Genomic DNA, 72,089 nt, shown 5'->3' with positions numbered 1-72,089 from the left:
CAAGTGGATATTTGGCTGGCATTGTCTTCTTACAAAGGCAATTCTGCATTTATGTTTTGAGCATTTTCATTTCCTAACCACCTTTTTCATCATTAATGTTGAAATGATTAGCGTCTTCAGCTTGCCGTTACCTCTTTGCCATCCTGAATAACTGATACCAGAGTGTGAATAAAGTGGACTGCAGGTGTACAACCTCCTTTGTCCGTGCACATACACACACACACACACACACACACACACACACACACACACACACACACACACACACACACACACACACACACACACACACACACACACACACACGCTCGGTATCCTCTACTGGCAGTAACTAATGTCCACTTTGAATTAGGATATCTTAGTATATAGTTTGCTTGAGCAATGACTTAATGGGCACACGTTTTTGTGTTTGACATGTGATTGCTCCAGTCCTACTGTACATCCTCAGCAGCAGACATTAAATACAAAAATAAATGGCCAATACAAAATGTGTGCAGTCGAGGGCGCTCCACTGTTTGCTCCACTGACACACTTTACTCTCCAGCAGTTTTCTACTTCAGAAGAACATTTGACCTCCAGCAAATCTCCCACAGCAGTGGGGAATTTCTGGCCTTGGTGAGGCAGCAGCTGAGTCGGAAGAGACCAAACCTGCTAGAAAGAAACTGTACTCGCCCTCCATCCTTCCTCCCAAGGCTGCTCTTTATTTCTGATTGTCCTCCGATGCAACCAAAGGCAGGCAATTACAGAAACTAGACCAGCCGATGAGTGCAGGTCGATACAGGACCTATCGGTGAGGTAGAGGTAGGGAGGTGAGTAAGAGCAGGCCGAAGCAAGAAGGTTAAGGAAAGGGATGGGAGTCAAAGGAAGCTGTAGGAAGGTTTGTATGGACGGTGAAAGCTCTAAAGGTCTTGTGTTCATTAGGGAGGTCAAGCTGGAAGGAGGAGGACGTCAGCGGCACCCGTCGGGAGGCGTCAGTGCCAAGGAGATGGTGATCGGGCTGGAGGGAGTGGAGTTGGGAGCTGATGGAAAGGTGAGATGCCAGCAGAAATGTGCCGTGTGGAGAGAGGGAATATAGTTATATTTAAAGACTATTCACCCTAAATAATCATTTAAAAAAAGAATATTGTATTGGTGCATCATTTTCTATTGTGTACATGATATTTGATTTACTCTCATTCAATGGTTTGTCATGTGTAGTAGTTAGTACTTTTGTTAGTTTTATTCAAAGTTACCCTGAGCCACCACTGAGAGGGAAGAGGACAACTTGTTTAATATTGGGGCAAATTATAATCTGTTTGCAGAAAGCTTATTGTTTTTATGTGCATAGCAGATCTATCACTCCAGTAGCATCATGCTAAATGACAATCAGCGTCATTACTGCACTATATGCAATCTGAGTTATTGCAATAAGTTTTTACACAAATGACTAGGTTTTTGAACGTCAGTGTTAATTTTCAACAGTTTGAAAAAATGTATAATATATAAAATGTTTTTGTTGCCCGGACTAGCTTAAAGTTGCTAGCTTTTAACCTGCAAGGCAGAAACCTGTATGCTGTCGTTTCATAAACCTTCCAAAAGTGGTCGCGAATAGTATGGTAGCTACATCGCAAACACGTAATTCTGAACTACTTTTCACAGTCTCTTCTCATTCCTGAGTGTGTCGAATGTGTGTAATAAATCAACCAGCATTAACCAGCATTTTTTGTCATAACATGAAATCTCAGACTTATTTAATCACATTATTAAAAACTGCATTTAATTTAGGAAAGTAGGTTCCAGGCTCCTGTTATGTACCTGCTGACTCACTGGGGTGATACACTTTGACACAAGCTGACACGCCCTCAAAGTTATTGCTACCGTGCCTTTTTCTGCTTTGACAAGCAAGTAAAAACGATACATTACACCAGTTCAACCTGTTTAGATTAATGGAAAGCCCAACTCTGTTTAGGCTGTTATGAAACTGCTTGTATAACTACATCTGTGTCTGCAGACTGTGTCCTACACGCAGTTCCTGTATTCCACTAACGTGTTGGGTGGTCGAAGAAACACCATCGACTCCACCTCGTCCTTCTCTCAGTCTCGCAACGCCAGCCATAGAAGCCTCAGTTTGGGCCGAGCCAACAGCAACCAGAGCAGCTTAGACACAGGTCAGTCGACTCCCAACAAGCATTTCACTTTCTTCCTTTCATCCAGTGTGTTTTTTTTTTATATATTGGAAACTGTAGTGCAAATGGTATCTTCTTCTTTGTATCCGTGGCAGGGAATGATTTGGGAGACTTCCGCGAGTACGACCCTAATCTGCTGGACGACCCTCAGTGGCCTTGTGGAAAACACAAGAGAGTTCTCATTTTCCCTTCATACATGGTGAGAAACGCATCCTATACCAACAACAACAGCAGCAAATGCAGCCATGTCTTTGAACCACCTCTGGTTTGACATGGTTTGTTGAAATGTCCGACAATATCTCACTATTGATGCTTTTGTTTTTTTCCAATGGTTATTTTTGTCATTATGGGCCTTTTTGTGCTCAGTTTTCCCACCACAATCGAGAACAATCACACACCATTGACAGTTTCTTTCTTAAAGATCTTCCTGAATTGTATTATGTATTATTTAGTTTTTGAAAAGGAGCCAGGAGGATGTTTCGGAAGGTTTTAATCAGCAAGGTCACTCTCTCCAACCTTCTGGGACCCGAATGAATACACAGAATGTACCCCAGTCGAGTGGGAAGGAGCTATTAAGTTGCAACAGTTAGCATAGTGTTTTCATCGCAGCTATAACACCTCTCTTATTTTACCAGAAAAGAACAAACGCTTCATTGATTTTTGAGAAAAATAAACTAGACTCCCACCTTATTCTGTCCTGAGGACAGAATACACAACAAGGAATGACGTCGCTGAAATGTTAGGTCAAGGCCAGGTTATGTGTTTGTTTGTTTTTTCCCCTCTTCCTCCAATTACGAAACCCAGCGTCTCACAACAATGGCTATTGTGTTTACTACAGGAATGGAACCAGTACATTCTCATCATTTCACAGATTGAACACTGGCTAGAAGACATGACTCAAGCAACAGCTTTCAAGCTGGGGATAATGATAGTCTTTGTACTCTGCAAGCAATTGAGGAAACGTGTGTGACCGAGAACACTATGAATATTATTTTCAGTCACTTTGAATGTGGTTGGTTTCGTGGCTTGTTTTGATTTGTGTCCTCAAGGTAAAAACATGCAATTATGAAGTGTTTTTATGTGGTGACAAGTTAGTGTGAGACACGGTCACACATTTTCTCGTCTCAGCCGTTTTGCTTTCATGTTCTTTTCTCGGGCGAAGACGGTCAACAAGCATTCGTTCTCCTTCATGCTTCACGATCGGGAGCGTGGTGTTCAGTGTGGACGCCATTGTTCATACTCAAAGAGATGCATTTCGAGAGTCATCCTTATATTTTTTTTTTAGCACCGTTGCATTGTGTTAACACTTTGCAATGGGAAAATTCCAACGTCGGTGTTAGTTTTGTATGTTCAGCATCATTTCTGTATGCTAGAAAAACACTTCACTGTAGCAGAGGAGCAACTAACGATATGTTTTATTGTCGATCAATCTGCAGATTATTTTCTCGATGATATAATATATTATGAAACAATTAATTGAGTTGCCAACAAGCCTAAAAAAGTGGTTTAGATCATTTGGCTCAAGTGTTGGAGGTCAAACTGTAAGTGGATGAAGCCGAATGGTTTGTAATAATCCTGTGTACTATTAGTACGGGAGGTCAAAGTCGAATCAAAAAGTATTTACAAAGAACATTTGGAATATTTATTTGATTTTCACCGTTACAGTAATACTGCTTGTGTTTCTTGCCCTGTCTGACTAACCGTGTTGCTATGTTCCTCCATCTTTAACGCTGGTGAATGTTCTTGTTACGAAGAAAAATATTCCTTTTGCCTCTACAAGGTCTTACATTTAAGTTGTGGATTTAGCAAAGTGCTAGAAAAGTACTTTGTTCTGCGGGGTTATTATGCGGTCTTAATGTGACTCACCCACCTGCTACTCAAAGCATGTTATAACAAACAGAGTCATCTAATGGACGCCAGACGCGTCGCTGACGAAGTCACGGAAAGCTTCTTATCCTGAACAAATCCTATGAAAAAAAAAACAGAACCAAATATGTGCTCAATATTATTTTTTTTTATCATCCATGTGCTGTCTGCAGGCCCAAGCCCAAAAATGCCAAACGGCAGGGCACTGCAGTTTTTATCTGGCATTACTCAAACAGGAGTAAATTATGAAATTGTTAATTTTCATCAACTGATTGATGCATCATTCTGCTGCTGTAAATACTCACAAGCACAAAAAAAAGTGTATGACTCAAAATATCCACAGTGATATGATCATTGTAGTGAAGGAACAAGTCCCCCAGTGCAACAGTGGATATTTTAAGTGTTTGTACAACTTTTTTACATGGAATTTGTTGACAATAAGAACGATACATAATATAACCAGACTTATCCTTCCAGTGACACGACACACGGCCCTCGGTAAAGCCATGTTGTGAGACCGTGGAATCCAACACTGGTGTGTGAGGATCCAGTCACGCTGCCCAGTGCTGAAAGTCTGGTCATTTTGACACCACCTCTGGTTTTCCTTTTCAGACCACGGTCATTGAATACGTCAAACCCTCTGACCTCAAGAAGGGCATGAACGAAACCTTCAAGGAGAAATTCCCCCACATAAGGCTGACACTAAGCAAGATTAGGAGGTAAAACGGACATCATCATAAGAAGCATGTTTGAAGACAAAGATGATTCAACTTTGTTGGGTTTCTTTTCTTTACCACTAACTTATTTCTTTATCCCTTTTCTCTTCACCTCCCTGCAGCTTGAAAAGGGAGATAAAAAAGTTGGCCCAGGATGAATGTGGCTACGAGGAGCCGACGGTGGCCATGGCTTTCGTCTACTTTGAGAAACTCGTGCTTCAAGGCAAACTAAACAAGCAGAATCGCAAACTCTGCGCCGGAGCTTGTGTCCTTCTGGCGGCCAAGATTGGCGGCGATCTCAAGAAGCACGAGGCCAAGCTCCTGATAGACGTACGTTTTCCTCACTCGCACCTCCATAAATCATAACTTCGACGCCTCCGTCATACTTTGATGACTCAAATCACAGTCAACAAATCACACATAGTGCAAACTGTCTGGATTCTTCTGAATAACAAGGAAATTGATTCCGGAGAAATCACTTTTTTTTTTTTTTTTCACAAACATATTTCAGTGCTGCGAGCACACAGTTTGAGGTCTCAAGCCGAACCTGAGCTAACTCTGATGACACTTCAGAAAACTCCTTCCAGAGCATGGATAGTACTTCTTCATTAAAGTAAACCAACTTTAATGTGTAAAATCAGTGGAGTGGAAAGAGTTGCAAACTTTCCCCCCTTAAACTCTGATTTCTGCAGAACTGCAAACGGTATTACTATCTGTCAAATCCTAACATTTCACCTCTGCTACCATTTTCTAGTTGGCTTGCAGAGAATAGTGATTGCATCAACAGTAGGTCTGTCAAACATCCAATCAGGAATCTTCTCTTGTCCAAATCTTCTGTGCCAATCCTCACGAAATGCTGATTTTTAAAAATAGCAGGTCACACATATCTATATAATATTAACTCTCTTTTTTTTTTTCTTTCTTTCTTTTTTCTGGTAGAAACTGGAAGAGAGGTTCAGAGTGAATCGCAGAGAGCTGATAGCCTTTGAGTTCCCGGTCCTGGTGGCGTTGGAGTTCAACCTGCACCTGCCCGAACACGAGATCATGCCCCACTACAGACGCCTCCTGCAGACCTCCTAGCATTAGTGACCCATCAGGAGTGACGGCCTCCAGGTCCTCCTCCTGATCCTCTGCATCCTTCCACCTCTCTCCTCGTCCCCCGCCTGGCGGCCCTGAGGAACCGCCGGGTGTCTCTCGACTGCAGCCGGCGGCACTCCTTCCTCTCAGAGACCTGGAATCAGCCAAATGGACACGCAACTCTAAAACTTTCCTCCTCTTGTTTGACTTCTACATTCATCATCACTACACAGACTTTTGAAAAAAAAAAAAAAAAAAAAGGGTTGAATCGTCTGCAAACAGGTGTTTTTTCTAGTTTGCATGTTTTTACGTCATCATCTTCACTTTGTACATTTTAGAGCTCTCTTGTTGATTAAGAGAGCTTTTTTTTTTTGTTTGAATCTGATGGTGAACTTTTTATCTCAGTTAAAGCAACCAACGATTGTAACATTTTTATTATCTCTTTTCATTAATCTATCTTTTATAAAAAAAATTGGTTGCCTCCTAACCTGCATACAATTTAAACAAAAGCTTTTTTTAAGGCTCGTTTAGGCTGGGCTTCCTCAGAGTGACTCATCTTTTCGCAAATCATCTTAAAAGTGCACTTTTTGATTATTGTGAGACATTGGGGGACATTTTTTCGGAGTTTTAATAAGCTAACCCTGAAAAATAAGCTGTGTTCATAAACACCACAATCATTACCGTTTGAATTTTCTCTCTTATGGTATATTATATTCACAGTTTCTAGCCACAACTATCCGCATGAAAAGTATTGATTGTTTGCATTCAGGTGCTTGCAGACAAAATGGGACTTCCTATTTTCACTGAAGTATTCCATTCATTTTCTACCAGTCAAATGCTTGCCAGACCCACTTTTATCAATGTCAAATTTCCTGTGCTCTATGTTAGAGTGTATTGCGAGCACATTTACGGTGCTGTAACGGGGTCAGGAAGGCAGATAAGGTGTTTATGAGTGCACAAATTCCATTTAAACCGTGATCAGGATTAGCAGCAGGGTGCTCCAGTATTGAGGGAAAATGTCCTTCAGCTGAAGGATTCGGACTAAGACCCTGTCACTGCAGGCTTCAGGACCCTTTATCTGACCTGACCTCTGACCGCTAAGGAGAAGTAAAATTCTAAACGAGATCCCAACAGGGATCAACGACGGATAAAAAATGTTCATTTAACTTGAATCGGCATTTGTTGATTTTGAAAACAAAAGTTGTTTGAAAAAAGAAAAAAATTGACAGCCAATGTGAAAAAAAAAAATACCGTTCCATTCATTTGGCATGTATCGCAACTTGATTTATTTTTTGTTTTATCATGACATTTTCTCACAACATACCACAGAGTATTGAGGGAGGTAAAAGGTATTTAATGCTGTTCCAAGTATTGATGATATTCTAGTTGAAATGATCACAACGTGAAACCAAATTGTTGAAAAAAAGCAAGAATTGTGCTGATTTAAGGTGAAAAAATGACTGCTCTTATTTCTGTTTGCAAGCCCAAAGATTTCGCTATAAGTTGCACACTAAAGACTCATGGGTGCACTTATTACCTGTGTGTACGTTTGTAAATAAATTGCTTTGCTTGTTCAATCAAAACATGACTGACCAGTTTTTTTGTGTGTATTGAGTGAACTGAAACTACTCTGCGTCAATTCCCGCCTTCCTGGATTGCACTCGGCCTCCAAAATTCACCTTAATTTTGAAGCTTCTTTTGAACATTACAGTAAAGAGTAACTTCAAGCAGTGTTTTGCTGCTTTCTCTGGTGGAAGGTTTGAAGCCTGTTTTACCTCTGAACTGGGTGTGGTTAGAAATGTGCTTTGCAGCGCCTGAAACCACACCCAACAGTGATGTCACAAGGTCCTTGCGTATGCCTGTGCATCATCGGATCTACATTTTAGCCACAGGGATTTTACAGATTTTTTTAAGTTTGGTAAAAATAATATTTTTTACATTTATTTTGAGAGTGCAATGGGTAGTACTTGTCCACATGTTCGAAACAAATACGGGCAGCATTTCACCTTTTACTAGTTATAAAAAAAAAATAAAAAAAAAAGCCAACAGCAGAATTAGTCGAGAGAACACACTGCTACTTTATAATCTCCACGTGTGATAGCGGCCTATAGTTACCACTAGCCATCTTTGGGTCTACGCTCTCACTAACCGGGGACTGTATGATCATGCACGTTTTGATAGTTTGGATTTAATCCTTTAAACAGAGTGGCAGACTTGAGAAAGCCGTTGCTATTTTCTTTTCGTCCTCCCCTGCCGCCAGGAGTCGTCTTCGCCGGGAGGAGAGCAGAGATGGACTTTCAATTAGCAGAGCTGTTAGCATCTAGAATTCAGCCAGAACAAGCTCTATGGTCAGGGGTCTGATCCCCGAGGGATTACCCAGAATCCCCATCGGATCAACACTTTGTTTCTACCGTTAAACAGGTTGTATTTTCTCCAAACTCCCTCCCCAAAGATATCTCTAACTGCTGCATTGTGAACATGAGTCAAGTATTGGATATGAGTTCATACCTTTTTGTCAGTCAGATGTATCTGCACAATATTCCACATGCTTTTTAAATGCACTGCAATTATAATAAATATAATTAGCTGTAGCCCTGTATGTTTAATTGTCAACTTGTTTCTCTTTTAATAAAATAACACTTAAGAGTAGAGAAACAGACACTCAGAAAAAAAAAAAAGTGTGGCGGACTGAAACAGCAGCTCTCAAAGTGACTGACTATGAAGACACGCTTTGCACAATACTTTTCTGAGCCACGGTTATGAAATATCTGTCTTGCAAATAAATGTTGCACAACTCTGATTTTAAACTGTCAGGACTCATTGTTTCAATGCAGTAAATCAGGTGTGACCACAGAGGTTTTGACTAGAAATGGAGGACACCTGTGGCTCTGATGCAATTCGAGAGGTCAGTTTCTCATGGAGGGGGAACTCTCGTGACACACTAACATAAACAAGGCCCGCAGTCACACCGGTCTCGTGCTGCCATCAAAACAAACAGAACAGGGTCGAGCGTGGACACATGGCATACGTGGCTTAGTCCCCTCCATTGACGGCCTAATTCCCCCTGCGCCACCTCATAAAGGGCTCTATTGACAGCCCTTCCTGAGCCCTGCTCACACGCAAGTGACCCTCATTGTGAAAATATGTGTACCATCGTTTGGGGCAAGCTGCGCTCTATTGCTCTTCCCTTTAAAATAACAACATTTGGCTGAAACGGCATTTTGCCCCCTTCCTGTCATCATACTGTGACTCAGGGTTTTTCCGTTATTTACAGTAGTTTGTAAACAAGGAAGTGAATTGGGACAAATTTTAGAAATGGATGGGAACCAGTTTGATACCCTTAGTCATGGATTGTCTTCTGCAGCAATATTAAAGTTTGACTATACAAATCATACATTGATTACAAATACATTTACATACAGTCCAGGCAAGTCTAAGGTTCACAGGCTATCTGTGCCCCAATGCAAATTTTGGAGACCTCGCCTGAATGTTCTCCGTACTAAACCCTCTAACTTTATTCTGCTTCACTTTATCAAAGTCAACCTTTGCAGAGAGAATGTTCACACATTGTGCTATGATTTGGGTTAAAGTTGGACCTTACAGCTGCTTCATTTTTAAATAAATAATCATCCTGAAAGTGCTTTTTTCCGAGGCGGACCTGAAACCTTTTAATTTCTTTCTGTGTGTCATCTTCATTTACTCTTAACCAGTAACATATAGACTGGTATTTACACATCTGAACAAAATCCCACATGTGTACCTTTTATTATAACCAAGATTAGTCAAATAGCTCTTGTGGTTGCAGAGATACACCCTTTTTAGTTTGGGTATGCAAATTTCGAGGAAATGGCCTAAAAAAAAAAAAAGGTGTTTAAAAAAAGAAATCCACAACCTTCTTTCTTCAGTCAGGGCAATGTGGACCATGGTCAGGACTAAAGGGTAAAGCACTGCAGGTAGACCTGAACATCCGATCCTCTCAGTGTTTGACGAGGCTACCTAATCTCTTTTGTTCCACCCCAAGAGTCTATTTCAGAGTCAACTGAACTCGCTGTAACAGAAAACCAGTGACGCAAAGCAGAACATTAAACGCTTCTCACACTTATTTATTGATGGATCTTTAAAAAAAAAAAAAAACTTTTTGATCCCCCCCATCATTTGAAAAGAGGACAGTCCATGTCAATAAAAAGTCAACAAAATGCAAAAAATTTCATAAAAAAGTTTAGAAGGTAAAAGTTTTTTTCAATGTCATAGTGTAGTGTTGGAAAAATCTAAAAGTCAGTATATTATTTAAATAAAAGTAATAAAAAAGGTCTTAAAAAAGTCATGTCAAAAACAATTATTTATAGTATATTGAAAAAAAAGGTCACAGTATAATCTTTTTTCTTTAAAATGATGAAAAAAAACTAATTGCATAGTATGTAAAAACAGTATTAGTATCTTGAAAAAAGTCATAGTATGTAATATGTTTAAAAGAAAAGTCGTACTATACTATGACAAAAATCCTGAAAAAGCCATTGTCTTCTAGCAGTCCATACAAATCTCATACAAAGTCGTATGCCATATAATGTCATAAAAAGTCAGTCGGGAAATTCATAGTTTAGCTCTCTCACCCCCTACAACAAAGCTCATTAATATATACCAACAGAAAACATACAAGTTAAAGTAGGAATCTATGACATAAACTTTAGCAGCATTTTCAGATTGTATTTGCAATACACCTTTAGAAGTTGCAGAGTCTTGGAGTCTGTATTCAACCTCCTCATCCTACAAAAAAAAGGGAGAAGAGTCTTGTGGTCTTGCTAATGTTGTTGGTTGTTGTAATGTTGTCATATTAAAGCATGACATAGGAATGTGAAAAAATGTCATAATATAGCAATTATATAAAATATTAAATTCAACAAATTGATTGTTGCAACTAGAACTCCTCAACTATTCGTTGCAAAATTAGATTTTTGACATTATCTTCGCGATTAATCAGATTACCTAAAAAAAAAAAAAGATTCCAGGAATTGATAATCCAGGGCCACTATGACGCAGTGGGAGTTATCGCATCATAAATCATCCTGATTGTTTGTATTATGTTACTGTACGAGTCATTTCTTCTTCTTTTTTCATCCCCAAAGTGAAACATACACCAGTAAACTGAGCATTAACGATCATCTATATAGCAACAAAACTAATCAAAAACCCAGTAATAATATACTAGATTTTTTGGGGGCTTTTACTTTGGCTTCCATTTTTAATAATATTGTGCTTGGGTTCAATCCAGGACCAGGTTGTTGATACTTTCATTTCGGGTTTTTTTTACTTTCTAAAATACTTTGAAACACTATTATTTTTGTATGCGTTCATGCATCACATTACGTTTGAGGAATCACTGCCAAGCAAAATGTGTCTACCTGCCATCTAAAATAGCACTAGGACACCTTGCAGTGCAGCCCAGGTGCTTCTGTGACATAATGAACGATGGGGATGGGTCAGAGTCTGGTGAGAGGCGAAGCCGTGCACATCTTACATAACAGGTGTACTCTCCCCTGCAGACGGCACAGCAGACCTGCAGAGGAAATTAATATTTCAATCTCTCAGCGAGATTCAAAGAACAGTCCCCGCTCTCACAGGGCAGCGGCTAAATAAGTCATGAGCTGGAGGTTTGTGACAACAGGGCTGGACCGACAGCCACAACAACAACAACAACACACACACACACGCTGGGAGGAAGTGCATCGCTGTGGCCACTTTTCAAACGGGACAAGAGTGACTGTGTGCTGTGACGTTTTGGTGTAAACGTCCAAAAGCTGCAGATTTACAGCCTGAACAACCAGATCCATGACGATGCCTTCGTAGAGGTGGTAGACTGCTGCTCTTCAAGACGTAACAATAAGGTCACTCCCACTACATGACTGACAGCATGATGGAGACAGAGCTTCATGATTCATGAACAGGTTCAGGCGCCACTCAGTGGTGAGTCTGAAAACAACGTAACTGTGTCTCTTATATGCTACAGAAGCATCCACTGCAGTTATACTAACCTTAAAAGAAAGATAAATAATAATAATAAAAAAAAAACTGTACATGGAGACTTCATAGGAATGTTTGCAGTGTTTTTCTATGATTAACTGCCACCTCATTCTAACTAGGGTATTAGCATAATACATATAATGTAATTCCACAAAAAAACATACAAAAAAAATAATAAAAGCCCTTTGGAAAAGAACAAGGAGAAGCAGGCTTCAACACATACGTTTGAGTGTTATTTAATACCCGTTAAAATTTTTAAAAACTAAATTATTCAAATGCTTGGTTTAGTCTCTTCTTCCACAATAATATTCTTCCATGTCAGAGGTGATTTGTCCATATCACTGTACAGCACAGTTAACAAGCACAATTATGTGTTAATCATGATACAAATTATTTAGTCGTTTACTCAGAGACTTTTTTCACATCCAGGTTTAAATTGAGCATCGACAACAATATTTCTTACACCCCCAACCCCCAAAAAAACCCTGATTAAAAATAAGGAAGTGTACTGTTCCTTTAAGATCCCAGCAGATTTTAAACCGCTTGGGTAAAATGTTGAACATCCTCCTACAGTGATGTCAGGACCGTATTATAATTAAACTGGCGATCCTCTCGACCAGCTACAACCTCGAGCATGTGACGCAAATGGTCACGGTTATGGTATGTTTTGTTTTCCTTGAAAACAAAGGAATGCTTTACTTGCAAGGTCACATGAAAGTTGGTGTTTTTTAAGAAAGCTATGCATGGTAACAAAATGTTAATAGTTAAAATGAAAAAAATAACTTAAAATTCAGGACTGTATCATTAACTAGTTTTCTATATCAACACACTCTAGATGACAAAGGAAAACATCTAAATTAGTCCTGTTTAAGATATTTACAGTTAAATGTAAAGCTCCTTCTCTTCATCTCTTAATGCAACAAATGTTCTGTTCAGTAACTGCAAAACATTTCATATAAACCTAAATGTGAAGTCATTTTTCGTCTCATAGCACTACCTGGCATCCACATGTATCTTGACTGATGTCACACAGGGTTTTGTAAAATCAACCAAGAAGGGACGAACAACCTAGCTATACACTTCAAAAAGGACACTTAAGATACATTAACTAGCTCTAAAATGAAATGTTGCACTGGATAATTTAAATAGCTTCCAATGTGGAAATAAAAGACATGGCAGGATGCAGTTTGGAGAGCGACACGCAACACCTAAGGGTGCCGTGTGCACAAGTACTTGGACTGTTTTGTCTTGGCTCTGTATTCCAGCACTCTGGTGTTTGAATGAAACACAACTTTCAGGTCTCAGTTTGAGGGCGTTTACGTCCACATCCATGTAGAAATGTAAACCTTTTGTTATAAACACTCCTAAAAAGGTAAAAGGAGCTAGAACTTCATTTAAAATCCAGTGTGCTGGAGTGTAAACATTGCTGTCCAAAGCACATTATTGCGAGGTGAAAATGCTACAACTAGCTGTCCTGCTTCATAATACAGTACATAAACCCCGGGTATGATGTCGATGCCAGGTATTATGAGGGCCTGTGGTACTATTGTTATCCGTTAGCTCCACTGTGTGCCATGATCCAGTCAATAAATGATTCATAATATCAAATAGTTCTATAAAAGTCTCACGTAAGTAAATAATTTCCTGTTCCACAGTTTTTTTTCTGAGATATATATATGTATATAAAAATATGAAAAAACTAAGCAGTTTACCCATTTGAGTTTTCCCAATCAAAACAGCTCATAGCATATGGAACTGACAGAGTTGGTGTGTACACTGATGTTGGGGTTGGTATTGCTCCTACTTCCACAATCAAAGATAAATGTTTGCTAACGCTAAAAATGCTGAAGTCAGGCCGTTTCACTCTAGTGTCAGGAAGAGGAACGGTTGGGGGTCCAAAGTCTTCTGAGAAAATCGATAACTTTTGCAGTTGTACTACTCCTGGCACTCCCAATCCCAAGGATATTCCCGAGTTAAATCCGTGCATAGCAGTGGCAACGATGATGATGCGTGTGTCAGTAATCACAGAAATGGCTTGCGCTCACACCCACACAGTCTCTTTCAGACAAATAGCTCATTGTTCATTGTCCCAGACAGACAGCCTGCTAGTAGTTGAGGAGGCACTCCCTTTCTGTACCAGCGTTGCGCTTGTTAGCGGCAAACACTTTTGCTTTGTTCACTGAGGGACCTGGGAAAAAAATAAATAATCAGAACATGTTAGATTTTAATCTAAAAAAATGTAATCTGACGTAGAATCTTGTAAACTCCGTGTCCAGTCCTTTAAAAGTGTGACTTTACTGACCGATATAACTGAGCAACACAGGGAGGAAGATGAGGCCGTGCGTGGCCCCCAGCAGCACGATGGCCAAGTACATCCTGAAGTAGAAGACCTGGAAGATCTGCGACTTGGAAAGAGCCAGGATGAGGATTCCTCCAAACTTTGTTAATGTGATCCCACTGAATACCTGCGGAAATTAACTAGTGTCATATGATGATGTCATAAATTAGTATTGACGGACAGAGAACCAAATTATTTTAGAACTTCCTCACAATTACAACTTTATTCTTCGACTTTATTTTGCACTACAAGCTTGTTCACACTGATATCCACATTACCGGTCTACAAAAAACGTTTTTTTAAACTAAAAGCTCCTGATTTATGTAGAAAAAGCTTCCTATAGTGAAATTGGTAATAAATAAAGCGAGACTTACAGAGCTGCCCATGTGAGCCAGGGCCTCCTCGGCCCGATCCACTCGGTTCTTCTTCACACTGATGGAAAAAGCTCGCACAATGTGACTGCAGAACTCCACCGAGATGCCACAGCACTGCAACAGAGGATAGGACACAACTCAGCGATAAAGGCCAAAATGTTAAAATGCTTTACTGCCTTTAAATGTATATTTCATAGGAGAGATGAAGGGAAAGTTGTTAACAGAGACAGACTTTTGGTGGTGACATCTAGGGACACGGATGTATGTCCCTTAGGGTCAGCAACACGCAGAGCCAGACGGCTTGTAAACAAGTCACGAGTTTAAAAAGTACAATCTGTGGTGCAATGTATCCATATGAAATAAAGTGAAAAAAAGCTACAACTCTTTTTACATATTCCTTCATATATCTTTTAGTTCTTATGATCAAAATGGCAAATCCTGCTAAACAGAGTTATAATTTAGAAGTGAAAGAATTGTTGCTATTCAACATGTTATTGTCCATTGCACTGAACTAAGTAAAGGGAGTCAAAGTTGAACCACAAAGTAGCTCGGAAAAATCGAATGAACAATTATAAATTACAACTGACAATTTGGCCAATAATGTTGGCCAAATAATAATCTCTTCATTTTAGAGCAGGTTAGATTGTGTCAAAACCTGATAGAAATAATGTCTAGAACTACAAAAACAAATGTCGTAAAAAGCTCATTGTCCATAACTTCAAATATGTGTTTTCTAAAGTCATTCTGGCTTTACTTCAAAACGTATGTCGTTTGTTATCGTGCTTGGGATAATGTTCCGGTGTTTCATGTTGCTTCTCACCATGACCAGGTTCACGAGGGATATCGCATTGAGGCTGATGTTCCACAGCCACATGACGCCAAACATGTTGACCAGGATCATGGCGATGGTGAGGCTGACCAGCACGGCGGACCACAGCTCGAAGCCCAACAACACTGTCGACACTACAAATATGGCCGCCAGCGACGCGCCCAGGTTCAGAGCCGTGTCATGCGCAATGGTGAGGTACTGCTCGTAGAACACATAGAAGATGCTGTAAGAAAAGAAGAAAAAAGGAAAATATAATTTAGTGACAATGATGGACAAAACAGGATGTATTTTTATTAGTAGTTTTCAATCAACCTACAGAATTATCCTGTCATGCACTGCAATAGACTTGTAAGTCAACTTATTCTAACATTAAATAGGTCACAGCAATTCTAATTTTGTAAAGTTGTAATCTACATTAGTGGTGGCAAGATAGGAAGATACATTCGGGGACTCAAGGTCAAACATCAGCTATATTGCCTTTTATAATGTTTTCTTTGCTGTGTGCTTATCTGTGACCTACTTAACAACCCCTCCTCCAATGCCCTTGAACACTGACTTAAAAACAAGCAAAACCTGAACTACGTGAAGTATTTCACCTTAGAACACTGATACAGGAAAACACCAGTAGCAGTGGGGGAAACTGAAAACACCTAATTACAGTCACAATAACTATAATGTAATGTATACTGTGAAACAAGCAAAGAGAGCCCTACGTGTAGTAAAACAGGACTTACCTATAGGCAAACACTTTGTGGCCCATGGACTGAGTGATATTATCGGCCAGGATTCGAGCCATTTTTAAAGCTTCTATGTAATCTGGGGATTCTTTCAGGATGGTGTGGTACGTCATGAAGTAAGTGGCTCCGACCCCGGCGTCTTTGGGATACAGCTCGACTGCTGTGGCGTAGGCTGCATGGCCGCTGGAGGAGCATGAACGCATTGCGAGAGAGATAAATGAGGGGAACATTTACCAACCATGAAAATGGCAAAACATGTAATGAGACACTCTTAAAAACAGAAGAAACAGACGTTAAAGTGAAAGCGCTCAACGACAGGTCATGTGTTTTCAATACAAATACAGAGGAAACATTTTCAGCAGAGCTATAAAGTTACCCTTTTCCACACTTGATGTTTGGATTGTCTGACAGAAACATGGGTAGAAACTGCATGAAGTCTTCTCCTTCTGGCCTCTGCTTTCCACTGGGAGTCATGGGCCGACAGTGTACACAGGAGGGATTTACCACTGGGAAGACATATCAGGAATCTCACAGGATTGGAGAAATATACAAATTTGTTCCGAGACAAATCCATGAACTAAAGAAATGACCTCAAAAGTGGCTATAACCACTGTGAAGACTGTGTGGCTAAAAAGCAACAGTACAGGTGTAAACCATGCTTGTTTTTTTATTATAGATGTCTTTACTAAATACTGACAATGACTTTATTAACATTTTGGTAATTTTCATTTCCTTCCTGAAACTGCGTGCATCATCTAAATTGCCCAACAGTACAGTAAATATTCTATGTGGGCAAGGACTTTTACTGCTGGCTTTCCAGTTCCTCAAATAAATTGCCTCCTGATGACTCACAGGATACTTTTTAACTGCATGCAATTCATTTTAATAACCAGGGATCTAATAATAAAATAATGCCCTTAATTTGCTGGTATATAAATATTTTACTTTTTGAAAACTTGAATAGGTTTGCGTGAGTCATTCATACATTTTAAATATTCCAATACCCGAGTTTTAAATACAATGCATATTACTTTAACAAGAATTACGTTAATGCCGTGGATTATGTCCTTTAAACAATATTTTTTCACTTCCTGTTGTGTGTGAAAAACTGGCACAAAAAAGTCTCACAGCAGCTTGTGATAGCGGAGCAATGAGACAAGGGTTTAAAGTATGTTGACGTTAGATAAAAATGTACCAGAGGCATTGCAGAAATCGCCAGTGGCGTTGTAGTATCGACAGCAGGTGGACTGCGGCTTCACCCAGTCGAAGTAGTCATCGAGCCAAGAGGACGGAGTGAAGGCCATGGTCGTGCTAGGAGTCAAAGGAAAAGTGAAATTGAAAAGATCATATACCCAGAAAGTAGATCGAGCCGACGTTTTGTCCTTCTGTGACTTTCGCATAATCTGAACTCCAAAATTGTTGGGTTTGTGGTGCCTAACTATCATATCCATTCAAATGTATGCTGTATGTTTAATGTAATTGGAATAAAAAAAAAAATCAAACAGGATTTAGGCCACTTCCTGTAACTCTTTTTTGTGTTTTAAATCTTCAATGAGATAAAAGGAATATGAATGAGTCCTAAAACTAATGAACTATCACTTTTGCACTTCTGGTTCCCTTGTTGCAAAGTCAGTGGGTTTGTTGAATGGGTTTTTGGTTAGATGCATGAAGCAAAGTCTTTAACGTTGTGTTCTGCAACATAAAATATGACAGTAAATAATCTACTCATCAATTTTTATGATTTGTGCAGATTATTTTGCTGAACGAGTAAGTAAATCATCATAAATATTTGTCTGCCACAGAATTTATTTTCTGCAATAATCCCAAATCTGATGAAAAAAAATTCCCATTGTCTTTTTGTGGAGGGAACCAATGCAACGTTAACCAATGCAACGCTCCATCCTGCAGCACAAAGATTCAATTCTGCCTTGTGCAAGTAAACCGTCGGTGATGTAACTTCTTCAGAGACTTACTAGTTGCTGATGAGTGAGGCGCTGTAGACCTGCTGGACCAGAGAGTCGTTGTTGCAGCCGACTCCTCCGCACACGGCATTCTGGCCCTCTGGACTACTGTAGTTAATACCGTCCTCCACCACAAAGTACACTGGAGCGCCGGTGTGGAGATACATGCTCAGGTTCTTAAAGTAGTCCAGCACATACGAGTCCTAGATAAAAGAGACAGATCACCATGAGAACAGAAATGCTAACCAAGGCACATGTTGTACGGAGGACACTAGCACAAATGCAATGTTATGGAATATTCGGTGATTGGCTGATTTAGTGAGATGATAGAATGACACGAGCTCTGAAACGGTCACAAAATAAACTGCATTGCCGATAAGTGCTACTACAATTAGTATAACCATTCTACTTTGCCCACATCTATTAAAAGAGTCAAGTACTAGCAATCCATAAAAGTTAGTTATGATAGAAAATGTAAAGACATACATCAGGCATGGAGAGTTTCTGGTCCAGTCCAATCTCCACTTTATTCACCACAGAAATACTGAAGGAGAGTATTCCCACAAAAACTGCCACCTGAACAAAAGGGAGATGAAAAAAACCCGTGATAAGAAGAACATTTTCTTTAATATATTCTACTCAATGACAAATAGGAGTCCAACTAAATCATCACGTTTACTGGCATGACTGGCAAAGTGTCACCTGAGGTACTTACTATGATTGGTCGCACCCACTCTTTGAGGATGAATGGGGCAAAGATTTTCTTGAAAAAACGGAAGAGGAAACTGTCCGTCTTTCCTTCCTGACCTTCCGGCAGCTTCACACAGCAAAGGATGTCGAGTCGATTCCCCTTTTTAACACAACAGACAACGCAGCATTTGGTAATTGTAACAAATGTGAAGTTTGAATCGTGTGTTGAATCTTGTTGAACGTGGTTTTCGCTACAAATAATCCCTTTCCTGGCAAACATTCAACCAGAGAGGAGTAACCAGTTAAAATAGCTAGTGCAGAGATTGGTAGGATGACAACTTTTCAATCACATTTATACAATGTTAAGGTGGGGCCGTTAAATCTGTAAGAGATCATCTAAAAGTTCCCAATCGGCCATCTGCAAGCCCTCCAGCATCATCATTTATGTCACCCTCATTTGCGTCAGTCTCACCTCCTGTCTCCGGGCGTCCAAGCCGAGCAAGCTGACAAAGCAACTGATCTGCAACAGGAAATCAATGAAAACGGCCAAGCCAGCAAACATAGAGAAAGTCCTCACTGCGGGCATGTTGGACAGGGCTCCTGCAGAAGCAAAAGGTCAACAGTTTTATCAGGAAACTATGAGACTGTGTCAATACTGTCCAATGTATAGAAATATCTTACATTACATCATTACATCATCGTACATCGTCTGTGTACTCATAGGGTCTATTAAATAGGTGATGTATTTTACCCAGGAAAAAGGCGACCGTCTCCGATAAGGAGGAGAGAAACATGCTCGGGGCTACGTCTCCAAGGATACGACCAATCTGCTGGTGAAGTTCCTCCTGGGGCATCCGCTCATCCCTCTGTTCAGAAATACAAAAGGAAAAACACTTTTAGGAGGTTTACAACAAGTACAGTTGTCATGACAAACATAAGAAAACAGGTCACTTTTCAGGTGAATAAATTCAAAGCATGAGTAATCAAGACCAACTCATGCATTAAACCGTGAGACAAATCAATTGGTTAATACGTAACACTTTAATGGATTGGGGTTGTGGAGGTTACCTGATATGTCTGCACTATAATAAAGATGTTGTCCACCCCAACAGCCAGCACCAGGAAAGGAATGACCTCGATCACAATGAGGGTGAGGGGGATGCCAAAATAGCTGAAGATCCCCAGTGAGGAGGACACCGAGCTGAGCACAATCAGGATGCCCGCTATACCCAGAGAGATCTTAGAGTCCACCTGTACGGGCAAAAGGACAGAGGATCAGCCATGCTCTTCCCTTTAGCTGCTCCCATAGTAGCAGGAAGCTGTCCAGCATGTTTCACTAGTTTTGAGTTCAAATGTGTAACGTGTAAACTATCTCAGATATGGATTATGGTTACAGACTCTTCACCATAAAAAAAAAAACATGACACATTGAAGGAAAACAATGGCATGGAATGTCTTACCATCACTCTCCTGAAGCTGTTGATGTGACCCAGAGCCAGGGAGATGTAGAGGAACATAATGGCATAGCTGATCACGATGGTACTGATGTCACTGTTGCTCTCTCTGTTGATTTCATCTTCGATACTCCTCTCAGCACTAAAGGCAATGGTCAGGTTCGGATTTTTAAAGTTCTTCATGAACTTGATGAATCTGAAATGCAAAAAATAAATAAAAAAGAAGCACACAATTCAAGCAAAGACACCATTAAAGGTGATTTCTGCGAGTCAAAAGAACTCTTTCTCCAGAAACAGATAGATGTCTCACTCTTTCTCCCATGCCAGAGCTTTGCCCACCCTGACGGAGTCGTTCAGGTAGTTGTTGAGTGGGAAGGTGATCACCAGAGCAGTGGCATTGTTGTAGTTGGTTTCTGTAAAGAAGACACATTCATTGTAAATGTTGTGTGAACAATCGTCAGTTATCAACCACATTAATAACCGGAGACCATCTTGCGATGGGATCACACCTTAAATTGCAGATCGATTCTTGCAAGATCACAAATATCTTGTCGGTCCAACTTTAAGTAAATGTGTTTATATTTGAACCACAGTGGTCTGTAAAAATCAGCATGCCGCGAGGAGCTAATGGCGGCTATAGGCGTGGTTCAGGTGTGTGTGACGCAACGACACAGAGAGGTGCATTCAAAACAACAACTCCTAAAGAGGTTAGCGTATATGCTGCGGGGATTGAAGAACCAAGAAAGGCACTCCTGCAAAAACATGTTTTTAGTGCCTGCTGTTTGCAATGACTGCTTCTTAGATGGTTCTTTGTAATCTGCCGTGTCAGATCACATCAGCCACCACACCAAATTTGTAAAGCTTCATTTTGATCCCAACTCCACACCTGTATAGCCTCATGACTGCATCTTGACTGGTTGTGACAAAGTACTCAACCTGACAAAGAATTTAAAACTGTTTCTCTGGTAGTTCCCACTGCAGCAGGACCAACGTTTTCTCATTCTTGATCTTTTTCCATATTATAATTTCAAACAGGGCACTTGTAACATGACTCAGTGACCAAAAGGGCAATACAATTTGAGAATCTTCAGAGAGGTTGCAAAGTGATTATGTAATTAATGTAAATTCTTAAACGCTTCTCTGCCCTCAAAAAGGTGTTAATCCAGCTCACCATCGTAACCCCCGAGGGCCAGCCAAGGGAAGATGGGGCCCCCATAGGTGCCTAGACAAGGGTCGTGGAGCATAGTGGTGTCGTTGAGGGATGCTGGTGCACTGTGGAAGAAAAGACCAACACAGCAGTTTTGACCTTTTTACTTTACCGTTTCCAAAACCTGCAATACATTTATGCTGGCAATTAAGACAATGTTAAGACCGTAGGAGAGCCATCTTATTGGTTAACAGACGGAAATCACTAAATGAAGCCGCAATCCCGCAATTTACCCACTGAGGGACTAATAAAGAATTATCTTATATTATCTTATACCTCACCTGACACAGTAGAGGAAGTGGCTGTGATAGTCAGCATAAATAAAGAATTCGTCTCCTTTAATGTGGTCCAGCACAGCATGGCTGTTTTGAAAGTAGTTGAGGACACTCAAGATGGTACAGTTGTTATTGTAAGGAGCCAGTGGAGCCAAGCAGATGTCCTCCAAGGTGACACTTTGGCCCTCGTATGTCGCTATAAGGCCTTCGATGGCAAGCTGAAGATCCAGCACCTGGTTGGTTAACGTTGCAAAAAAGGAAAGTAGAAAAGGGAACCAATCAACCACAGTTTTCAGAAAAGCAGCTGTTCTTCACATGATGTTATCTGGTGACAGAAACAACACTTCTTTTGACGAAACTCAGTGACTCCAACGACAAAATATTGCTATTGATTCAGCTTCCATATTGACTTCTCCCACTAACCCACCTGGTGCAGGATGCCTTTGTCCAGGATGGCTCCAAATGGGACATCTGATCCTCCAAAGTAGGGGGAGTAAATAAAAGTGTCATTGAGTGGAGTGGTTATAATGAGCTGCGCAGTTCTAAAAAAGGGTCCGAAGTGGCTGTCAAAGTAGTCCTTCTCTTGCCGAGCCTGGCTAGTGGGAGAAGACCACAGCTCGACAGGGTTGGTGGTGATGCGCATATAGACCAGGCCCCCGGAGGAGGCGCACACCAGTATCAGGCTGCCTAGTATGACCAGAGCGGGATGCCGCACACAGAAGGAACCCCAGGCACTGAAGAGGATCCGCAGAGCATTCTCGAAGCGTTCGCCCAGTATTTCACAGCATGAAGCATTTACTTTAGAGGAGAAAAAGAGTAGGAGTTAGCTCACGTCACGCAGCAATGATACAACAATGTTAATACATGCATTACAGAAAGTTGAAAGAAACAAAGAAACAGAAACAGAAAGAATGATTACAGAAAGAGAGGACTAACGCTTTCACTTGTTTCATGCATTACAATACCTTGGTCAGGATTATCGCTATTGAGAGACAGTGGGTTATTGCTGTCCAATATGGGGCCATACTCCGACATGATGGTCCTCCTACTGTAGGCACAAAGAACCATGCAAGCCAATTTGTGTCAACTCCTGAAGCAAGCATCAGAATCAATATGTTTGTTTTCAGTGGGTCTGCTGGGTCTACCTGTAACACCAAGCTCCCACTACAGCTCCAATAAAGGTAAGCAGGAAGGCGGTGTAAGAGATCCACATGATGACAGTCATGGCATCGATGCCAAGAATTGTCCAGGGAGCGGGAAGTGGGGGCGGCACAGGTTTGGGGCCACAGGCCTTTGTGCAGTCCTGACAGGAGCAAGGACCTGAACCGTCCTCCAGGCCCTCTGTGCAGGCATACGTCTTGTTGTTCATGGGAGTGTAACCAGCCACCGGGGCGTCTAGTGCAAAGATACAGCACAACAGCATGGTGAATTCATAACACAGAGTAAACGTGTGTTTAAAGTGCATAAAAGAAGATTTTTCTGCCGCATGTCCTAAAAGATGATTTACCTGAGAATGTGGGGATGATAGGAAAAGGAGTCTGTCCATTGTTAATATTGAACATATACTGGATCCAGTTGGTAGCATTGCAGTCCTTTGCATCCTTTCCACACAGCAGTGATAAGGCCTTCACGTTACTGGATGGTGCTTGGACATCCTGACAGGCATTATACATGGCTGGAAAAAGAAAAGAAAAATCGATTAGTTCAGTTGAACTACCAATCCCCTATTTTATTTACTAAAAACGCAGTTATGACTGCAAATCATCCACAAAAATCACACAACTGATAGCATGTTAAAGTAGGAAACTCATGAAGTTTCCTCGGCAGGCGTGACAATAATGAGAACTACGCTGTTTTTCCTACCTAAAAATCAACATCTGGCTATGAACTCACCATTGGAAAATGTCTGTCCAATATAGTACTCCACTTCCACGACATTGGTCACATTGAAGTCATTCGTGAATTTAGTGGCATTCATGAACTGACTCTGGTGAGGGCTGCATGTCAGCTCACAGAAGAGGTTCATCAGGTTGAAGAAACAAGCAGGACACCTGCACACGGACGCACGGTGGCGAGTGTGAGAAGAAGAAAAAAAGATGAAATGAAAGTGGTCATTGTATAACTTAATAAAATATGTCAAAGTTCACAACAGTTGCATCGGAAAAAAAACAAGGCAATAACAAATGCTGTAAAGTAATTTAGCCAGTGAGCCAGTCTGACATGGAAAGGCTTGCATGTTCAAACAACAACTTTTGAGATGAACAAGTATAGACAGATTCAAAAGGGCAAATACTCCTATCATTTTTGTTCAGAAATGCATAATGCCCTTCAAAGCGTGTCATCTAGTGCAGTGCGTACCGAGACAGAAACTGAAGTGGCAGCTGGAGGCTCCCTTTGAGGGTGTTCAACTGGTTAACGTCACAGCAGAGGCGTCGGCCTCCATAGTCGTATCCAGGACAAAGCTCCTGCAAGTAACCCCAAAAAGGGATAGCGTCACTTTAATACACTCTTGTAGATTTTTTCCACAGTGCAAAGAAAAAAAAAATCACTTTAGAATAGCAGAAGTATATCACAGAGGATTGATCAGATGTCAGCAAAAACAGGACAAAAATGTCAAGATGCTATTCTGTGTACCGTGAGAAGGTCATAACCCTTAGAGTCTAGCGGGCGGGGAGGACCAGTGTAGTTGCAGTTGTACTTTTTTCCAGGCACCTTTTCGGACTCCCCACACTCACCATACCACACACAGTGCTGTGCATCAACCTGACAGAAAGACAACAAAAAGACAGTGATATAACATGTTCAATGTACTGAAACCAATACATTTGCTTTATGAAAAACCTCGGTCTGCATTCAGTACATTTATTTTTTGCAGTCTGTTAAAAAGCTTTTTACTGAGAGAAGCCCACTTCTATTTTTATCTGATGAGGTCACATGGACAAGGTCTGTCCAAACAATTTAAGACAGATAGCTCGTATAGAGTTCCTCTGTAGGTCCACTATAGGAGCATGTGACTTAGTTTGGGCTGCTCAAAAGGACTTGACTATTCTGATCGGAGGTAAAAGCTGTCCCTTTTTACCTTGAGGTTGAACGCGTTAAACCTTGAGTAATGCCTGTTTCTAGTATCTCGTGCTTTGCATGTCTGAAAATACAAATTTCACTTCTGCAATTTGTTTTCCTTAGGAGCTTGCATTTAAAAGAGATAGCCTTGTAATAGTCAGAGTCAGTTTAGTCACATCGTGCACGATCATCTTGCATAACCTGACATTAAACGTGATGCACATAGGCCAGAGAAAGGAGAACTGTGGTCAGATTTCTAAGGCAACATATCAACACTCAGTGACTGTTGTTATGGCTCCGACCAACTTCAATTTGAGCACTTGAAACGTTTTATTTAATGTGATATGATAGAGAAAATACAATAACATCCTATTTGATAATTCAATGTTTAATACACATTTATACAATGTATAGCTTCTGCAGTTTAAGTTGTCTGTTATCTGTCTATTCAGCATCAGAGCGCTCACATGTCCTGTGTTGGGAGGGGAAGTTAATTCACTTACTCTACAATCTGTTTTACGAGTATGTCCAGTGTTACACTCTGTCATACTTGTGACTTGTGGGATTGAGTTCACGGGCAGCATTTACATTATTGCTTCAGTTGGGAGTTGTGTGCAGCTGCAGACTCGGCCAGTCCTCAATCTACAGTGTAACAACTATCTGTCCAAAGTCAACTTGCAAAACTCAGAACTAGTTGTGAGATACTTGTTTATATGTCGTAAGAACCAGAAGTTGTGTGTGAAACGGTCATAAATGTAACATAAACCTGATGTACGACCCCCAAACTCCTCTCCTTCTTCCCGCTTATCCACTGCCTTCTCAAAACACTCAGTATTTGTACTCTTATACTACATCCGTGCTATTTTATTTTTACCAGAATGTTGAGAAAACCTCACCTTGAAACCCCAATGATCATATTCTGAATGATCTAACGTTTCACATAGTTTTGGAGTTAGATTGACCTAATTACCTCTTCAATGGGAGTGCAAACAATGCAGTCAAAAGAGCAGCAAGAGATAAGCAAGTGAGTATCACCAACATCAGATTAAATCTGCATTCTAAAAAGTTTGTCAGGTGTGATCAATACCATCAAGGTGCACCCCAAAGATTGTATTGTCTCGTGTAATGTCGATGTAACGTCACTTACATATGTACTATTACTATATTATTATCCTTTAAATGTAAAAATTGTATAATTTTTTTTTTTAAAAGCATAGACATGTAAGTTTTCTATTTTTCATCTCAATGACTACATTATCTATACAATTTATATTTAAAAACAGATGCAGTGCATCCTCAATCAGTGTTAGTCACACTATGTTCACTATGCTGATGTCTGATGTTGAGTAACAGGCTCACGCTGCACATTCAGTGCTTTTTTTCTTCCCATTCCACTTTTGTGAGCCGTTTGAACACAAAAACATGGGTGGTCACAACATTGACTGGAACATGTTTACCTGAGCGTTATTATAAATAAATCTAAATAACTAAGCTAGTCTAGTTTTAGTCTGCCAGCATATGACAGCACGAAACTCGTCTCTTTGGAAAAGCTAATCTGTCTTCACTAGTTTTGGTTCCCGCGAACGAGGCTGGTGCAATTTTCAACAAACATTCATGCTATTCAGCTATTATTATTATTATTATTATTATTATTATTATTATTATTATTATGTTTGAGCTTCAGTTAACGCTATTAATGCCCCGGATAGAAATTTAAACGCCTTAAAAAAGCTGAACCGGTATGTGTAGTTTCGCTAGCGACCCTTCAGATAAACAGCAGACTAGCAACAGCAGACCGAGCTGAGTCATGTTTTTGTCACGAGCACACGGGCGTTAGTTGACTCACCCATCGAAAATGTCCCTCTGACAGGAGGATAATGAAGAAAAGTGGACATAAAAGGCTTTTCCCTGGTAGGACCCCCATCCCTCTGCCTGAAACGAGCGAATCGTACTGGCTGTTCACCTAAAGTTTCGCATATCTTGTTGATGGCTTCTTCTTCGTTGTATTATTTGTTTGGGGGCGGAGACAAACTGCCGCCTCAGTGCTGCCACCAAACGGTGCTGAGGACGCACTACATCTCCTCGCCAACATAAAGTAATGCAAAACCTTTGAAAACCTCTTTCATTAATCAGAGTCTGGTTCAATTTTTGTTGACAGCATGTTTATAAAATAGAACTAATTAGATAGGGATCAGCACTATTATGTCCTGGATTTATTTCCATTGTTGTCCCTGGTGTTGACACAACCTTATCAGGACAGAGAAGGAAATCCAATATCTGATAATAAGAAGCATTAGCAGACGGTGATCAAAGGGCAAGAAGGTTTGCATCACATGAACACACAATGTGTAAGATGTTTCAGGAAGCAGACAAAGTCACACGACTTAAAAAAAAAAAGACATAAAAGAAGTAAAAGATAACCTTTACATACATCTTTATATCAAAAAGTAAAAATTAGATTAGTCCATTAGGGACGTGTTGCATACTTACCCTTAAAAGGTATCCATATTTGACTCGGGCAGTTATATAGTTTGAAAATGGCAGTTTATTGAATTCCATGACATCAGTATATGGAAAGAAAACCATACCCAATGCACCTTTAATCTTTAATGATATAAGTTTGCTCAACTGGCTCTTGTGTTATGACTCTGAACATGCCTTACCTTCCTGAAATAACATCTGTGAGAAATTCATGCAATATCCTTTAGGCCAGTGGTTCTCAACCTTTTTTCAGTGATGTACACCTTGTGGGATTGATTTTTCAGCCAAGTACCCCCTAACCAGCGCAAAACATTTTTGGTTGAAAAAACTATGTAATAGACAGCGCCGTGCCATCAGTATATGATTTAATATAGAACATATACAATAATTAATAATAATTTGAATAATGATAATGGAAAAATATATCTCCAAATCTAAATGTGCTAACTTTAAAACCCGTAGTTGTATTACTCATTAATTAAATCAAACAGTACATTGACACAAGGTCACAATTGGGTTGTGCTCTTTCATGTGAATACTTCCTCCTGGTCTTTGTTGTTGTTAATGATCTGTTTCTCAAATACTTTGGAAAATTGTCAATACAATCTGATTAAAGCAAACCTAAACAGTCCTGATGAAGCAGATTAGCTGAGTTTTAAACAGACAATTCCTTGTGTTGATTTGTCAATAATGGTAAATATCCCCCATGATTGTGCTCATTTAGCTACAAATATAATTCTGTTATTGAGGCTTAAAATCTAAATTTAGGAATATAAATGTCATGATTTATAACCTTACAGCTTTGAACATGTAGGACCTATGCTTATGACACAGTTTGCAATCTAATCTCTCAAATCTACAGACCTACGTAAACTAAATATAAACTAACTTCATCTCAAATGTAATGCATCTTTTACTCTAAAGTTTTAAATTTGTCGAAATCTGATGTGTTGGCAGTTCAGCGTGCAGCTCATTAAAATTGAGAGTTTAATCTAATATTTTCCCCTCTGGTTAATATTTTAATTACCCTAAGTGTTTTATGTTCGAAACACAGCAGACGGCAGTATATCTTGCCCTGGTGTTTAAGAAAAGCATCGTTCATGTAAATGTCTACAGGGCCGCTAAACTCCTCAGTTAGGTTTCAAACTGAATAAATAACAAATACAATGTTCAGGAAAATAAACAATGTCAGCAACACACGTCACTTTTGATCAATGAAATATAAAACGCTATTGTTTTATTCTGTGTATTCAATGCGATTGAGTCTCAGATGATCAATCAAGCTTCTTTTATCTTGTCAGCGGTGGTTATAAATCAAACCATTGGTGCCCACATTGACAGAGTGGATGCTGCTCCCCTTCAGCTGATTATCTGCTCAATACATTTCATCAAAGCGTACTTGAAATTCTGCAGGCATCAAGATAAAACGACTGAGTAGATAAATGAATCAATGGGCTCCCAGTCCTTCCGTCTCTCGCTCTTCACTTGTTAAAGCTGTGGAGGAAAAAAAAAACAAGCACCATCTTTCCATAGAAAAAAAAAGAAGATTTATTCAAGTTCACTTTTGAATGAAATAATCACAATTTAGGAATAAGTGCATATTCACGTATGATGTGAAAAAACTGTGTACGGAGTATAAATTATAGGTGACTATTTTGGGGTATAATACAGCATATTCACTGTTTTCTGTACATGTACCTGTGTAAAATCTGCAAAAGTAGGCTTTCAGGTTGCTACAATAGTATATTCCTTTAAAACTAGGAATAATATTTGCAAAGTTTAATGGTCTTGCAAGACTACAAGACTTTAAAGCTAGGAGCAAATTCATAGATGCTGTATGTTGTCAACACCCTGTGTGAAACAACTGTCTGCATTTTTGTAAAAAAATAAAAATAAACAGACAAGGAAAAGTCTCCAGCTATTATAATATACTGTAGATAGATGAGACCACAACCATCAGAAACATTCTTTGTTTCTGGCATGAGGGGTGTAAAATAACTCTGTTTACAGGGAAACACTACTTTTAATCTAAAAATTCAAACAAGTTACTCAAATGACCAAAGACAGTTCGACCAGAATCTTTCAAACAAGTGAAAAAATTAAACATTAAATCTGTTTCGTTGCACAAGTAGAAACTTTAAGCTGCAAAAAAAAGTCCCAAAAAAAATCTATGCTAATAATGCTAACGGTGGGATATAATCAGCAAGAGGACCATAAAGTACTTCCTGGGTGCAGTGATACAAAGCTGACTTTGTGGGTCGACATAAATATGCTTCATGCTACAGGAGTGCTGCAGGTTTTCAACTGCAAAACCACCCAGTGTGAATACGGCCACATGTGATAAGTGTGATATCACACATCAGGGGACACAGGAAACTCTTGTGTCTAACCAAGAGATAAAGCAACCAGTTTGTAGTACATACAGAACTGTCTTCGAGCATAAAAGTAACATATCTAAACAATACAAGTCTCCAGTTTTCCCATTTAAACTGACTGTACACTCTGCACATTGCAACATTTTCTTCCTCCTTGTTGACTCAACCTTCAGGATGAGTGTCGTCCGGCCTCTGAAAGGACCCCGACAGTCGAGCTAGCGTTTTACTCTTTAAAAACTCCCTTTATCTTCTTGACTCACCCACAGGGCCATGCACCGCTGCGTGCTGTCCACCCTTTAAATTCCAACACGTCAATACTGTTGACTGATTGCGTATCTAACTTGTGATTCGACAACACAAGTACCTTCGGTTGTGATTTGGGTTGAGCTGCCAGTTTCTGTTCTTTGGAGTATCGACCTTCTGCCTCCTAAAAATGGAGACAGTTAAATCTTCTCTTAAAAGAGGCGTTTACGTCCTCTTTTTTTTTAGCACATTTGGATGACATACAACATCACATGCAACCTTTAGAGGGGATTTTCCCACTTCCTGACACGACGTACGGACAGAGCACAATCCGATCAAGCAAATCTCAGCTCAACTGAGTCATCTTCCGTCCAGCTTTGATCAAGAAAAAGTCATTAGTAGGTTGGTGGTGAAAAAGAAAAAGTCTTTGGAATGAGAGGGGTTTTGTGTTACAGCTATGCCTGCATGCAAACAACACAGAAAGCTTGCACAAAGGGTCACTTGACTCCATAAGACATGGATAATAATTGATGGTACCACTTAGCTATGCCTTCTCAGCCGATACATCAATGCCCCTTATTAATGGAACAGGAAACAGTCTCTTATGTATTGTCTGTATCCACTAAGTCCTCAGTCCGGGCCCAGGTAGTCTACGTTTTCAGCCGCCGGGATGTGTCCGTTGGCGTGGGTTTTGAAGGTGGGAGTGAAATCCTGTTGGTAATCGGGGTTGTCTATGCTATTCTGGGGCTGGTATTTCTGAATGTTGTGCACTGTGCCGTTGGAGGTGAGGGGGAGGATGGCGGGGGGCGTGTTCTCGTTGAGGTACTCGGGTTCGTTGCCACCGTTTTTAAAGCAGTTCAGGTACTCGCTCTCTGTGTCGTCGGAAGAGATGGTGGGAAGGATGGTGCGAGGCGCACCCGGATGCTGGTAGATGGGATTCATCACATCTGAAACTCCGTTCTGGTTCATGTAGTCTGTAAAGAGAGACACTGACATTAGCAAGGGCACGAGATAGAACATAATGATGGCACGTTTCAGCCCATTAACTGCAAACTACTACATCACTACGCTTTCAGTCTGCAGATTGACTTCCAACTTTCCAGGCAGCCACTATTTGGAGTTAAAGGGCCAGTTCACTATTACTACCTACAGGTCAGTTTATTATTGCACTACATAGTCGGTCATAACAATTCAACAATATATTATGTGTTACGAACTCTGGGCATGGAGCTTGAAAGAAGAAGATGTTTAGAAAGTGCTATCAAGACACATGATGGGAAAAGTAGAATCCAGTGTTTCTGGAGCTGAGACAAGCAGCCATTTGCGTGCCTTTCATTTGATTGACTTTTTACATCAAAGTTGCATCGACATCAAGTGGCAATACAGTTGTGAGGAGTATCTGTTCTGAAATATCTTCCACAATGGTGCATTCAAGGAAGTTGTTTGCATTTAAAAAGCTATGCAACTACGAGCTACATTTTTTAAAGGATTAAAATCAAACATTAAGTAAATCCTGTTGCTGTGAAAAGGACAATGAGAATCTAGAAAACATGAAAATAAAATGGTGGTACTGTGGTTAATACACTGATGGTAATACATGTTTGATGTTCTTTCTTTTTAAAGTCCACTGCAGGACTCCAAGACTAAAGATGTCTGCGCTAATGGTACCAAAAAACCACTGTAACAAAGAGTAAATGACATATGTTCTTCAGTTGTGGCAGGCAGCAATATGCTTCCTGTGCACTAGATGTCCCTCTTCCTCATCGAATGAAACAGGGACAAGGGGAGAGGTCTCCTGACATCCACTTGAATAACATGAAAAAGTGGAGCCACTGAGGGGTTTTGAAGTTGCAGGAAACTTGCCTGGAGACGGCAGGAAGGCCTCGTCTAAAAGTTTGTCTGTGGGGTCAGGAATGTATCGGAGTACCATGCTTCCATCTCTGCTCGGGAATCCATTCTGCAACAGAGGACAGAGGTTGTTTTCCAGGGCTTTGGTACATAATACAGATAATTTACCACAAAGATAAGTCATTTTATTTAAGAGCAATTAAAAGGATTGATTCTTACCAATAAGCCATTTCTGCCGTGGCACGTTCCAATGCTACTGTTCAGGCTCTGCAAAATAGATCATATAAACATGAGTAATTGTCTGAATGCAGCGCAGGAAATTGTGTTTTATAGATCCATAACACATTTCGACATTCCTTGGTTATCTATGAAGCAGACATTAAGGTTAGAAGGGTTTAAAATGTAACCAAACAGGCAGTTTCAGTGGAACACACAGATGTTCTGCGGTGCACAATGTATTTAGGCACATTTGTGTTTACTTTCGTAGTATTTGATTCTTACTTCCTTTTTAAGTGTGTTTCTTTCGGTCACTGTGGTTTATTTCAACGCCTCTCAGGAGACAATAAGTTCCCTTTGAATAGTGATAGTAATGTGTTTTTATGGTACAAGAGAAACCAGAGCTGTCATCTCAGCACAAGCTGATGAGTATCGAAATAATCGAGAAGATTCATATTCATTCAGGCAATCTGACAAGCTTTGTTGTGTCTGTCAAATTCTGGAGTCAAAGGACTGTGAACGGTGTTAAAACCATGGAAACCGAGCGAATAAAGAGGACAGAGTGACAGCTGTGGCAATGCAATTACTTTGAACACCAAAAGGAAATTAAACACGCTGAAGGAGCGACCATCTGTAAAAAAAAATATCTGGACTCATAGTGGGCCATGCCCCAACAGTGATATTAAAAAAGCAGACGGTGCTGCGCTTTTATTGGACGGAGATTTAAAAAAAAAGTTTTCTGCAAAGGTAATCACACTTTGAAGCTTGCGCGGCCTAACCAGGCTGTCAGGGGCCGGCAACGCTCCCAGGTACAAGAGCCAGACCTACGCACGGCCTCCACTGAACCTGGAGGAGAACAGTTCTCCTTGTTCAGCACTCATCAATCAAAGGGCACCTGGGAGGAAACGTGGGAGAGGGGATGATGATGAGGACGAGTGGGTAGGGGTCAGGAAGCGGAGAAATAGTCCCACTGGTGACAGTTAAACAGAATGAGGACAGCTGGGTTCAGCAGGGTTCAGGCCAGGTACGAGTGGCCTCTCAGATTCAAGTCGGGGCTTTTAGTTTAACTTTTCTTGCTGATCGATCATCTGCAATCAGTTTAGCCGTCAGCGTTCTGCTGCTTCATTTGAAAGATAATTACATTTAACAAAGTGAAAAATTACTCTGTATTTATTTCCATTCTGGCGCATAAGGTAAGGAGTTATGCAGAGATCCCATTTCCGCAAAACAGTTAAAATAGCACAACTCAATTGTCAAACAGTTGACTGCATCTTGGTTAAGTGTGCACTGCTGGTGCTATTTATTAATCAATTAATACTGCTGTTTCTGGAAAATTGCTCCCTTCCTCTAAAGCAGCTGGTATTCCTCTTTCACCGTTTGGATACAGAAGGTAATTGAGTCTGCATTCTTTAGTGAGAGTATCTGTGTCTCATTACATGAACAGATTCACCTTTTTCTGTTAAAACTATTTTATACTACATACTATATAAATGTGACAATATTCAAATATGATGAGAAGTTAATAGTTTAAATACAACTGACCAGTATTTTTCCATCCGTATAGGGCAGGGGTCAGCAACCTTTCGTATCCACGAGCCATTTTGCCCTTTTTTCCACCCAAAAAAAATGTGTCTGGAGCCGCAAAAGCTATTTGATATCACAGCTTGTAAAGTTGTATATATAGTCATATTATATGTACAAACAAACTATAGTTTGTTGTATTTATGAAATTATAGAACAAGAATAAAGATTTTTTTTTACATTGTATTGATATTTTACCAGTTCATAACTATCAAACTCTTATGAAGAAGAGAAAAAAAAGTCATGTGTCGGCGACATTAAGGTCCATCAAAAACATAAGTATGCAGACATTCAGACCTCTCTATATATTTGGCTCATGTGGTAGAGTGTTCGTCCTGTAATCACAAGGTAGCAGGTTCAATACCTGTCCTCCTCATGTGAGTTTCACATTTTAAACGCATATCTTGTGCTACGTTTACACCGAGCGTCCTCACTGCGCCGGACTTTTAGAGCACGGCAAACGGAGGAGGACGGATCCGTTTTTACTAGCGGACGCCTCAGTGTCTCATGAGCTGCCACAGAACCAGCAGCAGTAGTGGAGTTTGGAGACGTGATCCACTTCCTGAAAGTATATTTATTTTGCAGCAGTTGAAAAATCGCTCTTCTGCAGCTTGATACTTTTCAGCATTTTTCCATTGATAGCGATGGCGGAGCTCTGGGAATCACAAGTAGCCACCTCCAGGGGAGCCGTGGGTTGCCGACCCCTGGTATAGGGTACATATGGTGTATAATTCATAAATGGGCCTCGCACTTTGGTTTTCTCTAACTTAACTTGTATGTGTAGTTGAAGGTTTACTGTATAATATATTGTAAGGTACTTTAGGATGTTCTACATACACAGAGAGTGGTCAGTCTTCACAGTGAGTGACTCAAGAGGCCAGTTGGGTTAATAAATTATTTTGGTCAGTGCATGATTGCTCAAATTTTATGACCAAAGAAACAGAAACTGCACTTCTTGTATTTTTTTAAAGTTAGAAATTTTTTCTTTATATTAAAGCATTCATTTTATATTTGAAATGCCTGACCACAAAGTGGAAATGATTCTCCCTTCACATATATTTTAATTATTTTTTTTTTAAAGTGGTATTGATTAAATCACATTTAAGTTTTTTCCTTATTTCTCTTCCATGCAGGATGCATCATTTTCTCTGCTTTTGCCAACATCCGAGCTGCATTATCAAAATGTCGCCTCACCGAGAGGCAGATGGACAGACTTGCTCGATCCGACACCTTTGATGTGTGTGTGTGTTTTTGTCTGCAGCAGCTTACTGTGGAGTGAAGCAGTGGCGTGTGGGAGGTGCTCCGGCTGCTAAAGAAGCCATGCTGTGGCACCAGGTACTCGTCCGCATCCACAGCGTCCTCCATGCCATCCCCGCTGATCAGGCTGCGGTACAATTTAGTGTCTGTGGGACTCGGCAGGTGCATGCGGTCATCGCCCTGGAATAGAAACACAATCGACCTGGTCATCTTGCTGTGTCTAATTGGTTAAGTTTCAAGACTGATAAGATATGTGGTAAAATCACACCTGAATGACCAGATATCGAGAAGGATCCCGAGCCATTTTTGTAAACTCAGCTATTAGTTCCCGGAAACGAGGTCGGCTATCTGCATCAATCATCCAACCTGTACAGACACATCAGCAGATATCATCATGAGACAAGGAGATAAAATGAGCGTCTGTGGGGGGAATGATCAGGACTTAGCTGCAGCAGCGGATTCAGAAGGAAATTATCATATGAATACACTTTGGAAAAGCAGAAGCTTTCGAGCTTACATTTCACCATGATCATGTAGACATCTATGGTACAGATCGGTGGTTGAGGCAGTCTCTCCCCTTTCTCCAGGACCCCAGCTATTTCACTGGCTGGAATCCCGTCGTACGGTTTGGTCCCAAATGTCATCAGCTCCCAAACGGTGACGCCTACAGAAAGGAGGACAGTTGCTACATGTCAGTCTGTTGAGCTGTCATTCACTTTGTTTTTCTGCCAATAAACGAGAGGAAATGAGAGTGACAGGAAGTAAGCTTTCCCGAATATCACACAGTTTCAAAATAGCTATGTTGACAAATTGGCTCTGCCTGCAGGAGTGGGAGTTGGCAGGATGCATCTCTCTGTTGGAGGAACTGAAGAAGGGAAAAGGGAGGAAAAGAAGCCTGTCACTTCTGCCAGGGTCTGGCTGATGCTTCTGCCATATTGAGCGGAAGTCAAGATCAACACCCTTGGGAAAAGAACATTTGGAGCTGGCCCACACAATAAAGCTGTGCTGTGTATGAAGGCATCTGTGTGCTCTTGGTGCTGGCGCCACGGTTTATGTGGGCTGTGGCAGCAACCTCTTCAGACGCGATACTGTCAATCTGAGACTGCTGGTGTTTAGTTAGGCGTGTGATAAACGTGTCCTAAAAAGCTCTCATTTCGTGTAAGATGTTACTCCCGCCTGGTTGTATTGCTCCACCAACCAGTCAAGTTGCAGTTTACGCCCATGTCTGTCCAAAATGTCATCACTTTATCATTTCATCCTATTAGACAATTGTGTGAAATTGTTGTAATTACCATATAACTTCTTGAGTTATTGCCAAAAATGTGTTTTGTGAGGTCACAGTGATCTTTGACCTTGTTTATGCCAACGGACGGACGGACAGTCAACACGCCATGGGCCACAGCTGTAGAGGCGCAGAGGCATAAAATACAAAAAAGGCCTTTCCTCTCTTTGCCTCACGTGCTGTTAAAACACTTTATTTGGCAATGATTAAACATGTCTCCAGTGGGACTGTCACCAAAACCCGGCAGTACAGAAACATCTGTTTTACATATCTGAAGTTGCACAAGAGTTTAGCTGCATCGCAAGCGGGGCTCATGCCTCACTGGGTTAGAGGCCGAGAGTGTATTAACAACTAAAAGCACTGGACTTACCGTAGCTCCATACGTCACTCTGGTGCGTGTATGTTCTGTTCAGGATTGATTCAAGAGCCATCCATTTAATTGGTACCTGCGGAACAAAAAGTAGAAATGTAATAATCTCCAAATATTGTAGTAACTTCCAAAAATGCAATATACCTGTACATTTACACTTAACATGGTAAAGAAGAAACATCATAATGTGCTTTTTAGTATATCTGGACAATACGCTTGTGCTCCATCAGATCCTTTTTGCTGGCAAAAATGTAAATGTCTGTGTTTGCAGGGTGTTTATTTAAAGGTGGATGAAGAGAAGGTGTATAAACGTGTTGAGATAGCGGCCTCAACTGTACACTTGTCAGTGGACTCTCTACAGCAATGTCTGTAATTTTTGTATCTTGATATCGTCTCCTCAAATTTGTCTTCTTTACTCAAAGTACTGTCATACTTTGTTAAATCCATTCCTGTCATTCACACGTAAACAGTATATAATGCAACTTTACTGTCACCTAGTGGTGCAGAATTGCAATTATCTCACATACAAAATAATCAACAATCTTAGAAATGTCAACACAGTTTTTGGGACAGTTTGCATCTCAAAAAGCTTCATGCTAAATGGATGTCTCAATCAACAACACGTTTCAGAATAGAATTGCATCGAACTAAAACAAATAAAGGAACTCAACTTTGCATCACATTATGAGTCAAAATTATTATATCATCAGTCTGGGGAAAAAAATAAACCTCAGAAAGTTACATTGTCAGGAAATACACCAATAAAGAGGAGTTCTTCTGTATTACTGGATTTTAGACTAAGTTAAAACAATGCACATTTAGGGCGGATTATCATATTATCGGAAAAATATTACATCATCGGGTACTACAGAAAGAAGTGCAGAGGTCACGCTGTAATTACAAGTAAGTAAACACAAGCACTACACATTTTCCTGTGAGAAAAATACTGCTTTCAGTTTCTCAAAGAAACACTGATAAGACAAGGTTATTTCTCTTCTTTCTGACAGAACTATTAATACTCACTTACATAAGATACAATCTAGAGCAAAACTAGAAATACAAAAATACAATCTTTCATTTATCTACAGGAAGTAATTTGTCTCACAAAGACAACATTTGTAACAGGCTATAAATGCATAAATGTTATTGCTCTTAGGCCTATTTGTAGGGCAAAATGATAATCATTTTATTTCTTCTTTTCAACTGATTTGTATAATTTTCTTGTGACAGTTCCTACTTCAATCTCCAACCAACCTTTCCGCCATCTGCATGGTACTCTTTCTCATCCGCGTTGAGGAGCTTGGCCAGACCGAAGTCGGTGATCTTGACATGTTGAGGAGTCTTCACCAGGACGTTCCTCGCTGCCAAGTCACGGTGCACTAAGTGCCGCTCCTCCAGGTAGTTCATTCCCTTTTCATCAAACAAACAATGAAGTATACGGTGTTACACAATTGGAGAGCTCTTTTTAACAAGCGGTCTGATATGGCATGGAAACATAACTTGATCAGACATGATCAAAGACGTAAACGTGTTTTCGAGATGGACTTGTTATAATCCTCTAATAAGTCACATCATTCAACAGTATTTCTAAACAGTTAAAAGGCAGGATGTACTGTTCATTCTCGTGGTTGCAAATCAAAATAACTTGACTTGAATACTCTTTTGGTTTTATCATTGTTCCCCAAATGACTAAAACACCCTTCAAGGCTTGGGATAAACAGTGCTGTTGTAGCAAGAAAAGCTCAGCAGCTGTTGAATAGACCATAACTTGATGTCTTCACAGGGTTTCTCTCTTACCTTGGCTATCTGCACACACCAGTTGAGCAGATACTGGGAGCCGATATTGTCCTTGTTCTCTTTGACGTAGTCCAGCAGGCAGCCGTAAGGCATCAGCTGGGTGATGAGCTGCACAGTGGAGGTTAGGCAGATGCCGAGCAGGCGACACACGTGAGGGTGTTCAACGCTGGCCATCACATAAGCCTCCTGCAGGGCGCATGTAGAGATGCAAAAAGAGAGTTGTGTCAGTCAGCGTTTTATAGTAATGGGAGCAGTCAGGTGACACAAACAACAAACAACCCCCTTATCTAGCGGATGGACAAAAGGAAACAATTGGCATTCATGTTGATAGATTGAAGGTGCAAAAAATGGAATTGTCTGTTTGAGGGAAAAACGTCTTACAGCCCATTTTGTCTTCCACTGAAGCAAGATGAGTAGAAGGTCTACATTTATTCTGGAAACTGATAGCGTAAGAAACATGACATTTGTGGAAATATCTGGTGTTTGGTGATAAGTTTCTTAGCAGCGGTCATGCCCAGCCAAGTATATTTAATGTGGATCAGAGTGGAAACTCAGTCGTCATAACAGAAAAAGAAATGAAAGAAAAAACATGAGGATAATCTGCAGGTTTCATACAAGGAGATCCGTGCAAACAGCACTTCAAACTGAGCTATATTTAGTAGATTTCCTTTTGTGAGTACATTAATTGTACCCCAATTATTTTTCAACATGACAATTAATGTATCATCATTGTTGACTAAAGAACAATTTGATTGTTAGGAGCTCTGTAATTTTGAGTCTGATGAGGAAGAGGCTTCAAAGCACATTTAAAAACAAGCCCTCTGCCCTGAAGTCCATGTGAGGATGTGAATGTTCAACCACAAGCTCCAGATGTGCAGTGACTAAGCAACGCACCCGCAAAAAGCACAGGATCTAAGATGCACATTCAGCCGTTTGCATAACGCAGGCTGCTTTCTCCGTGCGGCTACAGGACCGCATTCCTTTCCAGAACACCTCAGCCTTGGATTACAAACCAGCACCAACACACAGCCCTCCATTTTCTTTTTCTACAGCTCTGTACCATGTAGAAACATGACCCATTCCTTTTTTACAAGGCAAATAAGTAGTCATTAGTTTTAAAATAACTTTGCATGTGCTATAAATTACAGGATGCATTACTGTTGAACTGACACATGGGAAGCAATAATTGTCACTCACGTTGCGCAACACATTGCGGTTGACTTTTAATCCAGTCAAAGTACTGTAATAATGTGCAGGGAGTTTTGAACTTTTTAATGTGATTTCCCACCAAGTGCCATTTTAAATGAATGGCCTTTTCTAGTTCTGACTCAGTTTTACAGTAAAAAGGTACCACAGAAATCATTAAACATACATCCAAGATCTCTTTGTTTGCTTTTGGTGATGTGGCCTCTCTCAAAACCTTGATGGCCACCGGGATCTTCACGTCCTCTCCCTCTGGAACCCACAGGCCCTGTATGGACACAAGTGTGTAAGTTATTATAAATGCTTTAATTACACCTGAATCATCAAGTGAACGCAAGTGCATACATGCAAATGTACAATACAATTACAAAAGCTGAGGTGTATGTATTGCAACACTTTGTACTTTCCTAGATTTGTGAGGACCCTTGCCCCCCACTCCTAAACCCAGTGGTGGAAAATAACAAAGTACATTTACGCAAGTACTGGGCTTAAGTATAATTTCGAGACACTTGCATTTCCATTTATGCTACTACTTCCATACATTGCAGAGGATAAGATACTTTTCACTCCACTTCAGCTAGTTGATTGCTGTGTTTTACATACAAAACATATGACCGTTAAAATATATGACACATTGTCATAGATTTAACTACTCTACAGTAAATAAAGCAGTCAATTTATCTCAACCAGCGGAAATATTAAAATGATGATTATACCTTCATGCAGTAGTAATCAAAATAAATAATTTACGATAATATGGTGGATACTTCATAATTATGAATGAACGGCTTTTACTCATAATGGAGTCTTTTTCATGCTAACTATAGATGTCAGTACTTCTTTCGCCACTGACTGAACCAAACCTTGCCCGAATCATTACTTTTATGTTTAATTCCAACCACAACCCTATAACAGAGCCTTAATCCTCAAATAGCCCTTTGAATGAATGTCCTTACTTTTTAAAAATGTCCTAACTCTCAAGGTCTGACACTGAAGTTGGTCCTCAGAAAGATATCAAGCACACATGCACACATGTTTTTGTTGAGTGTAAAGTGAGAAGAAGATGGCATTGACTTACATTCTCTCTCTGGAGATAACGTAAGCCTAAAAGCAACCCTAAAATAAAAGCCTAACTTTGCAGAGATCTGCCTTTTGTCTCATATGAGCGATAGTGCCCTCAGCGTAACAACATATCCCCACAGTGAGATTAATACAAACTACACAAACAGCACTGAAAGTGAGAGTGGAGTCACTCATGCGTGACAAATGTGTCTTTTAATTGAAAAATTGACAACAGATGTAGATCAGCGAAAAAACAGCCGGGTGTCGGTTGTGTAAACTTGGCACATGGAGGACTCCTAAGCTCCAGCTTCAATAAAGCTCAGCACTGCAGCAGGTTTTTGACGGCAAATTGTTTCGAGACACAAACTTGAAGCATGTTCCTACCTTGTAAACTGTCCCAAAAGCTCCTGATCCTAGCACTTTGATTTTCTTAAATTCGGGTTCCTTCAGAATGCGCAGCAGAGCCTGGTTTGGTGCCTCTCCACTTGGCGTCAGAGGTTCAACCAACTGAAAAAGAAGGACTGATTATTTTATGTACTGTCGTGCAAACAGCTCTGGGGATTCTTTTGAAAAAGGCACTGGGAGGTGCAACAATATTCTAAAGAAAGCATAAAAAAAGTGAAACACTCTAAACATAATATGAAATGGATGCCTGTACTTTCCCTTTCAAACAATAGCACAATAGCAGACAAGTAAGAAACAACCGTCTCTGCATGAAGCAGGCTTGCATCTCTGTAAATGATCATCAACAGACTGACATCTGGATGTTCTCCTCATCTTACCTCTCTCTCTTGGAGAAGTCTGCGCGTGGTTCTCTTCCTCTTGATGTGGCGTCGGCGAAGCAACACAAACACAGACAGGCCTGCAATAAGAACCGCCAGCAGCCCGCCGACTACACCAGCCGAAATCATGGAAAGGCCAGAGTGGCTGAAAGACAGGCGGGAGCTAAATTAAGAACGCGGCTAGAAAACAGAGCACATTCACAAATTCGATATAAACAAGGAGAGATGAGATTAGAAAGTCAAACTTAGGCAAAGTCAGCATGTACTTTAGTTTCAGTGATTAGTGTTACTGCATTTACTCACCTTTTACTCTGGCAGCCTTTGAGACCAGGACCCATGCACCTGTATAGTCAATGCAAAATAATCGGATGTCACCGTACCGTCACTTTGATTTTACACTGCATTTCATCACAAGTCAAGTTTTTTTGATGAAGCACAAAACAAGCAATCAGGAAAAAGGCTTTGCAATCAGTTTCCATCAGAAACTCTGTAACTGTTGCCACACTTCCATGTTTTCTATTACAATTCAACGTGCGAGTGCAAAAATAACGAGAAGATAATTCCTTCCAGCAAAAGCATCCCAGTTTTACTGTGAATGCATCAATCACTGCGGCCCACTAGGGTCTGTTTTGTGCCATGCAGTCTAATGAAATATACGAGCTGTGGAAATACTTCATCATATTTTACGTCATAAAAGATGTACAATACGGTTAAAAAAAAGAATCTGCCAAAGACCGTTTAAAGGATGTTCTGGTATCCCTGAACCACAGTAACCATCAGTATCCAACCAGCCATCATCACAGCTGTTGATAGTCCATCAACGTGAACATTAAATCTGCTTTCATTTCTCTCAGTTCTTTTTTGTGTGCAGACCTCTATCACTGACGATTGAAATCAATGTAAACCAATAGTAAACAATTATATGATATATGACTTTATTTATCATTAAAATTGTATATTCAATCCAGCGTCTGGAAGATTGCTTTGATAAAAGACGTCTCATGGCTTTTGAAGAACTGAAGAGGAAGTATGACTTATTTCTAAAATGTACACAGATCCAGGATGAGATGGGAATCAGACTTGAATATAGCAATTGATGAAGAACTCTGGTCAGATTTGTGCCAGAACAGTTTGTCAACAACGGTTAATGCCCGGTACAGACTTGTGCATTATAATTTTCTTCATCAACTGTACCTCACCCCAGAAGGTACAGTTGATAAGCTACATAAATCCAAACCTGAATTGTCAGAAATGTGTTTCAGATGTGGTATAGAGGTTGGCTCCTTCCTACACTGTACCTGGCTTTGCACAAAGGTGAGGTCCTTTTGGTATGACTTTTGTAATGCCTAATCTAAGATCGCAGGGGATACCTTTCCATTGGATCCTGAGCTATGTTTACTGGGAAACTTCACAACTTTCAACGGGTCTTTAACGAAGCTTCAAATTAAATTTGCAGAAATTGCTCTATGTGTGGCCAGGAAATGTATAGCAATGATTCGGAAGTCTGATTCCCCCACTCTCATCGACAGATGGTCTGTGGAAATGAACAGTTGTATTCCTCTTGAAAAGATCACATATAGTCTCAGAAAGAAATAGAAGTTATTTTTGAAAATCTGGCAGCCTTATTTGGAGTACATGGGTACATCACTAACGGTACCATAGAACTGTAACTATTTGGAGCTCTGAATAACATAATGCATTTGTGTCATTGCGGTATCTTGCTCTGTTCTGTGTCATCCTATGCACCAACCTTTTATTTATTTTTATTTGTCTTTGGGTGGGGGGGAATTATCTATTGACATTATTTGTTTAATTAGTTTTATTTCATCTACTTGTGTATTTTTTTGTAATTTTCTGTAATGTTTAATGTAGTGTGCTCTGCATGTTCTCTTGCAGTGTGAAAATATTAGAAAAAAAAATGTATCCTAAATTATACAATTCTCTCTCTCTCGCTCTCTCTGCTGACGTGGATTGAGTAACTGCATCAACATTACGACAGACAAATGTTTGCACCACAGAGCAACACAGTGCCAGTTCTCAGGTCTCAGCTGAACAATGCTTTTACCCTTGAGTGCAGTTTTTGTGGCACAGCTTGCACACTTTCATCTCATCTGCGTATTTCCACACCAGCATGTCGTTCTCCCCTGGCACGCCTTGGGGACAGCGAGCCACACAGAACAGGCCGTCTTGGAAGCTGGCACACTTAGTACAGTTTCCAGAACCCTGAAAGAATAAGAAAAAAAAAAACTATATTTACAAGTCTCTTGAGAGCAGTAATAAATATTATGCAAACGGCTGTCTAATAGTAATAAAGCAAGCGGTGTTCATCTTTCTCATGAAGATGTAAATGTTTGGCAATAAAAAACCCACCCAGAAGTGTCAGGTGGTTTAGTTTTGGCTGTCCATCTCTTCATACTTGGAGACTTTTTGCAATGCAATATTTTCTTTTGTCTATTTCTCTTGTCAATAACAATATCATACTAAATGTTACAGCTCTTAAACCAGCTCCAAAAAGAAGCCGGGACTTGTTGTTTTCAGTCAGAGACGAGATTATGACCATTTAAAAGTAGACCAACTAGATGAAACAGCCACACCCCCTTATCCCAAACACAACATGTCTTGTGGCTACATGCATTATGGTCTAATATCTTATGTTGATGGAGAAATGGGATGCGCTGACACAGCAACAGCTTTCATGCTGTGTAATTGTTCATTTGTGGTGCTCTTTGTTTCAACAAAAACTTGAAATACAGTGGAGACATTTTAGATTAATAAATAACGTCCACAAAGCTTTTTCACAGTGTTTTTTTCTGCTCATTTTGAATTGCAATAATAGTTTGGTGGGACACACATACAGGTGCATTGCAGGTTGCAGTCCCATTCATGCGTCGACACTCGGGGTGACAGTTCACGCAGGTTTTATTCACGACGGCCTCCCGAGGCTCTCTGCAAAAACAACAAGAAAGCTGTCAGACTGTCGCCACTGTCAACAACAAGTTACACGTGAAGCGAAATTCTTGATCCCATTTTTGAGGGCACAAGTTAACTTGTAAGCACGTTCGAGCTTCAATGTTTGACAGAAATCTGCAAAGATAAACAGATGTGAGTGAAGGAGCCATCTCAGCGACAATGTTTCTCTTATATCTGCTGGAGGTTTAACTTCAAAATACCTTGGACTCATTCTTGTTCTTTCAATTGATTCAATAACAAATCCCCAGTGTCTCATGTCTAGTCTGCAAAGCTTGTGTTATGAAAATAGACTTTGAAGGAGTTAACTGTAGAGTGCACAGAGCTGGTGTTCAGACTGTTTGTTTGTATTAAATAGGGAACACTGCATTTCAAAACTTGAAAAAGGCATTCAAAGACAGATTCCTCCCTTACCCCTCCAGGATGTTGCAGGAGTCAACACAGCTCCCATCCCGGCTGTGGTCCCGGCAGGCAAAACACATGTCCGGGCCGGGGCCCCAGCAGCTGTCTGTGGAACACTTCCTGTCACACGAGTTGTTCAACCGGGCTGAAAACAAACATATTCAATATCATATCTCATCTCAATTAATTATCTCAATAATTATCCAATTATTAAATGGTGGCTTGTGCGTAGAGTAATCAGAAGTTAGAAAACCAAACAACAACACCAACAACAAAAAAAGGGATCTGGCTGATTTCTTCGTGGGAAACCAATTTTAATTTACCACACGTGGCAGCAGCAGCATTTTCCTCGACGGTAGCACTTTGGCTTCCTGATTTGAAAAGCGCCTTCCAGTGGGTTTTGTCCGTGTAGCACAGGTTTCGGTTCTTAAGGAGGACAACGTCTCCATCGCTGATTTCTTTCAGGGAGCGAAGGCCCAAGTAGCTGATGCCGATTACAGACACCATAACACTGCGGCTGCCCCTACCAGAGACAAAATGGTGGAACAGGAAGAGAAGAGGAGAACAATTAGAGATTTTATGATAGGCTTTGGAAAAACAAATTCATTGCTCCAGTGGTTGTGAATCTACAGAGGTCTTTACCGTTTAGTTCGTCCTCGAACGATCTCCAGATTCTCAAAAGGACTGAGTGAGGTCATATTCTCGGGCCACGTTTGAATCAACAAGTATCCTGAAGCAACAAATGAATTGTTAGTTGTGTAACTCTTTAGTGTGCATTTAATGTGTCATGCATTCAGTCATGTCTTAAGCACTCTCACCAGTAATTTCCTTCACGGTCTTAAACACATCAAGCTGCGCAGGCTCCAACTTTGGTGTTTTGGTATACGGATCTCTACAAATAACAAAAATGCACATGTTGTCTGCCATTGGTAAAGGTGCCCGGTGATCTACTGCAGTGGATATAGAGGATGTACACAGACGGGTACGGAGGCTGTAATGCTGTTAACGTCCTTGACTTACCCATGAATCGATGTGTGGATGATGGCAATGTTACCATTGATTTTCGTGCAGTTTTTAAAGGAGTCAATGTTGGTGGCATTGATGGACAAGATGTGAGTCAGGTTCCCCGTCCCAAGTCCGTTACACACTGCAAACAAAGCAGCAGAGAACGTGATTCAAAGCTCTTGACCATACTCTACTTTTGGTATAAAGCTAAAGCAAACTGAGCGAGGCAATTTATTGAAGGAAAACTGTGTTGTAGTACTTTAGTAGTCGTAGTATTCAGACCCTTTACTTCAGTAAAATAAGCAATACCACCTTGTAAAGTATAGTAACAGGTGTAATCATTATCAGCAAGTATTGATTATGCCAGAAATGTGTTCCTGTATTATGTATGATGGAATTGGATTATTACTGTATTACTGGTACATTAACATGAAAGTAGCATTATAACAATTGTACATACTAATACGTGGATTATTTCACAACATTTATGATTTGACAATAACATTTGCATTTAAAGTATAAGACTGGAACCAGTGGAAAACATGTAACCTGGCTCTCTCTAAATGGATCAAAACAGACTTGAGAGTGGGATCAATTTGATCACCTATCGTAAGTGAATAATCATATTTTGCAAAACAATAAAAAAGTGGAATTGTAATCAGAAATATGTCCCCAGGTTGATAGCTTCACCCCGTACCTTTTGGGCACAGCCCGTCACACTTGGCGCACTTCCTGATTCCTCCCTCGTCCACCTCGAACGTGTTAACGCTGCACGTCCGCACACACGCTCCATGATCGGTCACAACATAGTTGTCTGGAATGATTTCAACGTTCATTTCTTCATTAGCATGCAATATTCAACATTTGCAGCTTGAATAACATCAAACCAATCTAAATGTGCCTTTAAGCATTAATAACCTGTATGAGTTATTCCATAGTATGACTGTAGGTACAACATAATGATGCAGGCCTTAGAGAATGCAATTTAGGGTGAGAAATACTGGGACAGACTGTGTGAGTTAAACAGATGAGGAGCAGTTGTTGCATTAACACGGCCTGAAACTCAATAATTTTCTTTCTGTGCTTCTATAGTTTATAATTAAACTTAGACAAACTTTAACCACTGAATATGTAACAAGCCTGAAGGACAACCTGGGCACTTGTTCAGGATACCACAATGTGAAAAAGCTCATAATCATGCATGATGTATTTCATTTTGGCCAGTGAAGCCTACTAGTTTTACTTTATTCATCTTGACTGTCAGCTGCAGCGCTTACCATAAATCACACCCGTCTCCCACATGCAACTAAACTGCACACCCAATAAGTTTTGAGGGAAGCATAGTTTCTTCCAGAAGAACGGCACCAAAACAAGTGGTTCACAAACAACACTACAAAACTACTTTGTTAAGTTTAGGCAACAAAACTGCTCAGTTAGGTTGAGTAAAATGACTACGAAATTTAAACAAAACAAAAAAAGCAACGAAAGTACTTTGTTAGGTTGAGGGAACAAAAGTACTTTGTTCACACGGGACACAAACAGTAGTCTCCTGGGTGAATGTCCTGTGTTTTTTTACCCATCCACCACTCTAACTCTTCCTTATACGTACTTCCACAAACAAATTCGAAAGTTATTTGCGATACTTTAAAAGCAAACGTAATCCACGACATAATATGTTTCCCTTCAAATGTAATTCATAATGCAGTTTTGTTATATGGGAATGCAATTTTTAGGAGACAGGGCTGCATACATATATTGGGAGTCGAGGAAGATCAAAAGTTTAATGAAATAAATTGGAAAAAAAAGTGTTTATTCGTCCTTACGTGGGCAGCTCTTGACACAAGTGGCCCCGAAGTTGTACTTTCCCTGTGGGTTGGCTACCAGCTGGTGCAGGTTGGGGTCGTAGCGCATGAGGCCCGGGCAGGAGTCTTTACACACCCCGTCGTCCTGGAAGTCCCGACAGGCCTGCAGCACAAACAACAGTCATCCAGTGCACTGGGACCATAACAGAGCCCCGCTCTTATGATAACACTGCATTCCTCTACAGTCTTGGCTGAACCCTCAGAGCTGCACAGAGAGTGAGAGCAGGCGCTGTAACTCGAGGCACTGCCAAATGAAATATTTAATCAGCAGTTATATCTGTCATTAGGACTGAAACCAATAGCAATACTTCTGATTATAAAAACAGGTGCTGCTGACTGACAACTTTGTTTTCGTGGAATCCAGATTGAATGCAGAAGTATGACGCATTCAGAGTGTTTTCTTGTTTAAGCTCGTCTCCTCGCCAGCTCCTGTATCCTATCTTTACTCTTGAAGGTGTCTTTCTCTCACCAGGCAGTCGGTGGGCCGCGGTCCTGTGCAGCCTGCAGCACAATGCTCATTACAGCAGTCGCTGGGTGAAGGCCCTTTGCATCTCTTAGAGCACTGCTGTGCACAGTTCAGCTTTGTTACTGGAAAAAAAAGAGCAGGACAAAGTCAGTGGAATGACCTGGAGCAAGTATTCTTTTTTCCCCCATTTATTTTTAGGCTGTTCATTTTGCGTGTACAAATTATGGCAAAAACCACGAAGCACGGATGGATATTCTGTACACTAACAATAATATATTGGTTAAAAAAAAATTACGTATTTATTCCCCCCTATGGTAGAATTAAATAACAGAATAACAACTCACAGATCTGACAGTTTTCAGGACCAGGTGCCCAGCACGAACCATTGAAGCAGCTTGGGTCGCATTTTCTACCTGTAAAATCAGCCCACAAGAAAGAAACCCTTTAAATTCCTAAACAATCACATCATGAATTCCTGTGCGAACATCTGCTGTGAAATGTTTCACTTACAACGTGGATGGCTGAAGGGAATTGGGAGCACCATTGTGGGTTTGTTGTCATTGTTGACGATATCATGCCACTGTATCGTTTCCACGTTGCATGGCTGGTTGGACCCAAACTTAACTCCTCCTTTCAGAATTTCTGCAAAGAAAACCGCCATGTGAATTCGATTAAAATTACACAATTCATTTTACAGCTTTATAGCAACATATCAGAGGGAACTGAAGACATGTAGAAGTGGACTGACCTGTCAGGTTGGTCAGAAGAAGCTCACTGGTCACCTGACTTGTAGCTTTCTCATAATTGGTCAGCACAGCGAGGCCAAACATTCCCTCATAGAGCGAATGGCCTCGAATGATGCGAAGGTTCTGCAGAGGAATCCTGGATGCTGTGTTGAGGGCGATCAGCACATAGCCGCCCACTTCTTCAATATTCTATGGAAGAAAATAAACGAGAAAGCCTTGCTGTGAACTTAAGTAGCTGACACGCAAAGCCAGGGGTTCTCCAAGCAAAACATGTATATGTTAATTCATTAAATAAGATACAAATTGAACCTGTGGGGATGCGATTTCCTGCATTCATATACATGTATATCAACCTTAATGTGGAGAAATTGTCTGTCCATGATAATGGTGGTGAAACAAAATTACTGTATTATTAATGTGACAGCCCTAAATAATATTCAGTTTCATTGAAAGATGGTGTTGATCGTTTCAAACTTACGGTCAAACTTAACATAGTGATAGATGATAATGACCACATCCTAATCTTTGGGTTGGTATTCAATTCTAGTATCCTTTTAGAGTATAAGAGCAAATGTATTAACTTTTTTATCCCATAAATATGAACAAGAGAGTGTAGCTTCAGCTTTAGGACCCTGACCGGACCCTGCAAGTCTTCCTCTCAGGCTACATATGACCCCAACAATCTCCACCAATGAGATGGTTGGAGCAATAGGTGTGTTGCCTGAGAATGAAAAAGTGAGAGGGGGGAGTTTAAAAACTGAGGGAGCCATACCTTCTCCTCACTGGACCTGGAACTATTGCAAGATATCTGCTGACTGGATGTTTTTTTTCCTGTGTTTGTGTCTGCAAGCTTGCCTGTGAGTGCATGTGTGTGTGGTCCCTCGCCACATCTGCCAAGTGTTCACAACCTTGTCGTTACAGCTGGTGTTCAAGCGAAGCTCGTCATAAACACACTGAATCATCCGTCACTGCGGACTCACTCTCCACTGATTTTAATTATCTGTACTGAAGGGACAAGATGAGCCTGCGAAGATTCAGCATAGATCGTCTATCAAACTGTATTCAGACCACCAGATGATAGAAAACGTCTCTCATCTGTAATGTGCACGTTTAGTCAGGGCTGGGCGAAAAATTCAATATCATAATTTATCGTCTTTCAGTGGGATCCAATCTAGATAAACAAATTGATTATTTCATCTACATTTATAATGACAAGCACACTCCAACTAAAATTCCTCAGAAGTTCTAACGTGTAATATTTTGAGGATATGAATACCATTTCAAGATTGTAGTTTTGTCTTTACGTCACAATTTACATGACCACTCAGTTTTATGCGATTAACAAACATTTATGTTAATTTTGTCCTCATTTAGTGAGAAACTACTCCAACTTTTCATTTACGGAATTACAACAAAACATGCTATATTGTGATATACATCGTTATTGAAATAAGGCATGACCAATATCAAGATGGAAGATTTGGGCAATGCGTTTAGCCTCCACTGCCGTGATGAGTACAGTCCTTACCGAGAGGAAGGACAGGTCGCGGTGCTCCTCCATGTAGGTGACCTCCAGGTTCTCCAGGACCACAGTGCAGTTGCTGTAGGTCTTCACCATGTTCAGGTAGTGGTCATCTTTGGAACCCAGGAGGTTTAAACGGTTGCTGATGCCTTGGCACACTGCAGGAAAAGAGAAAACAAAAAAAAAAAAAATTGGGGAATTTGTGTCAGAAACATTTACTGCTGTAACAGCCTGGTTCAATTTATGACAATGTCTGTCTGTCTGTGTGTGTCTCGGTTTGTGAATTTTCTCTGCACAGTCATAACTTGGCCGACTTTCAAGTGAGAACAAACGTTCTGGGTTGCATCTACACGACGGGAATCAAATCTCAGCGACGAAGTGAGTTTTGGCTCATGAGTCAAAGTGAGCTGGCTGTATTTATACTGGCAGAGGCCTCAATCTTTCCACTGCTGTGCGAGCTGGTTAAAACAACCACTGTGACCAGCATCGCCAGGCCCATTGTGTCATCTCAGGGAAAAAAGGATTTGGTGTGTCACAGATTCCGTGAGATTTGTGAGTATGTTTCATAGGGGAACTTAAGCTCTCTGAATCTCATAATTGATAACGGTCTCAATAACTCCAGCTGAGTTTAGGCACATCTGATGTTGGGGCGAGTTCTTGACATGACTAGAATACAACGTAGGGTTTACATCAGACGCTGATCAAGCACCTTCTCAAGGCATTGATAGAAAGATATGTGTGCTGATAATGCAGCCGACCTGCGCTTATGCAACAAAGTATTTGGATAAGGAAGGCAGTATTACTGATAAGTGCAAGTGACACACAAGAGACGTTCTGTGTAATGGAGTTTTTAAAAAGGAAGAATATGTGTCTTTAGAAAGCCGGTTGTCTTTCTCTGTTCCAGAGTCCCTTGAGCTGGTCAGACAGGTTCTGACTGGCACTGTAGAAAAAGTCAGCTGTGTTTAACACTGTGTCACCCCTCCAAAACACACACACACACCCACACACACACACCCACACAAATAATACTCATAATAATCACTAATGATAAAATATTTATTTATGGCTTAACTTGAGCAATAGGTTGAGAAAAACAAAAGCTTCTTCTTCCTGTTTCTTATAACTCGTGGTGCTGCTGTAATGTCTCTTGGGTCACATTCCACAACGTGTCTGCTCTTGAATGGAAAGAAAGCCAAAGCACGCGCTCCAAATTCTAAAAACACACCTCCCAACACTGTACATTACAATTAAACTTAAATGGACTGGAAGAAAGAGACACAGCATCATCTTCCAGCTCAGTGAAACTAGCCTCTGAAGACAATTCGTTGTACTTTTCCGCTTCCGCTGTGCATTTTGCTCACCTCGTTGTTTTGAATTGACACAAATCAAGAGCAAATCGATGGTGCACATAATCAGTGAGAATTAGGCTCTAACAGCTGTCTCCAGCCCTCCCTCTTCTTCCTCCTCCTCATTAGTTTGTCCCTCAGGGATCTCCCTGTCATGATCCTTGCAGTCCAGCAGCCTAACGGCGTGGCAACAGAGGCAGACTAGCAAAGGCAAGCTGACCGCAATAAATTGCCATTTGAGGTGTAATTAGCCCGCCTTAATTATTACGCAGACAGGGACACCAAACTGTAATAAACAAAAAGGTTATCCATGAGTGTGCAGCTGTGAATATGATTTAACCTGATTTGGACATTCTGACTGACGCTAATAGGGATGCTGATTATGGTTAATAAGTGTGTGTTGGGTTAGCGTATATAGGACACAAGATATGGATATCTTCCAGCCTGATTCCTGTCGGAATGTTTTGTTCAGGTAATATCTATAATGAGCAGTAAAAGCTGCATGAGGTAGGCGACTTCCGGTTCAACAAACCTCCTCCACCAGAGGTTCACTCGAGGAAAAGAAAAGTTGATTGCTCAAGCAAGCAGCAGAACAGCCAGTCAACACATTGTCCTCTGTCCACTTGTTGATAACTGCGGTTGCAGGTAGTAAATTAACTGATATTACACGACCATAAACCAACTTCCTCATCAGGCTGCAGATCATGAGAAAGAACCAAGGTCAGGTTGTAGCTAGTTATGACTAAAAGATTAACCGGGACTTTTATTTTCTTCTAACAACACAGCCTCATATAATTCGACTCCTCTATACAGTGTCGGAGTTAGAGGTGTTATAAAAGGTTGCACAACTTACAACTACCTGTCTGTAAGTAGAGACAGACTTACTTGTGTGTGTAACAGAATATGCAGAATGGAAATTAAGGGAACCCGTTTTTCCTTCACATCTGACTCATGAAATTTGTTACAAAAAACACAGCTCACTGTCTGCAATCTGCTTTAACGCGAGGGCGGGGCCTGCGGTGATGCAACTGATACTGTGACAAAGACTAATTGGAGATTGCTTCATTTCCTCCAGCTGTATTGACGTCACAAAATGTCCCGGAGGTTACTCTATGAGGAGGGAGTGGCAGGTCTGGAATATCTCTGCTTTAGTACAGTATGCGTGTGTGTGTGTGTGTGTGTGTGTGTGTGTGTGTGTGTGTGTGTGTGTGTGTGTGTGTGTGTGTGTGTGTGTGTGTGTGTGTGTACAGGCATGTCTGTGTGAGTGTGCAACACTGTGAGGAGTACATCATATTCCCTGGCCTGCGCCGATCAGCACCCAGTCACGGCGAAACAAAAGGCCCCATAAACCCAATCATTAGTCATCTAAGCTTGTTGAAATGTGCGGTCGCATATCACTTGATTGTGTGTTTAGTCGAGGACTAGCGTTGGAAGTCAAGGGTGTGTGGGGAGATATTTGTTTCTTGAGGCTATTGGATCTGCTAGCCTACAGGAAAAGAGACTGGCTAAGCAAATTGTGAGAGATAATTAGCTCATTGTTCAGGTCCACCCTCAGCACACACTCCAAAACCAAAACAAAATCGAGAATGCACATGTTGTCAAATCTGCGTTTCAACTACCTGTATTTCTCTCTGAGATATGGACATTGAGGAATAATCACTCAAGCCGATTCATATAATGCTTGACGAAGTTTGTTTGTTTGCATGATAAGCAAAAAAAAAAATCACGGGGACATTTTACAATATACTGTCGTGCAGTACAAAAAAACACCAGAAAACTACATTTTCTAACCATATTTCTAAGAAGAAACTGACATTTGTGTGTCTCTCGTGACAAAATTTGAATTATTTCAACATTGTGAAGCTATCTCGGGCTAAGCTAACTGGCTGCTGGTTGTAGCTCTATATCTAACAGACAGACATGCACATTGTATTCAAAATGTCCAACTTTTCCGTTTAAAAGCTTTCCTAAGGCAGCATTCACTGAGGGCCGACTGGTTTGCATATGTGCTACAGGTGTTTGTATTATTGTGTCTGTTTCCTACATTATGTTAGCAGCGTTCGCACCAAACTTCCAGAGTAAACCTTTCCTTTCAACTTTGAAGCTGGAGAACGTATTTGACAGAGAAAAGGGGAAACGGGTTGAAGCAGGGTATAAAACCAAAGTCACACAGACAAAACTTCCAGTAAATATTTGAGACACATTAACTAAACATGGTAAGATCAAATGCACAATGTTGAGTACCAAAACCAACCAAAGGAAAAAAGTCTGCCAAAAAAAGTCCCATTCTGAGGTTTTATTTAAATGTTTGGACCAAACTTTGTATTTTGGTGGCCATGAGAGGAAATGCGGAATGTCCACAAACGACAACTAAACTTTCCACAGTAAAAACCCTTTTCTAACCCATCTAATGGTGTCCTTTGGTTCACTGAGCCATCTACTATACATTTAAATCATCATGCTTTCTACTTTTCGGCAGACAACAGAAATGGCACCGCCCTGCAATTCAATTACGCTGTGTCCATAGTCTGATAATCAAATTATCTGAAAACTTATACATAATTAAAGGGAAGTAACAATGCTAACTGACATGACATGTTTATTTCTCTCTCCGACTCAACAGCATTACGGCAAAGTATCTTATGTAACTCAATCTGCAGTATCCCTCCGCTGATAACAAATCGATGCCAAGATGGATTCCCTTATTAAGAGGTAAATTATGGTTAACCCCCTCATGTGTATCTACACGGATCGTAACAGGATGTTGATGCTGTTGAAAAAAAATGCACGCTCTGCTTTTATTGGCCTCGGATTAAAGTCGGGGTCCACTTGGGGTTGCGTACACTCATATTTTAAGACCTCCAGATTTCAGGGAATCATAAATCTCCCAAAGCCCCCGTATCAGTGAGCGAACGGCAAAAAAAAAAGAAGAGTCTTTGCATTCAGCTCATACTTCCTCCGCTAGATTTTCTGGCTAAGATTCAGGAGGAGATGATGGATCAAATGTCATATAAAACAAGTAAAAGTAGCCATATTTGCGGGTGTGTACTATATTTTGATGTAGATACTTTGTAGTTAGACATAAAACAAATCCTGATATCCTGCTCTCAATACAGGGGAAATGCAATCTTCCTTTGCGTGGGAGATGCATCATGCATCAATCCCCTAGAGAAAACATATTGGGGCCTCAGAAAAAGACAAAAGGGGGCCAGTACAGATGAAGAGGATACCCCCCCCCCACACACACTTTCCTCCCTATCCCCAGTGAATGCAGCAACACAAGTCCCTTTGACATCACAGGAAGTTGATCCTTGCACAGGGTCAGCTCCAGACGGCTACCCTGCGATGCTGAACCAGATGGTAGCCGATCGTCATCTAAATCTAACTTCATGTACTAGAGAAAGAGAACTGATGGAAAGGAAGTGAGAGAAAGAAGAAGAGAGAGAGAGGAGAGTCAGGAGTAGTTTGTGGTTTTAGCTAAACGAAATGTAGATGTGGGACCTCACGGCCGGCTGTGGGTCACAATGTGGAAAGGGGGTGTTAAAGCCTCACACTTGATAGATGAACGTGGCTGACCTTTCCCTGAAGGCTCACAAAAGGGGACAAAACACTGGAGCGGCCAGCTGTAGAACAAAAGCAGATGAAGCAGATGAAGCGTCCCAGAAATTACGTCACATCTCCTCGAAAAACAGCTTAACCCCTAAGCTCGCCGGCCCTGCCTGAGTTTGAGCTCAGTCAGTGAAGTTTAGTCTGTTAAAAGCTGAGCAAAGTGACCAAATAAAGACCAAAAGGCCTTGTGTTTACTCTCCGCTCCTGAAGAGCACTCTCTACCAGTCAGTGAGACATTCCAGATACCTGTGGCTGGGCCCATCATAATGTTTACGCTCCACCTCAGCGTGAGGAAACCGTGGATTTAGGTTCTGCACAAACACAGGAATACAGTATGTATGCTCACTCTTCTGCATACTGGGATGAACCATTATAAGACCTTAAGGAATATACATTAGTCCAGTGTAATGCCAGATTGCAGCCAATTAGATTCTTGTTAATGTGATTTTGTAGTACTGCTGACAGCAATAAAAATATGCCATTTACAAAATTAAAATGTCTTTGGATGCAACGTCCCTGTTACTCAGCAGACCTCGCAAAAGATTCCAAATAAACACATTTTTCATCGACAGTAGTTACAATAAAAACTGTTTTTGAAGTCTGTGGATTATCCACAGTAACAGGGACATTGTTTCCCAATCAATATTTTTAATATGAACAACGTGTCAGATCACTATTTGTGATATGAAAAGGGTCTCAGCGCAGATTTACCACCCCACTATGGAGTTCCCCTTAGTTATAGCAAGACTTTACGCGTATTTCAGCTGCTTCAGCAACTTGGTTTGGTTTTGGTTCCCTCTCACTGCTCATCTGTATTGTTTCCAGCTGTTTTTTCCAGCAAAGAAGATGTGATAAATCCACAGAAAAAGTTAGCAGCCAGTTGGTGAAGTATAGCACAGTATAGCATTTAGCAGTTCAGGAGTCAGATATCTCCGTCAGGATTTAAAGGAAAACAATACAGAGCTAAAAAGACATAGAATATTATTGGACTAATTGCAATGATTGAATAATAAACACAAAATCAAATAATCGCTAATGTCGCGTGTCAGCACAATGTGTGATCCGTTTACAGCTTCTTTTTTTTTGTCAAAGATGTTGTCACTATTCCATTCATCTCTATTGTATTGGGGTGGAGGCAAACATCGTAGAGACAAACATCTCAAAACCTGGGCGAATGAAAGCAAAACGGTTTGCATGGCTATACCACAATAGGTATTTGTTTAGTTTTTTCGTACATTCAATGAGCCAAGTTTTTAATAAAAAAAAATATGAATTTAATATGTGGTTACTGACTTACAAGAAGAGCTTCCATTGCATTCATGCTGGTTATGTTTGAGCTACTGCTGTGAATAATCAACACTCCACATTTAACTCATATTAGTAATAGTTAATGATGCAGTCATTACCCAATAGTGATATCTACAACCAAAGAGATAAATAACCCATAAATGTTACAAGAAAAACTACTGGACACAAAGCTGATTTATTGGAGTTAGTTAAACACAGCTGCACTCCTATCACTCTCCAGCTGTGACCGATATATGAGGGGTCCAACACAATGGCTCAAATAATCAAACAATACATATCATTAGTCAGAAAATTCTCCCACATGCCCTGTTGGAAAGTCCATTAGTCCTCCATCAAGGCACCAAACAATCCAACTCCTGTTACCCAAAGCACACACAACCTCCGTTAGCCCCAGCCCCATTTAAATTCCAATAATGCACCCACCATTCTCCAAATGTTCCAACATTAAACCTACTTCCTCTTTAACGTCCAGACATTCTCTCTATTGAAGCTCGTTCTAGCCAAGACAACCCCCCCCCCCCCCTTCCCCTCTCTTTTTTTTCTTCTTTCTCCTTCCCTGTTAAAACCATACTCCTCTTCATCCCACAGGAAGCAAGGGAGGAAGACTGGAAGAGGGAGTGGGCGGTGAGCACACTGCTGCTAACTCACTGCCTCCCCCCTTCCCTTCCCTCCCCTCCCATTCCCTTCCACCGACCATCACTAAGCCATGCATGGAAAAGAAGAACGGAGGAAGACTGAAAGAAAAACAACTACCACAAGCGTAGAAACCCACACATTTCACACATCATTCCAGCAGCAGAAAGCAGCTGTGATTTGGGAATCCCCTGTTGGTTTAAGCATTCCCAGTCAGAGCAGCGGGCCCATGTTGGTGCACATCAAGAGAGGAACAGATAACTCTCACTCACTGGACTCCTCGCTCCATCTAAACAAAGAAGATAGACACTCCTTGAGGCAGCGTTTCTTCTGAAGGGTTTCTTATTTTTAGCCGATTGCTGACAGGCTCATTTGTGTGTAGGTCCAACCGCTGCTTCGCAGCGTTGCCTGCCAACAACTCTGTTACTGCCTTAGTCATGTCTCTAGAAACTCGGCCCCGCTGGAGTCTTCACAGAGAGAGACCCCATAAAAGGAATAGTCTCCAAAAGCCGTGGGGTTTGGATTAGTACGCTTCCCTCTGTTGCTCAGCCCTTACTCACTATTTCAACCTCTGGTTTACACATCAGCAGGCCCTTAAATCCACTGATGAGTAGTTTCTTCCTCATACACACTGGCAGAGGGCAGGAGTCGGGGACAAAGAGAGCTTGGGGGAATTAGTTTGGACAGCAGAGGAGCTCTCATACATTTTCAACACTCTGAAAGGGTATTTTGTTACATGTTGCGTTGTACCTCGCCAAAAGCATGACCAATTTAAATCAACCCAGGGAAGTTTGTAAGATTTTCACAACGTCTTCGTGTTGACACATCAAACTGAAATGTTTGAAATGCAACAGGGTGCCGCTGCCACTCGTACTCGGGGGCCCCAGAGTGTTCCGTTATAACCTCCAAGAGTAATTTCATAACAATTCTATTGCCACATAAATAGTGAGCAGTAACGACTGACAGACAATGGCGCAAGTTTTTCATCAAACACCTCTCCAACAAGCCCGCGGCTCAGATTTCGTTCATTGTTAGCATGCGGGGCCTCATCCTGCGCCAAAAAAGCATGCTAAACAAAGCGCCGAAACAATGCGTCAGCTTGTTTAAGATGATTGTGACTGAGGAGGGAGGTTGTTTTTAAGGCCGCCCCCTCACTACAGAGACACAGAGGGGCTTTTAGCACAACCTATGGCCTGGCTGTTTTGCGTCAGTCAACAAAGCCATCAGACTTGGCAGGCTGGAACCTTTTCTCGCTATCAGCTACACTGCTGAACACAAGGACCCTGGCGAAGAATCACTGTCCATGAAGCACATTACAAAACTCTTATGGCCACTCTAGAGAGTGAACTATCTGCGTACGAGCCAGGATACAAAACCTTTCCAACATTATAGTTATCCAATGTCCAAGCAAAGGAACAATTCGAAAGATTTGCCAGTTACCAGTTGAATAGTGGACATACAACATACACATACACCTTAATACTGGGGTGAAACACTAGTTTATATTACACATGTGCAACCATTACAAACATGTAATGGTTGTCCCATTACACATGAGACTAAACATGCATTTACACGGATACAATACACTGCACACAAAAAAAGCTGTTCTGGAGCTTTTGATCATAACACACAATCTTCCTCTCATGACAGTGAGATTGTTATATCAACTTTTAAGACAAAGGGATGAAAAGACCTGGATGCTCAAACTACAGCTGGGCAAGATTGTGTGATGAAATTGATGCTCCACAACAAAAAAGAACTGCCCATCTCAACTCTAAAAGGTGTCATGGACGAGAGGCCCTTAACGTTTACAGGAAAAGGGAAATGTAAACCACTCCATGACAACTTGGCAATCACCATTTGCAGAGGTTGATAGTGTGAAAGGATTTGTATCAGTTGCAAACAGCTCAACAGATGTAATGACGTTCCCAGCTACAAACTCTGGATCTCATTTCGGAAGTTTTTCCAATCGACCAACAGGCGCCAAACTTTTATAACCCAGAATGATCCATCAGATGATTTTATTTCTTGGAAGCATAAAGACATAAGCACATAAAAAGTGTACAAAACGCTGATTTACCAAGCCAGAATAACAGTAAGAAGAAAAGCAAAAGGAGCTCTGTCCTGCCAGTCGGGCATTCAAATTCCTCCTTGACTGTTTCATGCAGGCTTTGTGGGTTGTTTAAATGTCCTTTGACCCAAAAACCCAATTAGAATATGAGTGTTTTTAATCTCTTGGAAATTTAGTGGGTGACTGATTATTAAAATAATACTCGGATAAAAACTAAACAAGTGCATTCATATTAAATAATCCCAGACTGCATTCTAATCAGCTCAGGAGGAAGTTGTTGATATAGTGGATATGCTGCAGGTCCAGAGGGCTAATCCTTACTGCCTGGCACCGGTCCAACTGTGCACTCCAGGGTATTTCTACCAGGGAACCCATTCTCCACATTTCTGCACAGCTGAAGTGGTTTGTTATGAAAATTAAAGGAGAGTAGCAGATACTGATCATTCATCAGCGATGCTTTAAATGTCATGGGTCTGTAATGTGATGCAGTGCATGGGAACATGCTTACAGTAAAATACAGTATATAGCCTCCCCTAATGGTTTAGTGGGCAATCTTGCAATGCCAGTTCCACCCTTTTTTTTACGGAGGGAAACATTGCGAGTGAAGCCAGGAGAATTCCTTCTCTTTTACAGGCCGCTGGCTTCAATTATGAAAACATGTGGTAATGAAGATGTTCCGCTCAAAGTCCCACCAGGAAATTAATTCTGAGCTCAACGAAGCATTGGTGTTGTTGAAACTCACTAGAAAAGATAATTAGGAAAAGGTACTACAGAAGGCGTGTTGTGTTGAGAGCACATTATGTTTTAGTGCTACGGGAGTTAAACAAATCACAGATCGACTGTAGCCGAGCCTCACCAACGCGACAATATTATGAACACTGCTGTCATAACTATCTATAAATGGCTCGGATGAGATACGTTTTACGATGCTGATGAACTCGCTGAGAAGTAATGTTGGCTTGTAAAATCCTGGAAGCACGATGAGGGAAGGGCTGACATCTTCTTTTCGTTTTCTAGCTCACCCCACCACGACGCACTGCCAGCAGCCCCGACATCATTGTTGTCGTAATTCAGACTGCTATGTCACGAGGAGGGGCGTCTGTTATTTGCTTTGGCAGAATTATACTTCACTGGTTTATGAGGAGATTGAAGTACTTGCAGTTTTGGAGGCAAACCTTTCGGCATAAAAAAAATACCAAGCATTTGTACCATTTGAACGTTTCGTACTTTGTTAGCCACACAAGTAGCATGGCTTCGGTTGGCCCAACACTAGACTTAATTGTCACTGCTATTGGTTGATTTGCTACACAATTTGGTGCAGAGAACATGAATCCAAAGGACTTTGATAATCTTAATATAATTAAATAATATTTCTTCAGTTTTCACTCCTACTGTATCGACAGTTCCCAGAGGGTCAATCTCCATGAAATTTGGTGAAGACATTCCGGTTCCCCTCAAGGTGAATTATTTGGGAATCCTTCTTGTTTTATTCAGTGCCATCATCAGGTCAAACTTTAATTTGTCAAAGGCTTTAGTTTACGAACAAATATCTACAAAATTAATGACCAATCCATCAGCCTCAGCTGTACTTTGTGTTTGGTGCTAATTAATAAGCATGCTAACACGCTAAAATAAATGAACTTAGATAAACATAGCATGTTAGCTTGTCTTATAGGGCGTTTCAGTATGTTGACGTTAGCGAACTGCTGTGCCTATAAGTGCCGCCTCACAGAGCCCCTAGCATGGCTGCACACTATTTTTCCCATCTCTTATAATATTTGTGCGTTGGATTAAATGCAAGAATCCAATACAAAACTCAAAAAACAGCTAAATAGATTATACCCTAAGAGCCTTCACAACTTGTAGCATACAGGGATGCCTTTCCCCTCATTGTTTACACAGAGCTGTAATGTCATGTCTACATGGCAAGTTAAGGTCAAGGAAGACAGATAAGCCTGTGTCAAAGAAGACAAAATTCTGAAGAAAGAACCTTTTGTCCAAAGACTTGGAGGAAGGAGACGTCCATTCAAGTTTGGTCCACACATGAGCCATAGCATTGATGAGAACTGATTTATCTCCTGCATTTTCCTTTTCTTTGTGTATGTTTTTCAGTCATGGGATTTGCCTCATTATCTTATTTGGCCACCCATTCACTATGTGTATTGGCTTATTTTCAGCCTTTTCTCACATTTTATGTAGAAGAAACTCCAGGGAAGCTTACCACAATAAGCACACTGTAAGATAATTCAAGCTTTAAACTCTGCAACATGTCAATACCAGACCCATTCAAAAATGTGACAGGGGGTCTAGACGAGAAGAAACCCGGAGGCAATGCAGGTATCAGTTAACAAGAGACACGTCTGAATATGTTTTTTGCTTGTGAGAAAGTCTTTTCTGGAAAACAAGTTTCTTATTTTCCAACAGTGCAAATCAAATCATCAAGTCAATAAATCATTATTATCTTAAAGCTGGCATCAAGAGCCGCTGAAAGCAAGATACAAGATTATAACATCATTGAAGATGTTTGTCTTTTTTTCTTGCAGGGGATGCAGTGAGAATCTGGCGGGGTCATCAAAGACATAACAAGGCAGAACCCCTTCTGTTTCTATTTGACTAGTTAATACTTGCCCCAACTATCTTTTCAATGATGCAAAGTCACACACTGGAGATTTGATTGACACTTTACCACGCCCTTGCAATGAAGCATGTAATGCCTTAAGCACATTGGCAAAGAAAACACAAAGTAGTCGAGCGATGAAAACCATCAGACTTAATAATGAATATACACAATAATTGTGTATTGTATACATTAACTATATAGTTGTTGGTATTAACATATTTATCATGTCTGATGAGGAAAGTACTCAGTTGAAGTAAATTCAAGTCATGTCAAGTAGCACAATACTACGTCAAAGTCAGTTGTCCATTGTTGCACAGGTACGAGTGTGGAAAGAGCTAAACCCTGAAGCAACACACGACACCAGAGTCAATACAAACGAATGCAAAATCAACAAATCGTTCAGGTTAGAGCTGCTAAGGAGCTCCTACATCCTTTAAATCAGGATGTGAGGCAGGAAGACCCCCCTCTCTTTACACTGCAAAGGGGATTACAACTGAAACATCCTGGATCTTCATCCTGATATGTTTTGACAAATGCAGGAATTCCTTTATAAAAAAAAAAAAAAAAAAAAAATGAACTTAATGTGCCACAAGGCTCCAACCACTAACAGTGAGTCACAGTTTAAAATGCCTCCTTTAGTTTACTAGGCTAATGGACCACACAGGAAGAGGCTAAATGCACGTTTCAAGGATCAGCCACCACCCGTTAACCATTGCTTTCTTCTGAAATATTCTGAAATGGAGATTTGTTTGTGAAGCTATTGTTCCCTTCCCTGTGGGGGATTCCTCTTGTGGGCGAGCGATGTTTGAAACATTGCTCCTCAGAATGACCCTGAGGCGATTGGTGAAGATGCTACAGGTCTTTGGGTTAATGGTGAGGGAACGGATTTAAAAGTCAAAGACCTCACCCCATCCTTCTGATGTTTGTTTGTGTATCCTCCACTTTCCTGTTTTTCTTCCTTTGCTGGGATCCTTCTTTTAATCTGTGCCCTAAACCTGTCTATCTAGTTGAAAGCTTGTACATTTGCATTGTGACACAGAGACCCATAAAGTTAAGTACTGAATACAAATACAAAAAAGGATTTATCGGTCAGGGAAAAGGCCCTAGGCTGGCCTTTCTGAATTGGATTGAGCTACAAATTTCTCTTTGAAATATGGTCTTTGTCCAAGCTGAAAGCATCCGAGATGGAAACATGGTTCCCACTTTCCTTCTTTACAGTCACTGGTAGAGCTGGCTTCCTGTCTCAGCAGTTCCAGCCTGACGGGACACATTTGTAAACCGCTTTGTCAAACACATGAAAAACAAATAATTTATTCACTACCAAAATGAGTTGGTAAGAAATGTTTCAGTTGCTGCAAATGGAATACATGTCAAGTGTGTGCGTTGGCAACTATCTACAAACCAGCAAACCAAAAGAGAACTTTATTTAAACCCCCAGATTGAGCTTAAAGTAAGTCATGCATTTGTTCCCACACTATGTTTCTGTGGTTCCCAGTCCTGTGAGCTAAAACAATAAAATGAGGAGCTGCATCAATGTGTTTGTATGAAGATGCTTAACATACAGTTTGCATTTATGTTACTAATCAATACATTTGCAGAACGTTTGACTAATTGTTGGGTAAAAAAAAAAAAAATGGAATTCCTGTTGCTATTTTCTAAAGCTCACGTCTTTAAATAGCTTGTTTTGTCCAGCGAATAACCTTCGCAAACCTAATGATATTAAATTACCTATCACATAAACAAAGTGAGAAGTATCAGAAGGTAATGTTTATCCAAATATATGATCAGTTTTTTCATCATCAGGGGCTAAGAACACTACCAACAAAAGGCAAAAGAATTAAATCACACAGAATTATGAGCAATCCCAAACACACCCTCACCTCGGTGTCCTGTAGGAGATGGACACACACAGATTGGCCTTATTTTCCTTTTAGCACGACACTACATCTGATGAGATGGGAAGATAGCAGAGGGCCTTTTTTTCCGACGTGAATTCCTGGGTCTCTTTCCACTGGAGACTTCATGCACAGCCAGTAGATCATGGAAAGGCCATAAATTCAGCGGATCACTTTGTTACCATGTACAAACAAAGGACGCAAATCAGTTCAATGAGTAACCACATTCACTCACTTATTCCATGCTGGGTTCTCAGTGGATGTACACAAACTACAGAATGGATTTCAGTAGCTGCAGTTAAATCACAATACACTGCTTTATTTCGGTTCAGAGATCCAAAAGAAGAGCTTTCCATCGCTAAAACCAATGACGTAGAAAGCAGTATTTCCTAACGTATTAAATAGTCATGGCAGACATGAGAACAATGCATACAACATTACTGTTTGTGGGTTGTTGTTTTTTTACACAGAAGAGCAGTGAAACCAGACATGTAATTAGCGTTTGCAGAACTGCAGTAACTACTTGATGTTAAGGGCGACACAATAGATCTACTGTATTTAGATGTGTTTTCAGGGTTAAAAGTAAGAAGAAGAACAAAGGCTGTTTCCCTTCTGTGTTCCATCTCGATGACATGCACGTCTGGCCTGCGGTGCGTCCGCTGCTGCACGACTCTGATTTCGGTTGCTCTACAAAAGTATCAGTGCTGCCAGATAACCTGCCCTCTACAGAGGCACTATTGTCCCAGAGTGAAACCAAAGTCCTTCACCTCATTCGCAGCTCTCGAAATCTCGACCACTCAGACACGGTGGAGTTTATCAAAGCTTGGGGAGGGGAGGGCGTCGAGAAAGCCAACTCCCACGGCTAGAACCAAAAAGACATATTTCTGACTGACAATGGCTGCAGCAGATGCAAGTCTGGGAAGGTCATCAGAGGACCAGCGAAGACGCAGCAGCAGCAGTAGCACCAGGGCTGCTCTGGACCCCGACACGCAAACTAGAGATTCTAGGATTACACAGGATCATAACCTGTATTTCACTACAGACATCCATCTAATCCCAGAGTGGGCTTTAATGAAAACAAAAGGCTTGGTTTCCTGAAAGTGATGGGGAAAAAAAATAGATGACTGATGAGGAAAGCTGGCTTCTTGGATCCCAACACAACACAGAGGGGAAAGCACTTACTTCGGATGCTGAAATGCACTGCAGGAGAAACGTTTTGTCATGATTCAGCTCAGCTTTCGCAGGTGTGCAAGCACATTTAAATGCGAAAATGATGGAGCTGGACGTATGCATTATCTTCCAATCTCATTCTGTGTCCAGAACTTGAATAACCCATTAACTCTGGAAAAAGCATATTGATATTTAAGCGGTTTATCCTGTGCCTAAAGAGCCGGGGAGCCTCGCATTGAGGATTATGGATTAAGCTGTTGACATGCCCCTGAGATTAGTTTGATCTTTCACAGGTTAACCCAGTTAGAGGGGCTCTCACTTCACCTCATATCTGTAGCTGTGCTTTGGCCGCTTTGAAGAGACACATTCAACATTGAAGGGTAGAAGAAATATTGAAGCGTACTGTATAATAAAAAAAAATATTCATCACCGCAGTAAGGCTGTGTATTGCCAGGAATCTGGCAATACGATACGTATCATATTCCAGGGGCTACGAGTCACTATATTACGACACATTGTGATGGAAGCAATTTTAGTAAAATGGTCATACTATTAAGAACACACCACCATATGCATAAAAATAAAGTTTATTTATGTATATTTTTTTAATGCAATCTGAACAGTGGGTTCTGTATTTCCAACACCATAGCACTACTTTGAGAGCAAACTAAATAAAGTATTAAATTAGTTAGTTAACTTAGGAAACCAATAATTAAAAATTGACAGGGTCTTTGAGAATCGATGCAATTTCACAAAGTATAATACCGCGAGGATGAATATTCCAGATATTTTCTTACACCCCTGCTCTTCAGTACGACTGCAGTCACAAACAGAGGGAGTCCAATTGATTCTGAAACCATTTAGCATTTCATCTGGGAAATAAATCACCAGCGTTATTACTTGTGTCTGGCTGCCGGGTGGAGCTGTGGGCATTATTTACAACCTCCCCACAGATGATGACAGTTAATAAACTGAGCGTGCCAGCGCGCGGGACGAGGAGCTTTTCTATTATTCAGAAAGTCCTGTCTGACTCCCGCAGAAGCCATCACGCCCTGGCAGGCTGTCGCTGTGCGGAGGACCGTCGGGTGACTTCCTGTGGGACGGGCTGCTCGCTGTCAGGTGCATTAGCGAAACTCCAAATGTATTTTCAAAACTGCCTTAATGTCCTCCCGCAACAGGACTGCAACCAGAGGTGGGATACATAAATAACCACGTGGGAAAGAATCTTTTCAGGATTATCGTTCTATACCTTTGGTTATTCATCGGCCACAGCTGATTGTGATCCAATCAAGTGTTATGACTCTCGCTGCACCTGTCAAAGATAACACACAAAGCAATATGCCCCAAAGGTTTGTTTCCTACTCATGATCTCCATCAATTTGAAGTTCTTCTTTCTCAACTAGAAAACATGTTGGCACTCCTCGGTGTAAACAGAAAATCGACACAACTATTATAGATCCAGACAGTCGTCCATCTCTGAAAGCGATGTATCTCCCAGTTTGGTGATTTTAGAATAAGTCGAAGGATTACATGCTCCTTTGTGGTCTGAGAAAATGATTCTTCTTCTTAAGGTTTATAAAACCTTGCAAGCCCATTTGGATTAGCTCAGAAATGCATTGTCTCTAAACTTAGAACAAGACTGCTTTTCTTTCTATTTGATTTGACATTTTGAATATACTTTGTTTCCACTGTAAGGTTAATGCTATATTAAAGTCCTCAAGTACTGGACCATTTTAATTGTATCACATTTTAAAAGGAAGGACTCCTTTTTACATGTATTCATTTAGGTGGACTTGCAACTGACACATGCAGAAAGGATCACTTAGTATCAGTAATCCTTTATCATTGTGCCAGACAGAACAACGCCTCAGATTTTCAAAATAAAAGTTGTCTCGTGTCTATTACGGCAAAATTTTCCAAGCCCGGTTTTAATTCACTCACCATGATTGTTTTGTTATTACATGATCAGCCCACCAGGAACATCAACATCCGATAGAGAGGCAAAGGGAAACCAGAACCTCATTTGTACCGACACTGATAACTAAAAACCCTTCCTTGAAACATAGAATTTCTCAGCGGTATGTTGTGTGGCTTGTAGTTACTAAGGAGTTTTATTTTGAGTTAATGATAAGCTAACTGCAAACTGGACGGCACAACCCCATGACCACAATGCAGCACCCTCCAGCTAATATACTTTAAATCAATGACAAAATGTGCGTTACTCGTGTTCATCCAAATACAAAACAACGCGCATTTCATTGGTTATTTTTGCTGTTTCAGTTTGGAACGTGATTGGAGTTGGACACGTTGTTCAAATCAAGTTTTGACTATTATGGACACTGCGTTCTGGGAAAAACATTGTTTGCCACACAGAAACATCTGTCTTAGCCCCTGGCCAAAAACAAAAACCAACAACAACAACGAAAACTGTCGGACCAGATGGCGGAGCTCCGTACTCGCCCTGCAAATGGAAATTAATAGTAATTAAACCAAGTTGCACTGCATACCATACCTGTCATTACAGCTGTTAATTTCTAATCTTATCTGATCTTAATAAATATCTCAAATCAGTATTTACTGTGGGAGGCTTGCTGCAGCGTGAAATGTGCACCATCTAGTTTGTTTAGAAGCCCAGAAATATTTAGGGACTCTGTCTTTTTGGCTCACAAACACTTTAGATTTGTTATGGTTCTCTCGGAAAAAAAAAACGGAGCTGGTTGTTACTTGTTGGAGCAGACGGGAAAGATGCAACTTGCACATGCGCTGCTAGCACGAAGCGCACCGTGCTTATCTGCTTATAAGGAGGAACAACAGCGCAATGAGCGTGGTGATTCACGAGAGTAGGAAGTTACAACCATTAGGCAGGAAACTACTTCTTGATACTTGATACTTCTTGGTCACTTTCAAAGCAGACATCTGGCCTTTATGAGATCTGACTCACTCGAACGGCATACATGAATATATTTAAATACATTTAATCCGACACCAACATTGAGATGGAGCAGCTTTCCTGCGCTTCTTTTCCGCGCCAAATCTGTGTCAACGATCGCCTGTAGTGAGGTGTCCTGAAGAATGTTCAGCTTTAAAAAAAAAAAGAAAAAGACACAACAGCGAGAAAGCATTGAAGTAGCAGTCAAAACACTGCCATGTCCTTAAAAGAAATGCGATTGATGTGACCTTTACTTCAGGGCCAAAGGAAAGCACAAACACAAGCAGAGCAAGAGAAACCAAGAAACCTGTTCCTTCAGCACTTGTTTTCATACTTTCATCAGCCTGCTGCTGTACCACACTTTCCAGACTCTCTCTCTCTGTTTTTTATCAATCCTGCAAGTGGGATGAAGTGTCTGTCTTCACATTTTGATCTGATTTCCTTTGAGGGCCAGATGCAAACTGGGCACATGTATCATTTTTTATTATGTAAGAGGATGCACTCTCTCTCGTATACTGTGTGTGTGTGTTTGTGTGTGTGTGTAGGAGAAAATATGACAAGGTTGTGTACGTATATGGGAAACTGGTGGCATCAAAGAGCTCTTAGTGTGTGTTTCAAGGTGACAGCATCGCTCTGTTTATTCTATTTTTGCACACAATTAGGTCAAACGCTGCATAAAGACAAAAGAAAATACTCACACAAAAGAAAGATCCAAAGTATTACAAATAAAAATAGAAAAAAAGTGGGACTAGAAAATAAAAGCACGCAACTAATCTACATCCTCTCCCAGCATCATCACCAATCAATTTGGTGCAAATTATGGGTATTTTATAAACTATATTATATTGAAATTGGCCCAATTAATCACAACTTCCCCGCCACGCAGACTCGCCTGTAATCCTTATCAACAACTATCCCGGCTAGATACTGGACGCTACACTTGGTTAGAGCTCTCTGTGCAACTTTTTAAAAAAGCACACAGAGCAGCGAGACGGTCAGAAACTTTGTCTTTTCTCCCACGCTGGTTTAAGTTCCTCCGCGGCTTTTTTGAGCGGTCTGTGATTTTGTGCGAGATTTATTAAATAAATGGCAACGGAGAAAAGCGAAAGCCAGCGAAAGCCCTCCAGCACCAGCCACGTAACCTCCACGCGTTTGTAGGAGCGGACGTACCTTTCCTTTCCGCCAGAACGCAGCAGCCCAAGCACAGCAGAGAGGTGAGACTGAACCACTTCACGCATCGAGTTGCCATCGTGTTTTTCGTCCGCGTCCCCGGTGGGAAGGTGTCATTCCATACCGGGCAACAACGCGATATTCCGCTTGTTCGAAAGTCAAAAACAAATCTTTAAGTTTTAAAATACTTTTCCTTCTCTGGGAAAGTCAAACTTTTGACAGCTCCTCCTCCTCCGCGGATATCTCAAGTAGTCCGGGGCTCGTGCAGCGAGGACCGACTACTGGCTGCTCTGACGTCAGCAAGAGGGAGGACAGATGCGCCTCTCGCACCGCTCAGGTAACATTAAGCAGACTGGATGCTTTTTCTTTTTCTTTTTTATAGAAAGATAGAAATACACGTGTACTCTGTGGTGAAGTAACATTATTTGAGGGAAATGGTCTACAGTGTTAACTTGTATTAACGCAGGTATACTTATTTTATTTGTTGACATCCAGTTCAGTCGGTGATTCATGAGCTTCCTGTAAGGACTGGGCAATGATTCAATATGATCGTTTATTGTCTTTCAGTTGAATCATAATGTGTTGAAACCAGTGAGATGGCGTGATGCAAAATTAGATCATCTAAAACTGATAATACATGAAAAGCACAATACAAGTTCAAGTTTCTCAGAGATGGCCATTATTTCACACTTGAATTAAAGCTACAACAAGGAACGTAATGTTGTGTTGATTATGGCGGACCCTGTGGACGAAAGGGGTAAGGTTTCCGAAAACTAGGGTCCTGGTTCCTCCCTTCCCTTCCAGTGGGCCCACGAGAGTTACAAATTCTGATGTATCAACTGATATTTTTTTAATTTGAGATAAACACAAGCATGTTAGGATCCCTTAAATTTGGTCATTACATTATGAAATTCGGATCAGAGTATCTGATTTTGTGTAGTGGATATGGAGAGACTTATTATTACATCAAACACTTTGGGCATTTCTGTTCTGAAATGTACTGTTGGCTATCAGCCAAACTTATATACACATATAAATAAAGTTTTAAAAAGCTAATATCGGACGATATATCAATCCAGCTCTGGATCTACTTGCAATGAGTTACTTAATGAACTCAAAACCACCTTTAAAAACACTACTTTTTATCCTGTAAGAAAGGTGGATTAAATGTGCCTGCATCTCTCCCTGCTTTTAATGCTCAGTATAATAATACTTTAAAGTGAGATGGTTGCATTCTGAAGTTACCCATTGCATAATACTCTCTCTATAGATAGTGTGGGTTCATGACTTGACTTAACATGTTTAGCATGTGCACAAAACACACAACTAAATCATGAAAACAGGGTTTGAGTAATTAACAGTGAGGAAAGCAAAAGATCTTTTTGGCAGCAGCCATTTTGACTTGTCATTGCAGGAGCAGCAGAAGTTTAACTAATATAATTTAGCATGGCTCAGTTCCATTAAGTGCCATGGAGTAAGTCATTATCCAGTAAGTGCATGCACAACATCAGGACCCTGGAGCAGAAAAATGGAGTGGGATCACTTTCAACATTATTAGTAACTCCACATATTCTATTCTTGCTATGTCATGTAGAAATATCTGCAGCAAAAATAAATAAAGCGTATTTGATGTTACTCTGTGAAGACTGGGCGAGTCAATGCACAAGAAACGACCCAAAAAGCTGCGATTACCACAAATAGATGAGAAGCTCTACGAAGTGATGCTGAGCGTTATGAAAGACTGCAGCCAGAGACTTAGAGATAATACTACGGGGTCGTTATTACAAACAAATATCCACACACACACACACACACACACACACACACACACACACACACACACACACACACACACTGTAAGTGTCCCTGCAGCTATTTCAGCTGAACACTTAAAGTTGAAGAAAAGGATGCTGATGACTCATCGGGGACGTAAAAAGCGGACTTCTCGAGGTTTCATTGAATTTGGCCCATAACAAAAAAGCTCATGAGTAAGTTCTGGCATCCTAAAACCGCCCGTTTACCCTCATGTATTTGCCGATGCATGTATGAGAGAAAGCCGTCAGTATCAGTGTCACGCAGGGGTTGAATGGACAACATGTCTAGACCTTTGACAGATTGTCCGTCTGATGGGAGCCGAGTCTAACTGCATGTCAAGCTGCTTAAATATGTTTGTTGTTGTGCACAGATCAGACTCTATGGGGACAAGAGTGATAGAAATAATTTCTCACACTGGTGTTTATTTCATTACTGTTGGCTAATGGCTCACCAAATCGTCTTTGGTTGTGCTGTTGGAGGAAGAGGTTATTGTGTTGGGTGGAATTATGAGCATTTTCCTCGAGCTGAAATGACCTAATGTGAGGCTCTAACGTTTCACAGGAGATGGCACAGTGCGCAATTTTCAGTGAGCTGTGGGTGTGATGGCTGTTCGGAGTACTGTCATTGGGAAATAAATCCCTGGCCTTTGTTATTTTGGTATGTCAGGGGGAAGATTGTAGCAGAAGAAGCTCCTCTGAGTGAAAGAGTTATTCCCTTCACGGGTGACACACTTAAAGGTATAATATGCAACAGTTTCTTAAAAAAATGTATAGACTAATACAAAAATAATCCCTCTTTATCGTCCCTTATGACTCTATGTCCCTTTCTTTTTTGTTCTTATTTTTGCTGTGGTCGGGACATTTCTGGGCGTAACTGAAGAGGCTTTGGACGCCACACAGGGGTCCAAAGCTGCTTCATTCACCCCCTAGCTCGCTCGACCACTGTGAGCTCTCTCTCCCTCCCTCTTTTGCTCACTCGTTGACCCGGAGAGAAAGGTGGGGAATTTCTAATGCTGAATACAAAGATATTCTATTAAATAGTCCAATTCTGATGAAGAGGATCAAGAGAGGCCAAATATTGAAGGTTTACTTTTCGAGAAAATGAATTTCTTTTGCTTCTCTTTAGGGTCATATTTGCTATCCATTTGAATCTAACTCAGCGGTTGGTTTTAAATGTTTTGGAACCAAGGTTCACCACACACTAAGCCACAATGGAGGCTCGTTTAAAAGAAATAAAACGTCAAGAAATCACCTTGGCTTCTCACCAGCGGGCCGATTTCTACACCG

At 40.7% G+C, this 72,089-nt stretch overlaps 3 protein-coding genes across 3 annotated transcripts in view; 1 reads left to right on the top strand and 2 right to left on the bottom strand.

Moving 5' to 3' along the window:
- cables1 (Cdk5 and Abl enzyme substrate 1) overlaps nucleotides 1-7,099 on the top strand; it is a gene marked incomplete at its 5' end in the record, with an annotated part of 19,329 nt that extends 12,230 nt beyond the window's left edge. The window contains 6 exons of the mRNA XM_079231215.1: nucleotides 922-1,030; nucleotides 1,991-2,147; nucleotides 2,261-2,364; nucleotides 4,644-4,750; nucleotides 4,870-5,077; nucleotides 5,687-7,099. Of these exons, the coding sequence (XP_079087341.1) occupies nucleotides 922-1,030; nucleotides 1,991-2,147; nucleotides 2,261-2,364; nucleotides 4,644-4,750; nucleotides 4,870-5,077; nucleotides 5,687-5,827 (826 nt within the window). The 3' untranslated portion in view covers nucleotides 5,828-7,099. The remainder of the gene's footprint in view (nucleotides 1-921; nucleotides 1,031-1,990; nucleotides 2,148-2,260; nucleotides 2,365-4,643; nucleotides 4,751-4,869; nucleotides 5,078-5,686) is intronic.
- Nucleotides 7,100-12,062: 4,963 nt separating this feature from the next.
- npc1 (Niemann-Pick disease, type C1) lies at nucleotides 12,063-26,691 on the bottom strand (the record flags this gene model as incomplete). The annotated part of the gene is made up of 25 exons (XM_079229683.1): nucleotides 12,063-14,030; nucleotides 14,145-14,307; nucleotides 14,555-14,668; nucleotides 15,375-15,606; nucleotides 16,118-16,303; nucleotides 16,497-16,626; nucleotides 17,316-17,431; nucleotides 18,094-18,284; nucleotides 18,568-18,657; nucleotides 18,797-18,931; nucleotides 19,244-19,371; nucleotides 19,523-19,637; nucleotides 19,840-20,022; nucleotides 20,232-20,421; nucleotides 20,536-20,638; nucleotides 21,397-21,497; nucleotides 21,714-21,940; nucleotides 22,135-22,505; nucleotides 22,673-22,755; nucleotides 22,853-23,102; nucleotides 23,215-23,382; nucleotides 23,601-23,758; nucleotides 24,066-24,172; nucleotides 24,342-24,470; nucleotides 26,614-26,691. The coding sequence occupies 25 exons, from the start codon at nucleotides 26,689-26,691 to the stop codon at nucleotides 13,948-13,950; spliced, it is 3,831 nt and encodes a 1,276-aa protein (XP_079085809.1). The 3' UTR covers nucleotides 12,063-13,947.
- Nucleotides 26,692-28,778: 2,087 nt separating this feature from the next.
- egfra (epidermal growth factor receptor a (erythroblastic leukemia viral (v-erb-b) oncogene homolog, avian)) lies at nucleotides 28,779-69,105 on the bottom strand (the record flags this gene model as incomplete). Its single annotated transcript, XM_079214945.1, is given in 29 exon segments — nucleotides 28,779-30,840; nucleotides 31,730-31,823; nucleotides 31,934-31,981; nucleotides 34,781-34,948; nucleotides 35,037-35,134; nucleotides 35,286-35,432; nucleotides 36,421-36,496; nucleotides 37,675-37,830; nucleotides 38,218-38,403; nucleotides 39,590-39,688; nucleotides 40,867-40,989; nucleotides 41,265-41,409; nucleotides 41,568-41,606; nucleotides 43,330-43,487; nucleotides 44,120-44,210; nucleotides 44,646-44,778; nucleotides 44,957-45,156; nucleotides 45,276-45,363; nucleotides 45,452-45,525; nucleotides 45,654-45,780; nucleotides 46,336-46,452; nucleotides 47,462-47,603; nucleotides 47,970-48,088; nucleotides 48,311-48,375; nucleotides 48,473-48,608; nucleotides 48,715-48,901; nucleotides 50,241-50,392; nucleotides 68,989-69,085; nucleotides 69,088-69,105. Coding segments are annotated over 29 exon segments (3,627 nt in total). The 3' UTR covers nucleotides 28,779-30,496.
- Nucleotides 69,106-72,089: the final 2,984 nt, after the last annotated feature.

Source organism: Taurulus bubalis (genome assembly GCF_910589615.1).
Source record: "Taurulus bubalis genome assembly, chromosome: 1".
Taxonomy (NCBI): domain Eukaryota; kingdom Metazoa; phylum Chordata; class Actinopteri; order Perciformes; family Cottidae; genus Taurulus; species Taurulus bubalis.
This window is presented reverse-complemented; position numbering and strand designations above follow the sequence as displayed.